The sequence below is a fragment of the Fistularia commersonii genome, chromosome 12 (assembly GCF_037954325.1).
Source record: "Fistularia commersonii isolate RoL2024-O1a breed Wild chromosome 12, RoL_Fcom_v1.0, whole genome shotgun sequence".
NCBI lineage: Eukaryota > Metazoa > Chordata > Actinopteri > Syngnathiformes > Fistulariidae > Fistularia > Fistularia commersonii.
In genome coordinates, this window is record NC_141295.1 from 15516140 (window position 1) to 15587076 (window position 70937).

Below are 70937 nucleotides of genomic sequence, written 5' to 3' on the forward strand. Positions count from 1 at the left end.
CTCTTACGTTTCCCCTCCGCTGCCGTATTTATCTCCCCGGGGGCGATGTAATCATGTTTGTGTGTATTTATTTGCATCAGGCATTGAGTATTGAGTAAATAGGTCTGGAACACTCTGTCTTTGCAGCGTGCACAGCCTGGTATGTGTCTCGTGCCACCACACCAGGGAGCCCTGGGTGGTTTCAGTTACTCATGCCATGTGTATATTATAGCCAAACAAGGCCTAAGGACACTCCGGGGTGGTATCGAGGAAGGATGGGGAAACAAGCTATAGGTGAGGTAGTGTGGTCCGATCGTTGACGCCAATGATTTAGAGTCTGTTGATAACAGGCAGCAAGCCCAGGTTCTGTCACTGACTCATTGGATGAAGCTGTGCAAGTCACTACACTTAAAATGTCCTCATGTGTTTAGATCTGTTTAAGTGGAAATCAGGCACACTAACACAGCTGGAAACCGCTACTGGATCTGATTTTCTTGTTTCTCTCTCACTTTTCCCCAAAGCTTTCATAAACAGATGGTAGAGGCTCATTAAGTTGTTGTCAGGACTATTAATGACTTTGTGAACACTTTCCGAGTTCTGGATGCCTTTGGGCATACGATTGCCAAAGCCGGGCCATTAATGAAGGTGTGAGAGTAACACAATGCTGCTGTGTGCTGCAAAGGTGAGGGATGGGCGCCATGAAAGAAAAGCGCGCTCATGGTTGAGCGTCTGTTCGCGGTAAGCTGATAATAATGATTTCGTGAAAGACGGCGTGTTGAAAAATGCTCACGAATAACGTGATTTCAACACTGCAGAACTGGAGTTTGGCTACTTCCACCCGGCGATACTCAATCCCCTTCCAATTCTACGATAGAGTGGAATTTATTGCAGCGCTGTCAGGGATAATCTTTGCATAAGACCCAATCTTTAATGATACATTTGTGGTTTATGGTATCAAGACAAGAAAAATAGTCTCAAACGAACACATTCAGGTCCGCGAGGCTTAGCCACAGCGGTGCCGTGAATGCTCAATGATAATATCACCGTGCCAACATGTCCGTATTAATCTCTATAAATATATACTACCGCATTTGAATATCTGGCTGCACCAGAACACATGCGACCTGTCTCTAACGCCAATTCGACGTCATACAAAGGGCTGATTTTTGTGTCTCAAAAGCGATAGTGCATTGCGTTATTGCAGACAATACGATTCAAAAAAAAAAAAAAAAAAAAAAAACAGGCAATGTAGTCACCTTTGGCATATCCGTGATAATTTCTGTGATATCCTGAGAAATAAAGAGCAAACAGGGACAAGCCTTGCTAATATGGCAAATATGTCAACTGACTGTATCAGTTAACATCACTGATGTAACCGACAGTCCTAAACCAGCAACAGGCGCACATTACATTACCTTCATCAAAGAAGCTTCTGAGCAAAGATGCATTTATCGAAGTGCAGAGGATGTAAATTGAAACTGTAGCCTCCCGAACTCAGGAGCGCCGCATGAATTAGGAATAAAGTGGCTTCTTTGTGGGTGACTTCCCCCCACAAATGTAGCCATGTTAAGTCGAGAGAAACACACTTCTTATCGGACTCGACAACGTTCCTCTTTTTTCGGTTGGCCGCTCCGAGTTAAACAGCCTGTAATTGTGCTGTCCCACATTAGCGGTCGGAGTCCTCGCGTTTCGCAATCGCTCACGAAACGCGGCCTTTCAAAGTGGTTTTGCTGCATAGAACGTGCTGCGCGCGCACCGACGACTGTCTCCATGTGTGCTCAACGTCGAGACTTATAATGATCATTTGCATAGTTCACGTTTTCACCTCTGAAAAATTTTAAAAAATGAACACGTGTGCAGGAGTGCTTTCACAATTCCTGTCGTGCATTATGAGGGGCTTAGCATCATGACACATCCCCCAGAAATTACACTCCTGTCTGAGTTTTTCTCACATGAACAAAACATGAAGTTGTTCCAGCGAATAATTTCACAACCGATTCAGGTCGGACTCATTGAAATCTGATTTGAGTATTTTTCACGAATTGAACAAAGCTGAGTTTTTGCTCCGCGTGGATATACCTGAAGAAAAAAAAAAAAAAAGAGTCAAACAGAGCCAAATATCAACAGATGTGGAATCCCGATGCTAATTTCGTATTCCCCTCGTGCTCTTCGTAAATTCGCAGAAATAATTCTTCCGAAGAAACGTAACGTAGGAGTAGGAGTAGGAGTAACGTAAACGAAAAAACGCGGACGGGAGCAGATCCGCGCGCTGCCGTCGGCCGTCGGCCTAAACCGGTTTGAGAAGTCTGACAAGAGACGGGGATCGAGGGAGGAGACGCCAGGAGGGAAAACAACATAACATGAATCCAATTGTTTAGACATTTCACTCAAAGCTGCAATGAACCTCATAGTGGAAATAGAGGAAAAGTTAGTGGATCATAAAAGGTATTGGAATTCATCCTCTGTGGGCAATGAATCTCCATGTAAAACACGATGGTAATCAGCAAATAGTTGTCGAGATATCGTCGGTAGATTGGCAGAGCGAACCAACTTACGGGCAGATCGACACAGCCAGAGCTTATACGGCGCTTGGAAAAAAAATATAAAAGACCGCATTTCAGACTCAAACATATTTCTAAAGGAGGAGAAAAAAAGAAAAAAAAAAAAAACGCAGCGCAACATCATAAGAGTACAGAAGACGGTGACTTTTTACTGCGATTTGGACAAGACATTCTGTTCTGTTCATAGTTTATTGCTGAGTCAAATAAAAGTCATACTTTTCTTGTGGCTTGACAGATGAATCCTGCTGGACCCGCAGTTAAGTGTTGGCCACCTCCAACAACAGTCAAAGACTACTTTAAGTAGACTTATGAACTGTGAGGTGTGAGGTTTTGCCTGGGGGGGAATCGAAAAGGTGAAATAGCGTAAATGAAATCAGCCGTCACTTGTCTCGCGTATGTTCGTGATCACATTGCAGATTTGTGAGACGAACAATGCCAATACGGCACGGAGGGAGAAAAGAAAGTTTCAACATCTCGCCAGTCCTCTGGAAACGGTGCGCGCTCTGCTCGTTCCCTAACTCATACTCCGACGATTAATATCATTAACCGAGCGCAACTCGGTGCAATAAATGTAACATGTATGTGAAATACAGAGAGCGATTTCGGTACTCGTCGATAGAAAGGCCGAAGCTTGCAAAAGAAGACTTTAAATGTCTGTGTGCTTATTATGTGTGTCTGCTCTGCGCCTGTGTGCCTCAGCAGGACTGGAGAACTGTGGTCTGTCAAACTGTGATTCTCTCTAATGGTCTATCTCTCTCAGCAGATGTACGCTTCACTGCTACACAGCTGCAATCCACATGTTTTCACACTGTTCGACAACACGGCTATATTCCTTTCCTCCGTTAGCCAGTGCTTCGGTGGCGGTTTCCTTCTCCGCGTGGTCCCGCGGTAGCGCCATGGCTATACTTGGTCCTGAAATGTCTTTCGCCGGGTAACGTAAAGAATGTAGAGGGTGGGGGGTCATATCTGGCAGGGTCTGCCACGGCTTCTTAGCGCACACAGTCATTCCCATAATTGCCCACAATCAAACCAACCCCTCCTGGATTCCACCCGTTCCAGATTCCTGTAGATAAGTTGAGCTGGGGCTCCAGTGAGCGCCCGAGACCCCCAAGTAAGAACAGGTGCCGCCGATGTAACCGATTTCAGATTCTCTGAGTATTCAAGAAGGTCGGGGTGGCGGAGGGGGTCGTTTCTGCGGTAACCGCCGCGGTTGGACGTTCCCTCACGGATCGCTATCGTGTGACTTTTCAGAAGACACGAACGAAAGAGGGTTCGCCCCGCATTTGGCATTATCGGGAGACCGGAGACGAATTGAAATGCCCGATGGTGCAACTGTAAGGCAACCAAATGTCAGGCATCAGGGCGCAATGATTGATTTACAACGCAGCAGATTTTCCACCACCCAACACATGTAATTCTTCAATCTGCGGCTACCAGAATAAACCCTTTCGACAATATTTGGAAACAAAGTCAAACATCCATGACACAGTTTGTTATGTAACCCGATACTCCCTTATTTTCATATTTTCTGGGTCTTGGAGAAACATTTCCTCCCTCACCTAAAAACGGCAGTTACTTGAAAGAAGTGGACGAATCAATTTTAGTGCGTGCATAAACCCAAATCGGGGGTTTTCTCTAGAAGTGGATGATTTTCATAACACTGTAATGTATTATATTTACAACAAAAAAAATGCAAGTGTGTTTTTTACAAAAAAAAAATCACAGACTTCTCTTATGCATGATGTCCTTTTTATTGCATATCAGTGTGTGTGTGTGTGTGTGTGTGTGTGTGTGTGTGTGTGTGTGTGTGTGTGTATTTGTGCAAACTGCACATATAAGCCGATGTGGTCCAACCAGAGGACTCTCGCCATCTAAAACTCCCTTTGCTGCGCTTTGGCAGGTAACCATTTAAACTCGACGTGGACGCGGCCGGGCGTGTGCGCGCTCCCGCGGATTCCTACGTCACCGCGTTCGCTCTCCTTCTAGCGCGCTGGTTAAAAAAGCAGAGCACAGCGCAGGAAACATGTGAGCGCTCTGGACTTTAGTGAGAGAGAACTTTTTATTTCTTATACTTCTTGGTGATTTGTTTGGTTTTTCTTCTTCCTCCTCCTTGACTCAGTGCATTCACAAACCGCTGCCCTCTGAAGGAATTACATCTTAAAAGGAACGTCACGTCTCTTCTTTTTTATTTTTTTTAATCTTTTTAATTTATTTTATTTTTTTGCAGTTCTCGCTATTTTGGGGGGGTTATTTTTTTTTTTCTTCTTCAGGATAAAATGTGTGATTGTTTTGCTTAATTTGTCTTTTCTTTTTTTTTTCTTCATGTCCGAAAGACTTTAGTCCTTATGATTAGATTCAACCTTTATTTATTTTTAAACACCTGCCCCGAGAGCAGTGAAACAAATTTAAGACACCTGCTTTCACACACAGCATATTTGTAATTTTTTTCTGTGTCCGGGTGGAAAACAGAATCCCCCCCACTTCCCCTAAAAAAAGAAAAAAAAATATATACATAGACAGTCAGACGCACACTGACATATATATAGGCCTATATATGTAGGCCTATATGTTCATATTTCTTTGCAGGTTTACCCAACTGCTTGGGTAAAAGTTGGGGGGGGGCGAGTAGTGGGATTTTCTTTTTTTTTTTTTTTTTTTGTGTAGTTCTTTTTAACTTTATGATTTTCTAAACTATGAAACACTTGCAATTCGTGCTCGTCCTGGCCATCGCGGTCAACGTGTGGGAATGTGGAGACGCGAAATTCGGCGAGAGGGGAGAATTGAGCACCAGGAGGAGACGGTGTTACGACGGAAGCCTGCCCAAGCGCCTGAAGAAGAGGGAGAGAAAGGTGCTGCTTGACGGCAGCAGCAGCGGGGAAGTTTGCCACAGGCTGTACCCCCGTGTGTCCTGCTGTCCCACCAGGAGATCCGTCTACCAGATCCTCCACCGCAGGGACGCCAGGGTAGGTCCACGCAACCCCACTGCCAAAAAAGAGGGTTTCTTTCTTCCTTTTTTTTTTTTTTATTTACAACCGGTCCGCTTTTACAGCCCCCCGCGGCTGAATTCGAAACGCCCTCATTGGGTTATATTATTCTCATTTTTATTCCTTTATAACCCCCCCCCCCCCCCTCAAGTGATTTATTATGTATCCGGATACTCCACCGTTTATTAAACATTTCCCTCGCCATTGCGCAACACGTTGCGTGTTTTGATCACGCGTGGTGCCACTGTAACTGCAAGAACGTGATGTCTTTTAGCCTTTGGGATCCACGTGTCTTGAATATGTGCACGGTTCCAAAAAAAAAAGCTAAAACATCAAAAAGGTGTGGATATTTCCCAGGTTAACCGTGTGTTAAGCGTGGTCTTTCCTCCCCACTCTCGGAGCGCAACTCTCCCAGCGTGTCCAAAGCGCTTCGGCGTTGCCATGGTAATCCGTCCCGGTTTACGTTACTTCTGAGACAGCCGGAGTGACGGGGAAGAGGTTAGCTTGCTAGCCGAACTGTTGTACCGTTTTACACGGAAAGGTAGGAGCGGCGGCACCTTTACATCGGTCACTAACCTTATAATACACCAGTTCACACTGCTTAACAGTTTATTTTTATTTATTTTTTCACATTTTTTGGGGGGGGGGAAGGGGGGGAGGGATAGTTTGCTTAGTTGACACTGAGTCTGGGGGGGGCGAAGTTCCACGAAGTCGCTCGTTGATTTGAGACTCGACCCCAGTGAGATGCTAGGTGTCTGTAACCCGCTGCGCAGTTTACGCGGGGCGAAAAGGACACTTCTGTGTGCTAAAATGTGTTAATAACGTTACCGGACTGTGTTTTCATGTAAATCATTCTGTGGCTGGGTGGTATCCCCCCCAACCCGCCCCCCAAAAGCTATATTGCATCATTTAATTTTCTCAAGTCATGCAAATTAGCGGTGGGGGGAAACTGAATTGGACGAACTCGACTTCTCCTCCTCCCAACTACACTGCCCACACACGGAGCCCTTCTCTGGTTATGGCAAAAGAATAACAACAACACCATTGTGTTTGTTGGTTTCACTAATGGGAGAAGCTGAAGAACATCCCCCCCCCCCCCCCATCCCCTTCAAAACCCCCACCCCAGTCATCGGCCCTGTCCAAGTGTTAATGCCTTTGAGAGGGTGTGTGTCCTTCACTTTATCCCCCTGCCAACCAACTTGGATCTATTCTCTGACGACAAGTGTTTTGTTAAAGCTTAGTGTAGCCTACTCCCGTGTTCCTACCCTCTCCTTTTTTTTTATGACCATATGGGATTTGCACACTGCCACGTTTGGATTTTTTTTTTTTTTTCAGGCATTTGGATGAAAATGATTTGTTTCAGAGTATGGCATTGTGTATGTGTTTGGCAAAAGATGTTATTGCAGATAGAAAAATCAATCCCATAACAGCTGTATATTAAACCGGCCCCTTGGTGTGAAGCCAACTTTGGGAAACGTAATGTAGAAATCAGAACAATTTGATCCTTATGTCATAGCCCTATGTTTTTGATTAGAGCTGTGATCTTGACCTGCCTCCGCGTCCTCACCAAAAGTGAACAGCTGAGCCACACTGACTTTTCTCCCATTCTTTTCGGTGAGCGTACTCGTTGTGATTGAGCAAATGACTAGAAACAAAGGCCCACTTATTCTGGTTTGGATGATGGAATTGGCAACATTGGAGCCCATCCCAGCAACATATGGACACAGGGCATGGCTGAGAGCACACAAATGCTGCTCTCTGTGGACCTTTTGCCAGCCCGTGGCAAACAGAATCAATGGGCAATTTAGTGCAGGAGGGCAGCCTTGCCCACAACACAACATGGCATGAGTGGAGAGGGCACAGAGGCAGGAACGCACCATAAACACAGGCTCATAGCGGTCCAGAACCTCTTTTTTTTTTCAAAGAAAAAGTTAAGAGGTAGATTGAATTGAGAGGAAAATGGGACTCATGGTGCTCTATATAGAACCACAGCAAGATCAGAATGCGCTTGCACATGTCTGGTCGTCCTCGACGACCACTGCACTTTCTCGATCGACTGTATTTTGTAGTATGCTCTTCAGGGTGATGCGTTGGATTTGAATTTGGTAGACCTCCTGCCACCTGTGGGGCAATCATAGCTTTGAATACTGTCTAAAAAAGAGCATCTCAGCTGGGTTTAGGTCTGCAGTAGGTCAGAATTCCAAGCCATCCTTATGTTGGCCTTGGGTCCTCTGATCTAATTGACTTGGACAGACTGCTAATTTGTTGATACCAGAGTGGGAATGATGTGCCTGTCTATCTCTAAATTGATGTTTACACATGGACCTCACACAGAGCAAAGCACTGCCTGTCTGCCTGGCTGCCCAAGCAGCACCACTCTTGACCTAAACCAAATTACATTGTGTTTTATTACAGCTAAATTGTTATGTAAATAATTCTGCTAATTTCTTTTGGATTAACTCTTTGTATACTTTTGTGTAATGATCCCAAGTCAGGCTTTGAGGCTGTTGTTTGGCTTCATTCATTTCATGCCCTGAAATCTGTCAGACATGGGAACCATAATTTGACTTCAGCAGTTTCTGAGCAGGACTGAGTAGCCGTGTCGGCCGGGAGGAGTTGCCACATGCAAGGGTGTTCCTTCTTCACTGCTAAAGTTAAATGGGTGCCTTATTTCACAGAAATTTTAATGAGGTTAGGGCATATTTTACTTTTCATACACTTAAAAAATGTTTTAGTCGTAAAATGAGGACAGTGGCTATACTTCCGTTGACACCTTTGAGTAGAAATGATGGTGTACTACCAGTCACTTTCTCTTTTCATCGTACTACATCTATGATTTTACAAAAGAAAACCACCATTAATAAAACGGCAATACAAATCCAAACAACCATTATCTGCACTAACCTATCAAATTGTCAGATAAGAGAAGATATAAATGAACTGTATCGTAAAGTTGATATTAGAGGGGCTGTAGTTTTATTAAGCAGTGGCTGTTTCACAGCTTGTTGCGAAACTTGTATGGTAACTGCTTGTATGATAAGAGGCAATAGCATTTGTTAACATACAAGTGATAAATGTGAACGTGCTGCTGTATCTTGAAAGAATTTAAGCTGAGTAGATATCACTTATTTTCTGTCTGACATCTGTGGTGAGATTGGCTGTTTTAGATTATTTAAATGGGGAGTCTGTTGAGGGTTGGGATGCGCAATCTTGCGAGTCTGCTTCTTATTATCACAACAATCCAAAAAACTCAAGCAAAACCACTGACTCTACACATAGCACATACATAAATGAAATGAAAAGTTAGTTGTTTTTTTTAATTGCCTTTCAAAAGTCACAGACATAGAGGAGCCATTTAAAAAAAACAACTAAACTATGTATATATACATAGACACACACATATATATATGTATATAGATATATATATATGTATATATATATATGTGTGTGTGTGTGTGTGCGTGCATGAGTGTGTGTAATTGACTCTTTAGAATTGCGTCATGAGTTTTCAAGAATATATAAAACCAAACCTTTAAATGACTGAAATTTTCACTTTCTCATTTATAGGTCATTTTTTTTTAATGTTATGACTTCAGTGAAATGTCCACCCCACATTTTTTTTTAGACTTTAATCCTTGTCGTGTGTGGTCTCCAGATTTTCTCCACCAATAACACAGAATGTGGACGTCTCCTGGAGGAGATCAAGTGTGCTCGCTGCTCCCCCAATGCCCAAGTGTTGTTCCACTCTTCGGACACGGATAGGATGCCACACAGGGAGCCAGACCTGCCACAGCTTTGCCAGGACTTCTGCCGCGAGTTCTACTACACCTGCAGGGGTCACATACCAGGTAATCACATAGATAGGAATGACCAAGAATTTGACTTGGATTATAGCCCCTGTTTGGTTACCTGGTGATGCACAAGCACACACACACATCACATTGTGATTAATAAAATTTCCCAGTCAACTTCATTTGAAACTCAGTCTGCACACGTAGAAGCTTTTTTGTGGCAGATTTTTGGCCTTGACATCCACCAGAAGTGGTGCGTCAGTAGTCTGGTCTGTGAATATTTATTTATTCAGCTCTTACCTCATCTGACCTCACCTCCATTTGTTGCTACGCATGTCTTACATGTTTTCTAGCTCCTTGCCTTACTCCTTGCTTACTGTTGCACTTAAAGAAAAGGTTTCTTACTTTTGCCACCAACATCGCCTTCAAAGAAACACTTCCAATTTACATACAGATCTGTTGATAATGGTTCTTTTTGCAATATAGTCGGCTGTGTTTATAGCACCAGGTGCAGCTAGGTCCTGTTCTCTCGCCTTTGTTCTGTTTGGATCGTGTTGGTTTATTTTAATCGGCATAAAATTTGCAAAAATCGACCGTTTTCAGGCCCGGACTGCAGTAAAAATACACAGATACGAGACATATCCTGAGAGGTGGTCGGAAATTATCAGTGTGTCTAAAAAACAAATTTCTGAAAACCATAAATAATAATCGAGACCAGCAAGACCGGTGTGCCTAAGGACCAAAGCAAAATGAATTTCCTGGGGTCTTCTTGGACGTGCTTGCTGCACTTTACTCCTGGGATTCATTTTGCATTCAGGATCCATCCCTATTCTGGCTGTGGCCAAGACATGCCTGTTCAACATCTAGCCTTCCACAGACATAAAAGGTTACTTTAAAACCTGTCCCCAATAATATTCCACAAGTATGTTTTCAGCGAGGGCCTACGTTCACATAAATCTAAACTAAATATTACAAGTGTCGCTTTTCTGCCCCCTGTCAACTGTGAGCTCTGCCATAAGTTAGCGGAGTTCACTCAACGGGGTAACAACCTAATTGATGCAACAGTTCTTCCATGAGGTTACGATACTGTTAAACGATAGGAGGTCCTCGGCCTGCTGAAAGTATTTTGTCCTCTGAAAAATGTCCTTTGAAGGGATGCAAGATCACAGGTACCTGTGCTTTCAGAGTGCATACCAAACATGATCAAACACTTTTTCACTGTCTTCTCTTCCAGCCAAGTCTTCTTCCAATCTCTGTCGCCACAAACTGATTAGATCTACTTAGATATGCAAACAGAGAACAGTCTCAAACACACTTGTGTGAAACCCACCCACACGGTATCGTGGTATGCTGCTGCTCAAGTCAAATATCAAACACATGCATTCCAACTCAGCCCATCTTCGCCTGCATCTAATGGCCTGCTGGCATATCATGTACAACACTTGAACTGCAGTTGATGTTAGTGAAAGTGCAGATCAGAGAGCTTAGAAACAGGGCAAAAGACAGTTTGTCTGAAATCACATTACTGCTCAGGAGCTGACAAACATATGGGCTCAGGGAGTCGTACCAAAAAAATCTGCAGAGAGGAATCCAGAGAAGACCCCCACCCCCACCCCCCACCCCATGTTCACTGTTGTGCTCCTTCTCCTCACCCCCTCCTCAGCCCTCAACAGATCAGCATATGTGGTGACGAATGACACATTTATTTTTCTACAAAGGTTGTGTGTATGTAAAACTGCTGAAGTGCATCAAGATGTCAAGTACTTCGGGTGGGCCACCCAGGTTGCCTTGGAAGATAACCAGATGGAAGTATAACTTTAGTGCTGGGGAGCTGTGAATATGGACAGAGATCTGTCTCTTGCTCTTTTGCTCTCCCTCTCCCTTTATCCCCTTCCTTCTCTTCCTTTCTCTCGTCTCTTTTGATTTTCACGCTCTTCTTCTTTTTCTTGTTTATCCCTACTCCTTTCAAGGCTTCGTCACGTGCAGGGCAATAAGAACAGACTCGAGCGTATTTTGTGATCTTGTTGATCACACAGTTGATAAAAAAGTGTGATTAAGCAACAGATTAATTAGGAAATGTTTTTGCTCAGAAAACTGTCCATGAGGTTTTGGTTCTTGCCAGTTTTACTGCAGTGAAACAGTAGCCTTTTTCACAGCCATAACAATTGCCCCGCTCCTATGACACTTAACCCACGAGTCCTTAATTAGGCCGTGTGCTTAGCCCTCATTTCTTCATAAAGATATTTACAGGCTCAACTCTCACTTCTGCCCGGAGGCCCCCCGTCTTTACCGATCTCCTCCTCAGTCCCCCATCCCACCCCTGCTCCTGCACCCTACGTCCAAGGTCCCCAACCAGCATGGTTAAGATAACTGCAGACACAAGTGGGTGGGTGGTATAGCCAGGGCTGTGTGTGTTTCCATGTGTGTTTGATCTTCATGTTGTGTTTAGATGTTTGAGGGGATATCCTATCACCTCCAGTATTTGGTGCGGTCAGCCCTTGTGGTCGGTGTGTGGCAGGAGAGGAAGATGAAAGAAGGGCCCGGGAGAGTCCTGTTTGTGTTTTTATCACTGGTGTATTTGCTCTCCTCTGTCCTCTGGGTTTGAGTAAAGGAAACAGTATTGGCGGGATTGTTTTTAGGTCGCAAAGGGCCCCTTAGATCCACTGCATAATTTGCTTTTTGCTGCAATGATGTTTTGTCTATACTGCCAGGAGGAATAGCTGTGTTTGACTGCAAGATCATTTTTTGGCTTCTCGCTGAAACATCTGAGGTAGCACTGCAGGTCAGCGGAAAGAAGGAATTGGAGGAAGCGATGAGGGATAAGGAATTTAACCCTGAAAATCTACATTTGAATTTAGAAACTCTATTTGGGAAAAGCATTTCTTTGGCAGAGATAGAAAATATAATATCTCTCTCACCTTGAAAACCTTTCCCGTATTTACAATTCCGTGCCATGATTTACAGGTTGATAATTTTATTTCACATGTTGTGCCCATGTTTCTCTGTAATGTGAAACACATCTCTTGGAAAGATATTAAATGTGGTTCGACTTATCTAAATACCACTTAGCAAGGAATGCCAATGTCAGAGTTATAGCATTTTTTAGCTCAAGGTAATTGAAGCCAATATTTTATAAAGGAAAAGTATCCATTGCTTGACTGTAACTAATGTGATTTTCCTTATCACAAGTTCATTTGTGAGTGATGAGAGAATGAGCTGAGGAATGGCTTATTGATGATACTGTATGAACAGTGAAACCATGTTACTTAAAGCTTCTGCAGATAACCTCTCTTGGATTTTGGGTGTGTTAAACTATGTGGACAAGGCCCTTGGAGCCGAGGGATGAGGGAAATGGTTTAATGCCATAAAATTCCAGTTGTAACGGTGAATCACATTATCTATTTCTTTAAGGTCAATAAAAGATTTTCGTTCTGCTGGAATAGTTTTCAGTGATTATTATTGTTTTTTCCAAAGGGCTTTTGAATTCCATGCCGCACACATACGGTGCTTGGTTACAGGGCACAGGTGGAAAAATGTCTCCCTTGTGTCAATTAGTATTGCAAATATAATGATCGGAATTCACTCCCTCGGTGAATGAATTAGTCTGTGTTGTACAAAGTGGAATACCTCAAGAGTTTTATTTTAAGCATGATAATCTAGAACATTCTATTGTGTTTTGTCTGAACTTACTTTTAGCTCTTTCTGCTGTTTGGTGTCATTCTCAGGAATGTTTACTTGGGAACTGATGTTGACAAATAAGCAAGTTTATGGCAGCAAGTTTTAAGACAAACACCCATGGAAATTGAAACCAAATGGGTGTTTTTGCTCTTGAAAGAATATTACATACTGTCCACTTCCTAACAAATTTGACCTTGCAGCAATAGCTTGCGCTGCTCTCCATGATAAACAGGCTTTCTATTGCTTGTTCATCCAACAGGGTGGTACTGGTAAATTTCTGAAACCCTGGCAGCTGATGCATACTGACACTGCTTGGTGTTTTGAATTTAGTCAAGTACTTAAAGTTTAATATGCACAACCATCATCCATAAACCAAAATAATGTCAGTGTAAATTAGATTTTAGAATGTAAGGTCATTTTTTTTCTCTCTGTGGAGGATACACAGTTAACTGCGGAGCTCTTGCTAATCTCTGTTCTATTTGGCTTGGCTCAGTGTCTCTTCACTTGTTCATTTCAACCCAGTCTAGCCACGATTTGGTTTGGCCCATCAAGCAAAGCTCAGACCCTCCTAAACACACAAGTGCATCATATCCTTTTTTTGTCCTCTGTTTTTTTTTTTAAGCAAGTCATACCTGTCTCAGTACACACACTGTTCGGTCATATGCATGCATATAAATTAATTGTCAAAAAAGGCTTCATGTACTAAGAATATTCTTGCTAGCTACAAAAGTCAGAATTTGTGTCTATTTAGAAATGTCTTCTTGACTGTGACACACATTTTTGTCTTTGTGTTGACTAGAACTGTTCCAAGCTGATGTGGATGAATTCTGCCAGTACTATGGGAGAAAAGATGCCAATCTATGCTTTCCAGATTTTCAACGAAAGCAACAACAAGGGCAAGATTCCAACTATTTGGTGGATGAGAAAATAGAAGATATTAGCAGGTTTGTAACCTTACTTTAAAGCTCTTAATCTTTTTAAGACGATATCACATCACATAATATGTCCATAGTATTGCTTCTTAAATGTGTTTCAACCGACTAAGCTTTTCAAGCCCCATTATGTACTTAGAAGCTCAGATTCATGATATTCCACCTTGATTCTTGTGTTTTTGTAGCAACAGGTGCAGCCTCAGTCACATGTCTGCCTTGCACAGTGTTGGCATGGTCCATACTTTCAGACAAAAATGGCGCACCATCTCTCAACTAAAGTTTGTTCAGAGTGCTTTTGCCCAGCTTTGCTATCATAAGGAAAATGCTTTTCTAATGTCATCCCACTACCTCCCTCACTGCAAAGATGTGTGCATCAACGGGGAATGCCTTTCATGTCTTTTCCCTGAGGCAAAAAGACCAGGCAGCAAGCATACCTGAAAAGCAGCAACCTGACATTTAATCAAATGACCCACTGAAGTTTACACAGTCAGCAGTACATTTTTCCCATTCACTTTTTCACCTTGTCCACTGGAAGACAAATTTAGGTGAAGAAAACTACTGCTAGAGGGCAAGAGAAAAAAAGACAAAATTGAGTCAGAGTTACGACTAACTTCCTTGCACATCAGACTATAACCAATAAATCCAAGTAAAAATCAAGTCACCTCTGTTTCTCTCTATCTACAATATCAAAGTTTCCTAGACCAAGAGACGCTGGATAATAACGTTAAGAGTATCTATCGATTTCTTAATTTTATCCCTAATATCAGTTGATAATGGTGATAATGATAATGCTCTGTGCAATTTGCTTCAGTCCCGGTACCAGATAATTCAAGTCTAAAATTTGGATTTACCTTCTGGTCATTTGCTGGTGGCATAGTTGGCAAAGGATCTTTGAAGGTCTTTGATAATATGGACAGTTGTTTTGACAAACTGAACAGAAAGATTTAATGAAGAGATAGATGGCAAATGGCATGATGAAGTTCATAAATGGAAAAAGAAATTGTATTTTTCATGACAGTGAATTGAATAATTATATATGTATGACTGTAATTTAAAACTGATGAAATACAGGAGTTAATTACAGTGTTTGTGTATCACCCTGAGTCATAACCAGGCTGATTTGTTTACTTTAAGAATGGTAGTGAACATTTGCCAGTGGGGGTTGGTTTTACACAACGTTCGGAATGAAATCATGTTTTTATTATAATCATCATTTTTATATATTAGCCCGAATGAATATGACCTCAGTACCACTATTCTTTCATTGTTTTACTGGCAACCGAACTAAACATAACAGCTTAATGCTGCTTCCAGCCTGTGATTCTATATTGCATTCTGATGTTACATGCAACAACTGTTTTAGAGTCTAGAGTGAGCTGTTCTGCTGTTCTAGCTGTCCTGCTTATGCTGACATCAGTTTGGCACTGTCACAAGCTCTGCTACAGGCTCAGTAGTGGAATGTTCTATACCCCTATTGCAGCGCACAATATTCCCGCTTAACAGCTATGTAAAAAGGGGCTAAACAGTACCATCTGTTAAATTGAAATATATGGAGTGCCGTGTATACTGTTGTTTTATTTCTGTGCACTTTTGAAACTCATGATTGTATGAATGCCATAAATCAACTTTTTTTTAATCGAATATACTGTTATAACTGATTATTTGATACTTTCTTCCACCTGAATCTATTACAAATCCTCTTGTGCCTCCCTACATTAGAAATGCATTATTCAACACCACAATCTTTCGTTGAACTTTTATATCTCCCTTGTTTCCCAGGAAACACAAACACAACTGCTACTGTGCCCAGGAGGTGTTGAGTGGTCTGAGGCAGCCGGTGGCTGTTGTGCATTGTGGGGATGGATCCCAGCGCCTCTTTGTCCTGGAAAGGGAAGGCATTGTCAGGATACTCACCCACGATTTCCAGCTGCTCAAGGAGCCCTTCCTGGACATCCACAAGCTGGTGCAGAGTGGCCTGAAGGTAGGAATCAGTGGGCGTTTATAATACAGGGACCCTTCACAGTTTTGCCGGCATTACAGGAATACTATGTTTATATGGTTAGATCAAGAGCCCATATGTAAATAAGATGGAGTATCGGGGGGAAAAAAAACATCACTTATTTTCTGTTAAATATTTTCATTGCTACCATTCTTGAAGGAGCAATTTAGGTGTCAATGCCTTAACATTAATCTATAAAATAGAACTGTTTGCACCTATGTAAACGCCTTTGCTGTTTTGGTTGACTGTCAAGGACATCTCTAGCCAAGACAAATCCCTTAAAAGTGGCACCTGCTCACTATTAGTGTTCAATTAGATAATTGCAGCAAATAAGCAGTCATTCATCAAATGTGATCATGGCTAATCATCAGGTTATTATCTGCTAATTAACTGTACATACAGCACACATTGTGCTCATTGCTAATTTTCTGCTAATTTTCACAAGATGGGTTAATGTCTTTCTTAATCTATCCCACATTGCCCCTCTAAGAACTCTTATATTATACACTGTGGCTTATACAATAACTTACAACCTGTGCCTAACCTACATCAACATTGACACAGCCCCAACTAGATGCAGTACTCTGTTGTAGATACCAGCATTTCTAACTTTTTTATTCAAATTATTATTAAATTGTAAATGGACAAGCAGCATTTGCAGAGATAAATATTCATATTCAAGTGATATTACAGAAAAATGTAGCTCTGATTTTTAGACGTCATTTTTTTACGACATGTATTTTACCGACATTTGGTTTTCCGCCATTGCAAAATTTTACATGCCACACCAACGTGTTGCCGCACAATTGCGCAAAACATGAGAAAAAAGAAATTGGAATCTAGGTCAAGCAAATAGGACAAGTTTAGTGTACTGAGAGCTACTATTGATTTTGGGATAATTGATTCACAAAAGCCTCCTAAAAGACAAAAGCTGGGTATTTATAAATGTCTCTCTAGAAGTAGATTTTGATGCTCATAGCTCAGTGTCATGCTGTTTTGAGGTGACTTTGTAAACTGAGCAAGATCCAGCATCTTGTTTATTACGTAAAGGAATCTCCCTCGGCATAACATCATAATTTTCAGGATGATACCTCAGTATTTATTTATCCACGTCTATCACTGCATCTCGTATTTAGTATTCTGTAATTGTTTAGAAGCATTTTGATCACATGTGGAGATGGCTTCGCTGAGATATTTTGGAGGCACACTCCCAGACAGGAAGTTTATCTGTCACGCATGTCCCCTGCTCCTCCATTGACAAGAGCCTGATTTACAAAATGTCAAACGGAGCACAGCATTTGAATATGCAACTGCCCCCTACGGAGTGCTCTCCCTTGCTCTGCTCTGCTCTGGTATCATCATTCAATCTCAGCTGGTTCTGGATAAAGTGATCATTATGATAATTAGATGTGGCTCAATCCCGGGAGTCCTATTCTGTGATGTTGGCTGCCAGAATGGGCTCTTAGCCACGCAGGGTGGACAGAACCAGGCTAAGGGGAGTAAGGTGTTTACTGGCTGCATCAACAGGATGGAGCAGCCTTTATACAAAAAGAGGCACCCGGCCCCCCCAGAGACAGAGAAGATAACAGGTTTATCATCAGCCCCATGCACATGCTTTGATTGTAATGTTCTGTGTTTCCGCCTGTTCTTCTGCCCCCCCGCCCCCCCGCCCCCCTTGCGGATCCCCTCGATGCCAATTAAACTGAACTGCACAGAAACAATGCAATGCTGTGGGCTCCTAGCTGCGCTGTGGGTGTTCTCCTGAAATTCAATCTTCATTCTCTTGTTCCCCCCACCCACCTACCCACCACACACACGCATACACACACACACACACACATGCGCACAATTTATCTGACTTAACGAATCAATTGTAGCTTGATAACTCCTCTGTTCCCATTTGTGGTTTTTTTTTTTTTTTTTGCTCTAAAAATTGTACAATTTTCATTGTATGTTGTAAAATAGAGGCAACAAGGCTCACTAGTAAAATACCCTGAAGTTCTTCCGACCAAGTCAAACCATGTTGACATCTTGACAATGTGCTATGACCACAATGTGTTGGGTTTCAGATGATCATGCTGATCATCTTACAGTTTCTCTTAAGCAGTGGAATAGTAACTGAAATCTTTAAATGTTGATTTATGAAGTATTCCAAGAAAGATAATTTCTCTACTTTGTTTTATTGCCAACATTAGTTTGAAATAAGAAACCATGAAGTCTCTATCTTCTCATCAGTCAGATGGAATAGTCATGTATGCCGAGACTGCTGTGTGTGTATATCAACACTACTGATGTTTTTGACAATTTTGATTGGTTTCTTTCATAAAGTATATGCATGAAGACAGTCATTTAAAATTGATGTATGTGAAGGGAGTGTGAGTGTAGATGTTTCAGGTAGCTTTTGAGTGAAGAGCATAGACAATGTTTTGCTCCAGTCAACTCATGTGGAATGTCTGTTGTTGGTGGAATGTCCACGAGTCAGTGAGGATCAAAAGGTTCAGGATAACAATGCATGAACCAACAAATGCTGGACTCAAAAGACAGCTGCCACTGCAGAATTGGAAATCGCAGCAGTATGTGTCACTGCCTCTACCACGGAGACAAGGTCAGCATTCCATGTTATGCACCGTGAGATGTGATATAACCATTGCTCCTCATGCCTGCACCTTATTTTGCCAGCTTTGTATGGAATAATGCCAAAATGTTGACTATGCCAAGCCCCAGAGACCAGAATTAAAGGGAAATGAAGAATACTGTGGCAGGTGTTTGTGAAAAATGAAAAGATAATACCTCAAGAGATTCAATCAGAACTCCCTGCTTGACCGTGCAAGAATGGCGGCAGTCATAAAAACTCATAAATGTGGAAGGAAATGATCTTAACTCATACTTAAGTTTGTGTGGGGCTTGATAGGAATCAGCAGTTGATAAAATAAGTCTCAATAGTCATTTTTCTGCTCAAGAACTTTTTCTTACATTTTTGAGCATGGGCGCTGCACTTACCACAGTACCAAGTGTCAAGTAGTGGTCAAAGGGCTCTCCACCGACACTGCAGTTGCAATATTGATAGACAATCTGTTTTTTCAACTAGCATACAGTGGATGGCCCCAGTACGACTTGCAATAAAGTTGATCCATTAACTCAATTTTCAACCATCCCATGCACTTCAAGTACAACTCCAGTGTCACCAATAGGTGACAACTGTGTAGCCTTCATAGTACAGTAGTAGTGGGTCATCAAATGCACTTGCAGAACCTTTGTGGCTGATAATATGAGAGGAGCTGCCAATTTTTTTATATTTTTTGTGCAATATACAGTATAAGGTTTCGAGCCATACCTGGAATATCTGTTTCCCTTTGATCAGTGTTGAGGAGCTGCAGGTTAGAATTTTTTCTTTTTCTGATCAAGATATTTAATTGGATCTCTATTGTAAAAGGCTTTTCTAAAACAATGTTTTATTCCTTATGGCTCTTGTGCCAGCTTTGGTGGCTGTATTGTGCTGAAGGAGTAAGTCATTACTGAGAAAGCTTATATTTCAGCATATTTCACCACTGTGTATCTTGGTGGTCCCCATTTGTCTCTGGAGCTTGTTCTCTATGGAAGAGTTGTCTAAGTTCTCTATGGAAGAGCTGTTTGTTTTAGGGACATGGGTCAGTGCATCCGTAAGTCCCAACATATGGATCTAGCATTTCAAGGCAAGGCTGAAAATCATTCCTCCCAAGATTAATCTTTGTGGAAGTATTTTTGTTTTTGTTTTTTGTTTATTTTAGCAAAGTGTGATCACGCCTAGCTCTGAATCCTCTCCACCTGGACACTGATATATGCTTTCCCTATAACACCTTTGTTATTGAACTTCAAGCATGTAAAATTCAGCAGTCTTCCTGTATGTTGTTCGGAGATAGGAGATTAGGGATGGGAATTTAATTCAACTTTCACAGTGTTTTACTTGATATTCATAATAGAACCCCTGTGGCTCATTGTGCGGGTTTCTGTTGCTCATTGGTTCTCCAACAACATTCCTTTACAAGGAGTCATCACTTGCATTCACATGTGTCCTGTGGTACTGCTGTGTTTGACGATGTCCAAACAGGATCTAGTACGCACAGTCCACTGAGTAATGACGTGTAACTTTGTGCAAGTGACATATACTGAACCTGCTCTTAGTGTAAACCACCTTTTTTTTACAAATGTCTTTGTAACACTTTAAAAGGGAATACGTGATGGTTGTTCCAGTTTTGCTTAGTGCGGATGTGATGCTTGTTGTTTTCTTTGAATTTAACAATATCCGCACACAATCTCTGTATGTCCTTGTGAAGGGTAAAGGAAGCATGGAAAATAATCATGCTGTTTTGGAAGAATGCAGTCACAGGAGGACCACGTCATAAACATTCTTCACACCTAAGCTTTGCATTCTCTTCATTCTTTTGACAAGAAGAAATAGTGAAGTAGAGTTAAACATTAAAAAGGGCAGACCGAGCTCGCCTTGCCGAGGGAATGAAATGCTATAGCTGATTATTACAGCTAACTATGATGGGAGGACCACCAGGGTAGTGACAACTGATGTAGCTGCCTCCGGGGTGACACTAAGGTTTACATATTACACAAGCAATTTAGATGTTTTCTAAACATGTTGCCAAGACAGTGGGAGTTGGCAGCTCCCTTCTTGTTTAGGTTCTCTCTCTCTCTCTCTCTCTCTCTTTCTCTCTTTTTTTCCCTTTTTTAAACCTCTCTCTCTTCACTCCCCACCCCCCTCCCCTCTCCCTGAAATTTTGAATGCATTTTGTGTGTAAACCAGGAAGGAGTGAGTGGACAGGGAGCAAAAAGCATGGACTGAAGCACTCTGCACTTTTGTGCTCTCTATGAACTGTGAGTGAGCTAAATAATTCTTTCAGCCACTCAGCCCAGCATTCACGGATATCCCCCGAAGATTACACACACAAATCACTGCACAATGGAGGCCACCGGGAGGGTCTGGGCGTCACAGGAGACCCCGAATCTGAGGACAAGCACACATTACCAGGCAGCAGAGAAGATTGGGTAAATGCAGGGGGTTGTAGAGGATGTGCAAATTTACCCAGAGTCAAATGCTTTATAATAGTTGGTAATGGTATATTCAAGGAGGTTGGTAAAGGTGTGAAGTGAAACAGGCATGGGTAGAAAAGAATGAATGAGAGAATAGCAGGGTCGTGAAAGGGAATGTGAAGGATAAATAAAAAAGGGGGATTAGAGAGTTGAAGACTGGGGGTTGATGGGTGTATAGGGGTTTCATGTAGTGGTCTTGGTGATGATGAAGATGACGGGGGGGGGGCGATTCCAACCCCACACAGCCAAGCAGAAGCTGAGGAGGGACATAATTAACTCCTGGATCTTTTGTATTTCTCATCTGACTGCAGGGCGGAGATGAAAGGGGCCTGCTAAGCCTGGCATTCCATCCCAATTATAAGAAGAATGGCAAGCTCTACATCTCTTACACCACCAACCAAGAGCGCTGGGCCATCGGACCGCACGACCACATTCTCCGTGTGGTTGAATACACCGTTTCGAGGTAATAGGAGAAGTGTGTGTCAAATTTTCCTTGAACATGGGGTGCACAGTAATTTCAACAACACCAAAACCCGAGCCGCATTGCCATATTTTTGATAAACTATTATTTATGAATATGGTAGGATTCATGTAGTGCATACTCAAAGCCTGATATTTTTCCGAGGATGATATCCAGCAAAATATTAGTTCCCCCAATTACCTGTCAGTGCCATCACCACACTTCTTCTACATTAGAGTTCCTATAATAGAGCATGTTTTGCTACTCAGAATAATTTTCCATTAATTGCAAACCGATTCACAGAATAATATTCAAGCATCGACACTTTATTGCTATATTTCTTTGCTGACCGAATTTGCTGCTCTGGGTCTGCATCCTATCTAATTTGCACTTTGCCTCCAAACTAAACATCTTTCAAGATGCACTGTGGCACTGTGCCGAACCAATCTGAAATATTCTGCAGTATACTTTCAACTGTTGTTGATAGTATATTTGCAAGTTTAGTTTATATATGCTAACAGTGCTGGAGATTTGGAATCACTTCCTCGGAGGTGAATAGGCTGTATTAAGTAAGAGACTGGCACTACGCGCACCTTATGAGCTCATCGGTGCTAATAAAGCAGTAGTTGAGAGTGAGTTTGTGGATGGAAGGTTGGGGCAAACCCCGAAAAAGGACTTTGATTGTTTTTTCGGAGGCACTATCCAGCCATTCATTGTGTGTCATCTGAATTAAATGAGGAAAAGGGAAAAGCAAGATTACATAAAATGACCATTTCATCCTCATATCTGATTTCTGCTTGAGACGAGTCACAATCAGCTGTGATGTCAACTGCAAATCATGAACCCTTACGACTTCAAAATTACCACTGAACAACTCCGTATCTTTTTGGTTTTATACGTTGTGTATTTTGTCAATATATTTGTTTATATTTTGATTGGTGTATCTTTGTAACATCTTCCTTATTAAAATAATGTCATAAAAGTATGAAAATGCGCCAACAGAGACATTTCTATTTAGAACATTAGATATTGACTTTTTTCTTTTTTACGGCTTTGTAAAAACATTGAGAATTTAAAGGAGCACAGAGAGGATTTAGAATGTAGAATGTAGGTCACCAACAGCATACTGTCTGCATGTAGCATCAGGCAAAATGCATGGTGGCATTCATTTGCAACACCCTGTTATGATGTTGAGCTTCTGTCAAATCGTCACGCTACTTTCACAGAAGAATTTGTTCAAAGAAACTGTTTTCTGTTACAAACTATTTGGAAATACTCTGTTTTTTTTTTTTGTTGTTTTTTTTTTCTTTTATTTGTATAATCACAGGTGAATGTTTGTTTTGACGATGTAATCTAAATTATAGTTTTGACGTGCAGTCTTGGTGACTGTAATCTGTAGACTGATGCAAGGGCCTGATGGAGAAATGATGGTTAAAAGTGTTTAATGCTAGTTTTAGAGATCTTTTTCCCCCTTAGCAAAGCTTCGAAAATAATTCAGCCAACCTTTGGAAGCTTTTATTACATCACCCACCCACTTACTTCAGTTCTCCTCTCACTGACTTCAGACAGAACGTATTTAAATTTAATTTTAGACTTTGTTTGGTATGTCTTGTCAGCATTTCTTGTCATTGCCATGGTGTAATTCCACCCAACTACACAATTATTTTTTTAAATGTAATTAAAGGCAATCACGGTATGTACTTGTAATTAACTTCATGTCTAAGAGTGCATATTTCAAAACATTGCATTGCTTAAGTGGCATTCAACCAAATCAAGATGCGCTTACTGGTCCAACTGTGAGGAAATCAAGAGCTAAATGAGATTCAGTATAGTTTTTTTGTATTTATATAAGGCTGTAGGCTAGACTGTATGCAGTGAGTGTTAACAGTAGCATAGCAGAAACTTTCTTGTGAGATAATTACGATTTTTACATCTCAGTAACAGAAAAAAAATAGAGGATATGAGGGTAGTTGGTGTGAGAGAGGAGGATATAGTGAATAGGGTAAGATTAAGAAAGTTGATTCGCTGCGGCGACCCCTGAGGGGAAAATCCGAAAGAAGACGAAGAGGAAGTAACAGAAAGAAAATAATGATCATATGTCAACTGTTTCCATAGAAAAAATCCCAACCAAGTAGACACCAGAACAGTCCGGGTGTTAATGGAAGTCGCGGAGCTGCACAGGAAACATCTTGGCGGTCAACTTCTTTTCAGTCCTGATGGTCTGTTGCACATTGTCCTGGGAGATGGCATGATTACTCTGGATGATATGGAAGAGATGGATGGACTCAGGTGAGCTCAAAGTTCAAAGCATCACCGTTGAAATGACCAGTCATTGCTATGTGCCCCAACTTTGAAACATCTTTAGGACCTACAATGGTGAAGGTGTATTTTTGTTTGTGTTTGAATGCAGTGATTTCACAGGGTCGGTCTTAAGGGTAGATGTGGACACGGACTGCTGTAACACACCCTATTCAATACCTCACAACAACCCATACTTCAACAGCACCAACCAACCACCTGAAATCTTTGCCCATGGATTACATGACCCAGGCAGGTAGGTGAAACACTTGCTCGGGCATCAGTGAGATCACTCTAAGGAACTTAGGGGTTTTATATTTAAGCTGAGTGTTGAGGATTCATTTAGTGATCAAATAATATGCTGTTGCAGCTGTCCTTTCTATGTTTTATTACTGCTATTGCAGTAAAAAGGTTTCAAGAAATGTCAAACAATTTCTACTACATTAATCCTTGTCACTTTTTTACTGTTAGGTGTGCAGTGGACCGCCTTCAGACAGACAACGGAAGTCTCGTGATCCTCTGTACAGATGCAAGTGGTAAAAACTCGTCAGCAGGAAGGATATTGGAGATAGCAAAAGGCAAAGATTATGGTGAGCTACAATTGAAATGATTAATTTTTTTTTTACAGCTGATTATATTTGGCTTTTTAGTTGGTAATTGAGTTTTTGTAGAGGTGTTCAGAGACATTTGTGCTTGAGAGCTATAGGCACAAGCGCATAGAAGTGATCTTGAAGTATAATGCAGCCATAGCAACGGAACAAGAGAATACGTACTCATTTAGGATTTAAAGTTGTCAACAACAATAACCATCGAGTAACTGTTGACAGCCTAGGGATGTTGAAAACATCACTCAGAGGGGTGTAGTTTTCGTATGTATACAGCATAAGTAAAGGCAGCGTCCTGTCAATTCCTAGCCAGCCGTACTATGAAAAAGTAAAAGCTGTTTGTTTCATCGAGGGTTGCTTTGGCAACTTACACATATTTTTTTTTTCAATACTAACATGCCTCCCTCTGGTCCTAGTTAAGGAGGATGGTCTATGACATTAGCCAGTTACCCAGCCTCTAAAGTGATTACCACTGGGAAATCAGTGCACCAAGTCTCGGATTTTGCATTTTTCAAGACTTTGGGTCTCCATTCATATTTCCATTTGCCAAGAAAACTGTCATACAGAAAACATGCTGTATTGCTTCAGCATCACACTTGTGAACTCGAAAGGTTCTTGGAAAGTTCAGACCTCCACCAAGGTCCATACAATAGTTCCTTAAAATGAATGCACCAATGTTTCTCACTAATCACAGAGACAATGGCAGCCCACCACAGTGTAATTTGTCCTTCTGTAGATTAATAATGAACTGAAAATATTTTTGTACTTCCAATAATAATAGAATAATACATTTGATATGCCATTCTGGCATTTTATTTTATTTTCAATCCGTCCAAATCCATGAAGCCCTCTGAGATCAATCAAATTTGGGACACACTCCCTTCTTGTTCTAGCCTGTTGCTCTGTTGTTGATGATGTAGCTAGGACATAAATATGTGTGACTGAGTCTGTGTGCAAGACAGAAGGGTTTGGGAGCTGCCAGGGAATGAGAAATACTTTATTATGAATCTGTAACTGTGCACATAAGCATAGTGACGCCTGATATTATTTTGTGGCTCCTGGTCAATTTTGCCTGTTCAAAAGAACAATAGCATTCCCAAATGATTAAGATTTCCTAGGGGTGGCTACAATGTTGTAGCAATCACAAAAACAAATGTATAAGACATTACTATTTTTCTTACATGCCATGTACAGAGAAACAGCAGGTTTTTATTCGTTTTTTTAAAGACACCAGAGCTGTATGTTGGGCTCACACAGCCATACCTCCTTTGCCCCCTATAGAGAATGAGCCTTCAGTTTATGACCTGCACGCCAGCGGAGGAGCACCACCTGTGGGGGGCTTTATCTACAGGGGTTGCCAGTCTAGAAGACTCTATGGCAGTTATGTATTTGGAGATAAAAATGGGTGAGTACAACTGGTCTAGGGAATCTAGACAAAACCCAACTTGCCATCTCATCATTTTGTGGCACCATCAAATTAATGTTTATTTATTACATTGACATCACCTTGTCAGTATCACTGATATCAACATAACTTCTTCTTTCTTATCGAACCCTATTCAGTACGTCCATAACATCAGCTTGTACCAAATTATATACCAAAGTTCCATCCACATGAGGAAAACAAGTTTTATGTCATTCTCCCAAGTATGGCTCAACTCATTCTGTGTAAATGGAAATTTGTCATTGTATCTCACACTGTTCACACTTTTCTTTGGTTTGTAATTTATCCTACTTTGCTGATGTCAAACACTGATGTTTGAGTAAACAAAGGAAGTAAAGAATGGAAGCAAGTATACTATCAGGAATTGGTTTTGCATTTGAAACGATATGCGGTTGGTTGGTTCTATGATACTTTACAATTTTGGGGCGTTTTTTTTTTGTGTCTAACTGAACGGTTTCAGCATGGTGTTTGTTTTGAAACTAAACAACAAAGTCTTAAGTAACACCATGTGGGAAAATGGATGAAAAAGGATTATGTGTCAGTGATGTTGTCCTTATGTTCAGATCAGTTTTAGCCCTTGTATGAAGAGAGTGCGTGTGCATGTGTTCACACACACATATATACATTTTATTTTAATACAAAAGTGCATCTAGATAATAACTAGTTGCGGAACTTTGAATCATATCTGTATTGTAACCACAATAATTGTTTTTGTAGATATTGACTCTTGAACGAGCAATTGACCTTGTGGTCCGTGTGTTGTTTTTCTCAGCAACCTGCGGATACTTCAGAAGTCTTCGTTATCGACATCATCAGCCAGCGAGCACTGGCAGGAGAAAGCCCTTTGTCTGGGTTCAGCTAGCTCATGCGGCTCTATGCTTGTCGGACACATCTTGGGATTTGGCGAAGATGAACTGGGTTAGTATGGTAATGATGACAAACCTTCATGGAAGACATTTTTCCCAGTTTCTGTATTTTTTTTTTCTGGCCATCATTTTCCTTCTCCTCTATACGTGTCACTTTTTTTCTGGTATGAGTCTCAGTTTATGAATTCATTTTTAATTTTTTTTTTACAAGTCAACTGTCTACGGCTTGTTTTCTTCAATTACAACCATCACGTAGAATTATTGTGTTTTAAGATTAGCAATGATATTTACTTGGAATAAAACTGGAATATTCCAGCTGGTTTTGGTCACAATATCAGAGATTGTTGTACAGAAACAGAATTGACTGGGAAAATTGCAAATCCCAGCCAACAGGAAATGCCACTCAAACTATTGGGAAACTTATCCTCTTTGACTGTGTGGCACATTCCCAACAGGATATTAAATGTGCTTTTTTTCCGGATTGATTGTTATTTACATAGGAATATACTGACACTCTGATTCCACACTTGCTTGTGGGGCCACCTACAAGGCAGTTGGGTAGCGAGATGTGTTACCACTTACCTGTGAGAACACAATGTGAAGATTAGTTAGGGTTAGCTGAGGTAAGTGTACTGATACGATGCAGAACACTCGGGACCACCATCAAAACAGGAATATTAACTGTCAGCTTCAGTGTTTCTGATTAAAATAAAACATGTGATGGATCACTCAACACTCACTCAACAACCCGCATCAAAAATGTTTGATCACAGCTCTTGCCAGGTCTTGGATATGTTATTTAAGGAGGTATTAAGATTCCTGCATTTGATCTGATTTGTAAGTGGTGCAAGAATCATGGCGGGGTGGGCATATGTCCCCTTAGACACATGTTTACAATTTGTCCCCTTATGGAATTTTGTTGTAGGCTTGTTCCTCATTAAATTATCCGCCTGGTTTCCAGTCATGAGAATTAAATTGGCCAATTAAACCTGAAAATTTATATGAATCACACAAAAATCAATTCTTCCTTTTCAGGTGAAGTCTACATACTGGCGAGCAGTAAAAGCATGGCCCAATCTCACAGCGGGAAGCTCTACAAGCTGGTGGACCCCAAAAGGTACCATCATAAACTTTGTTCTTTCTTTCTATTGACAATATATTTTTGTCAAAGGCATTTCTATGCTGTTGAGTCAGTAAGTTCACTGGTGCTGTGGATGAGGTCAACTTTTACTTGACATCCACTGAGCTAAGCGCCACTTGATTTTCATGCTGTCATAGATTAATATTAAATCACAATTCACCTCCTTTCACTCACACTTTACCTTTCACTTTGACGAGGACCTTGTGTTCCTAAACACATCATTATATGACCCATCGCTTTGGCAAAACAAATGCGAAAATGTTTTAAGAATAAGCGCAAGGCTAGTATAAAAGCGAGCGAAACTGTTGAGTGACCGTTAATATTGGGTTCGATTTCACTCATTGTAGTTCAACACCAACTCGTGTATGTGTGTGTGTGTGTGTGTGTGTGCGCGCGCGCCCCTTTTTTTATTGTTTTCTTTTGCCTGTACCACTTGCATCAGACTAGTCAATATCATTCCAATGGTGAGGAATCTATAAACTGTTTGTGCAGTGCCAAGTACATGTGACAAACATTTCCAGTCAAGAGGGAAACCCACATGAAACAGGAGGCTTGGGCAGCCTTTGTCCCTTATGCATTACCCTGGCAATAAAGAAATCACAGCAAATAAATAAGTAGACCATGTTTCTGCAGGGTTTTTTTTTTGTTTGTTTTTTTTAAAATACCATTTGAAGGAAGAAGATTCTGCTGATTGGAAGCTGCTCAGGTTGGTGAATGAGTAATATTTATTCAGGCTGAGTCTTTAATTAAAAAGGCAGATAAAATAATGTCAAGTCAGGGAAAGAGACAGATCCCCTGTAAATCACAATAGAAACATATCCGCAACAGATCATTCCTGGGTGTCGACAGTGCCACCCAGGCTTTCATACAATTAATTACGCCACAGATGTTTCAAAGGGGCCCGAGTGGCTGGCTCTGTATTTATGTTTTCTGGCGTGGCCACTGGATGCATTTTTCCCGAAGAACAATTCTTTCCACCATCAACCGGACTTGTTTAGTCTGTGCAAACCCAGCAGTGTAGGAGATTTGAGTCCTCATACGTTCTGGCTTCTTTATTAGGATATTATTTCAGAGAGGATGGAGAGGGTGACAGGGGAGTAAATGGGGTAGCTAACGTGTCTGACCTTAGTGTGTTATCAAGTTTGGTGGTCCTCTCCACTCTTCTTTTCCATTCTATGGAGACATCTGGACCTTAAGTTCCCCTCAGAAAGAGGTTTGTTTGAGAGTATGGTGGTGTTTATGGTCAAGTATAGCATCTAACACTGTGTTTGGGAACAGAGTGGGGAGAAAAAGAGGAACATTTTGGGTAAGCGGTAAAGGCTTACAGGGAAACATCAGCCATAAAATCCCTCAGCAGTGTTTGTGTAAACATTTCCTGGCCAGATGACTTCATTTCAAGGTATTTGTTTGTCAGTTGAAGTACCCCTCCAATAATAAATAGGCCATCATGCACTGAAACATGCATAATGTGTGGATGTGAGTGGAACAAAGAGAGACAGACAGAAGGTTTGTGGTGGTTCGTAGTTTAGCAGAGTGATCAAAATGTTTCCAATCACACAGTCTCTGTAGGATTTCTAGGCCCTGAATCAATTGTGTGTGAAATTCTGCATGTGGGGTTTACATCTCAGTATCTGTATCAAAGGTAAGTTTCTTAGTTGCATGTTGTCTCGCCTCGATCGTAACCAATGTACAGTATATGCATTACAACGTTATTGGAAAAAAAAAAAACTACAATTGACCAAGGCAAAGCCCTTGAACTGACAACTTTAGCATGCTGCTAATTTGCTCCTTTCTCGTGTTTGAGAACAAGCATTAATGGACACATTTGGTTACTTTTCAGTCCTGATGAGTCATCATATCAATACCAGAAACAAAAATGCTTGAAACACACTTTGGAGTAGAAGCCTGCTACAAACAGAGATAATGGATCAGCAAAACACTTCCCGCTGTGTATATACAGTATGTCAAGAGAGACATAATGTAAAATTACATGTTTATGGTATCATAAGTCATATCAGCTATTGGATTGAGTCAGCCCTGCTCTTACGTTTGGTCCTTGGCAATAGTTATTTTCAAAAACATGGAGCCAGACCTACCAGTGATTTATGGTGTAAACTATTTGCGTTTCTATTTGTTACAGGCTCTTTTCACAGAGAGGACGGGAAAGTTGTGCTTTGAAAGTCACTTTACACTTTTGTTTTCGTGTTTTTAATTTTTCTGTCGCAGCCTGTACTGATTGAATAATCTAACAGTGAGTAAAGATCTTAAAAAGACACAGCAAACTTCAAATAGGCCTCTGAGATCCCAGTTGTGTTAAGGGGTTATAGTCTCAAATCACTGGATGTGCGGGTAAAGGGGACAGTGTGTGCTCATTTCTTGATATATTTTTCCAAATGTGTGCCTCCCCGTGTTTGGTGTGTACAGATATAAACTGTGTGGGTGGTGGTTACATGCGAACATGCACATCTGTGAGCTTGTGTGAGCGTGTGGTATGTTAGCTCCCAGCACGCTGCAGAAAAAAAAAAAGCCTTTTCTTTATTTTCCTATCCCTCCTAAATCTTCCTGCATCTCTGCTGTGGTCCTCCCCTTGACAAAGCTGCTTGCCAGTCCCACTGAATAGCCCTGGCTCCTACAATACACAGTAAATTTCTTGCACAATTAAAACTAGGAATGAAGCTACAAAAGAAGCCCCCAAACAATGGAGTCGGATGACAAAACAGCAAAAGAGACCACACTGGGCCGTTTGATTAAGCCATTGTCAGAGTGCACAATGTACACCACTCCAGGGACCTTTTCTCACATATACCTCATGTCAATCAAACAGGCACCGATAGCCAACATGCCAAACACACACTCACACTCACACTAACAAACATAATGATCAGATCACGATCAAACCATCACAGCATCCACGTCGCTAACGTCGAACTGACCTAAATGGAACCGTGTAAAGATGCGTCGGTTTTTTATCCGATACCAGTTCAAAGGGAAAAGATCATTTTTAATTGCTGAACAACATCTTCGAATTTTATTGTTTCTGTGGTTGTCCTATTATGAACTCAGCATTGTACAGTTATGTCTGACGTGTCACAGGTAGCTGCCACAGTGGGAGTCCTTTTTTTGGGAAAGAAAGCATTTCTCGCGTCAAACTACTACGTGTAACTACCTCGTGTGTGAACGTTGTCGCCCTTCTCCCACTCTCTTGCTCTCACACATACACCACCCCTCCCAAAGTTGATAAATTCCCACAGTGGCTGTTGACCCAGCTGCCTTTGTCAAGTGGCGCTACCAGCAGGTGCTGTTTTCACAGCCACCCTGGCAGTCGTACAGACTGTTTAGTAGCGCTGCTGACCCCTGCCTGCTATTAACAGTGTTAGCTACAGACCCCCCCAATCCTCCAGGGACTCTTACTCTTTCTCTCTTTCCCTCTCTCTCTGTTTGCTTCCCTCCTTCGCTCTTTTTTAACTACACGCAGCCTGCAACAACAAAAGCCAGCGTGGATGGAGTCTGGAGTTGGGTGCTGATGGGAGCATGGGAATGAACCCCCCCACACTCTCCATCCTCCAAATTTAAAACAACTTTTTTTTTTTTTTATTTAATCATGCACACACAGTCACAGTATTGTCACAAAACAATGCCATCGGTTAGTGTTTCTGTTAGACCTTCAGCTACTCTTGTCATTCAGTCAAACAGAGGGAGGCCATCGTCAATGACAAAATCACAAGGGCTGTTACCAGTATTTTTAAGCAGAGTATTTTTTCACATGGGCAAATCCAAAATATCAAACTTACAGGAGGATGAGGAATAAATTCTCACAGTACTGAGGCTGTTTTGAACAAGGCTATTGGAAGTGTCGACATAGTAAGTCAGGTGAAAGTAATGTGTCGCAATATTTAGAATACACACTCTGCTCTGTAACAGTCTGCGGTTGCGGGCTCTCACTTTCTTTTTCCATTGGGTATCTGCTACAGATTGACCACTTGCTCCCCTGCCATGATTGATGGTGCCTGTTCTTGTGTACTAAGAATTACACATACATTACACACTCGCACACTCTGACCTCACTGCACATGCCTCTCATTCCTAATACCAGCATCAGCACACAGGAGTCCTGTTACCATCCCTGTGTTCTCTCATTGTCATGCGCTGCACAAGCAAACCGTGTCGCCTCATTAGCCTGTTACAGCAGAAATATTTTCGTATCCATATTCATTTATACCCTCCCTCTTTCACACACGCAGACACAAAAGTGTGCACTTAATAGGCACCAACAGATATTTCACATTTGAACTTGATTTAAGCAATCTCCATATCATTTCCAGATTTGTAGAGTGCGATATAAAAAAAAAATTCTGTAGCAGGCCAGTTGCTGATGTGCGTGTCTGGATGTTTGATCACAATATGTCAGTACGCCGTTCATAGTTGAAGCATATGGTGTGGAGATGTGTGTGTGTGTTTGTGTTTTATATGTTTGTATCTGAAGGAGCCCTGCTTTAACAGTTCTTTTCCTTTTATTACGTTGCAGCTCATGCAGTAAAATGTGCCTTCTCACAATATAATTAAATTATTTTCAATTTTAAAGAATGGACATCATTGAAACAGACAGTAATTGAAACTTCTGTCACGTTTCTGTGACCAGCATTCCAAACTTTGCTGATCAGTGACTATAATTGAAAGCGTATGTCGTAAATCCATATATACATGTATGACAAATGTTTTTTTTTTTTATTTTTTATTTTATATCCGAAATATATAAAAACATTGCCGTACCTCTCTAACAAAGTTATCATATTTTGTTTTTACACTAGCTATTTTATGACATCCACACATATCATGTCAGATCAGAGAGATAACCCTGTCACAGTTTGACCGCAGCATATTTTCAACATCACTGTTATTAATCATACTTTTGTATTACAATGTGGCTTTGCCAGCAAGAGTTGTTTTGCCTTGCTTTGTTCATTTGTCTGTAATGAAAGCTTTGAATGAATATGCATGAAACTTTATGGAAACTGTGTTCTGGCCAAAAAAAAAAAGACTTCATTTTCAATGTGTGTGACTTCAGGCGGAACGCTTCAAACTTCTAAACAGACTTGCGATATGTCCCTTACAAGACAAAATACACCATTAGTGACTCTCCCTTTTGAGCAACCTGCAGCCACTGGAGAATTCATTTCTGCTCCGTACTTTACCGCTGTGCCAATTTCTCCATTTGGCACAGCAGCTGACCACAAAAAAATACAGCGCTGATTAGTCTTCGAGTGGAAGTGTCTAAAATAGAGAGAGCATTCCCTGCTTCATTAAATGCACCCATCTAAACACCAGGTTAGTGTAAATAATCACCTTTTACTTACTTGCCTTTAGTTCCAACGAGTACAACCCTGTGTTTTTTTCCAAGTCACATATTGTTATTGTATATGAGCTCAACAGTTTACGTTTTTTGGAGTAACTAAAGACTGATAACCGAGTGTACTGCGGTTCCATTTATTGGAGATGACAACTTCTGATCTAAGATAGGAGTTTAAATAATACTCCGATTATTGGCATGATGTGTTTTGTCTAAGGCGTCGTTATCGCGCCTTAGGCGTTTCATCGTATGTCAGCTAGTGTTGAAAATTATTTTGGAAACTTAAATCAAACTGCAATCGACGTTCTTATAAAAACAAAGTTGTCGCCGTTTCGGCTCCCAGATATTCAGAGTTTGAATGTGGTGCTCTATACCACTGAGCTAATGCTGCCCTTCTTTCTAACTCATTAACGTGTCATGTGATACTTGTGTCCCCCCACAAACTGACTTTTCCTCCCTCCAACAACTGTTGCAGGCCCCACGCCCCAAAGGAGTGCCAGCGTCAGGTGGAGCCTCCAGAGTTGCTGATGACAGCTTGTTCCAGACACTGTAAAAACGGTCACTGCACTCCCACTGGCAAGTGCTGCTGCAGCCCCGGCTGGGAGGGCCCGTTCTGCCGAGTTGGTGAGTTCCTTCTGGTGCACTGTAGGTAGATAAACATTGATGTTTTGCTCCTTTTCCAGATGTGTAAATTAGGTTATGTGATGCACAAGCCATGCACAGTTTTCCTCTCACACATCATCAAAAACCCATTTGATCGTTTGTCACGTTAGTCAACGGCTAAAACCAAGTGCGTGCGTGTATACCTACAAAAATATATATGTATGTGTGTATATTCATATCTATTTGTTCTGTAACCGCTTTTTCTTCGTGTCTCCGGCTGTAGCCAAGTGCGAACCGGGCTGCCGCAACGGAGGAGTGTGTATGGAGCCCAACAAGTGCTTGTGTAAGAGCGGCTACTCCGGCGCCCAGTGTGAGAAGAGTGAGAGGGGTATGCCCAATGACCAGGAGAAAGACGGCATACTGGATCACATCATCGACATGACCTCGTACCTCCTAGACCTGACCAGCTATATTGTATAGGGACGTGCAGAAAGGGTGCGGGGGAGGCGCTCCCCGCCTCTTGTTTTCACATTGACTGAAATCTACCTACCACCACCAGCAGCCTCTAACGAGTTGTCCTTAATATGGCCCCTTAATCTCCCTCACACCCTCACAGGCATGTACACACACAATTACATACAGGATCCTCATCGCTCTGCCTCTCATCTACATCACACTGAACTCCTCTCCTCTGCCTATAAGCTACTGGCTCCTGAGCAGCAGGCCTGGCGCTCAAGCAGTGGTCACATTTCAAAGAGACACGCAGACAGCGGCGAGATGATTGATAAGCACGGCCAGGTGACGGACGTTCCGCCGAGACACTTCCTCCCTCGTTCTGTGGCTGACACCCACACTAGGGCCCACATTCCTGAGCAGCCACAGAGGAACAGTGAACCCAAGACTTTCAGGGGCGATCTGTTGTCTTACTTTAGACCCCCTGCTCCGCAGGTGATCTAAGGATACAAAATTGAAAGGAGCGGCGCGGTTGATGAGCTCAAGACTCGATTTTTTTTGCTCTCGGTTTTTTTTCCCAGTTCAAGCCAACACACACAGACTTTGAAGGAACCCTCTTCGCCTCAGCCGAACAAAGCTGAGACGTCTCTGAGAAACATGAGTCACGTCGAGCCCCCGGTGATTTTGCTCTCCCATCCAAAAGCCACGAATACAAGAGAGACAAGCATTATCGTTTTTGCATATGATGTCGTGTTTCGTTGGTGGGCACATTGTCTTAAAAGCTACGACAGTATACGGTATGTGTACTTTTTGTAACACAGCTTGCTATTAGTGTACAAAGTGGATCTAAAACAGCAGACTGTTATTGACAGCGACGGAGTGAACACTTTTGACGATGTCATAACCAGTTTGATACAATCTGAAAGGAGTTGTTGACTCCCATGCACTGTATTCATTCTTCTTCATTCACTTTATTATGCGAAAAGAATTGAAACACGTGAGAGTCTTTTCACAATTTTTACACACACACACACACACACACCACACCAGCACAGGTCAACAAACTCCTGTCATCGCGTCACACACTGAAACTGAAGCTGAATTCAAAACTACAAAGGGAAGTGGAAGCATGGCGATGTATATTTCCAATAGAGCTTACCTAAGTACTACTTAGCATTGCAAAAAAAGCTATAGCATTACTATTGTTATCATAGAGCAGGGTTTATTTTTTTAAGCGTAATAATATATGGGAGAGAATGGTGTTTATAGAAAGCAGTTTTACACTAAGCTTGTTGGTTCATGACATTTCATGTACTTAAAACTTATGCAGCATCTGCCAGTGTTAAGAAAGACACGTGAAAACAAGATTTTTTTTTTTTTCTTGCTTTCCCCCCAGATATTAAATCAATGCGTGTCTGTGCCTGCATAAAGTAACTTGGAGCAGTTGACTTTTTCCTGACATGTGGTTTCATTACCACCGTCAGAATTGTTTTGAGAAGATCAAAGATCTTGTCAGGGCCACTAAGTCACAGTGGAAGCAGTTCACAGTGAGTGGCAGATCTTATCTGTTGAAAAAAAAAAAATAGATTTTAGCTTCATCTTGGGATCCGTGGAATGGTGATTTTAAAAAAAGAAAAGGAAAAAAAAAGAATTCAATCAGAGAATCAAAATTAAAAAGTTACAATCTGATAAGTCCGAAACTGTCGGAAAAACGAACCGTGAGGCAGACCGGGATTGTCCGGATCCGTGGTACAAATGCAGCGCATGAACACATGTCACAGAAACGAATTAGTTCTGCTGTCCGGAAAGTGGAATCATTCAACATCCCACATCTGTATTGACAAAACCTCCAGTCTATGCTAAAAAGTTTTTCATTCTGCCCCACACGTCGTAAAGCCAAACCCGTTGTCAAGAATCACGCCGAATTTGCAGTTCGATGTCTGTCAAGACCGTATGTCGTTCACCTCATTTGTGTTTGTTGAAACAAATCAACTCTATTTGGTCCGAGTGGCCAAATCAAAACGGAATTCATGCTGTAAAATGGAAAAATTTATAATTTTTTTTTAGCACTTAATGTGAAAGTTGCATTGTAGCTGCTGAGACGGCATGGTGTGAATAGAATAACCATTTTCATTATTTAAGTAGTTACACAAATAAAATAATTATTTAAGTTCTCTATGTCATCGTACTGTATGTGACCATTTTTTATTCATGTATTGTAAATAAAACTAGGGATAACTTTGTTTCTCTTCAGAAATATCAATATGTCTATTAAAATTTATAGCATGTCTGAAATATTTCTGTCTCTGGTTTCGTTGTTTATAATGCCATATCTTTCATCCAACCGTCCCAGGGCTTCTCTCCTTCATATGGAGGGCCTAAAATCACGAAAAGGTTCCCTACATGTCAACCGAGAGGTTTTTGTCGCCTAAGACTGAATGTGCAGCATGCAGAATTGAAATGAGTCTAGTTTTATCGTGCAGGATCGGTAAGTCGTGTTAAGTCCGTAGCAAATTAAAACTCTTCTTACACATTTCGCTATATGCAGCCGGAGAGGACCGATTTACAAACGGTTTATAGGGGCAAGAGACGGGGCCTGCTCTCAAGGCAAAACTCCAAATAAAATCAACAAACCTCTAACATAACTTCTTTTGAACTCCAGCTAATTTTATTGACAGTTCATATGTTTTTACTTTGAATCGTTCTGATTGCGGCGCAGACAATGCGCTGCCAATACTTTGGCTTGCATTAAAGACGCAGAAAAACAACTTCATATCACAAGGTCTTAATCAGAAAATGAAATGGGCTCATCTGCTGAGGCAGACAGAAAGCGAACAATGAAGCTCATCATGTTTTTATTAAGTTTAGTCCTATTTTTTGGCTGCATTCGGGGACTTACACTGTATGTTTTACAGCTAGTCTGACCATGTGGCACAAAAGGCAGAGACAATAGGATTTAAAATATGATCAGTTATCAATTAAACCAGAAGGTGCTCGCAGCTTTGCTCACGGCCCCGTCTCGGAGCGCTGTGTAATTTCTGGTAAGCCAGCTGCAACTTTTCCACTGATGGTTTTTCTTCCACACAGGTAAAAAAAAAAAAAAAAAAAAAAAGAGCAAAGCGAAGGATGTCGAGAAAATGTTTGAGTTAAAATAACGCCAACGTGGCCGCGAGCCCAGGGTTTTCCCTGCTCCGTCGCTCGCATGGAAAAGCTTGCAGCCTGCAGAGCTGACAGTGAGAAGAGGGGGTGGATGACGGCTGCTATGACGTCATGCAGCGTCATGGCATCACTCAAAGTTCAGACTGGGAATTCTTCAGCGGGAGTGGAAATTCTCTACTCCCTTCCCTTTTTTTTTTTTTTTTTTTTTTTTTTTTTTTTTTCGGAAGTACACAAACACATTCATGCATGGTGGCACACACGCAAGAGCCTCCGCTGATGGTGATATTAATTTCCTTCTCAAAATACCAATGAGTCTTTGTGTTGTATAATGATAGTGAGTGGAGACCACCCACCTTACTCTGGTCTCCCTCATACACACACACACACACACACACACACACACATACACACACGCTGCAATATTTAGAGTAATGCAATACTAAGTTGTCTATGCACTGTTCAGATCCAATCAAAATTGCACAGAGCCGAACCGTCCAATAGCACAGCGAGGTTCGGCGTATATTTGAGTTTATACACTATCTGTGGCATGAATCATTACTTTTCATTTGGAATAGTTTTCTTTTTCCTCCCCAAAGGGCCCTTGTCTGGCTATCTTTCCCAAACAGTGTAACCCAGTACTTTGAATAAACATGAGGAGTCTTTATACCAAATATTTGTAGGAGTGAGATGGTTGGAAGTGCATGCTATAATATTGTATACATGAGTGAAAGAGTCAGCGCAGGCAACGCTCGCAGGGTAAAGGGAGGAGAAACGCGGCATCGGAAAAAACAATAGCCTCGTGATTAAGAGGTGGCACGTCATTCGTTTTCTCCTCGTGCGGATGAAAGGGAGCGATCCATTATTCGGGTATTAACTTGTGTTTGTGTAGCTCCGACTGTCAGTAGCCGATCAGTCTTGGTCATAGAAGTCAAACGTTAAGAAAACTAATTAATTCACTCAAGGAGTCATCTGGATTTAATTCACAATAATCCGTCCGAACATGCAGTCTGTCAGTAGGGGCCAAACTATTCAAGAAGGAGCTAGTTTCAATGTGTTATATCACCATTTGTCAAAGACTCCGGAAAGGTGGAATTCTGCTCATTGAACAGTGAACCCTAGCTTTTGTTTCGTGGATTTAACTGTTCTGTGAACCGGTCGACCACTGCCCCGCGTTATCGTGAAAGATGAGTATCGAAAGAGGGCGTTACACCTTGCACAACCAAATTCTAGCGGGACAGTCGATTGCGCAATCGTTCCGATCTTTTCACAGTCGAAACGTCAAAAAACAAAAATGAAAAAAAAAATCAGAGAAGGACGAAGTCTTGCACGACAAAACAGTCGACTGGCAAGATGATGTATTTTCGGTCCATCTTTATTTTCCTGATATCCCCCCCCCCCCCACACACACACACACACACACACACACACACACACACACGCACCCCCCTGGAAAAAAAAAACTTTTGGGTAGATAACTATCTCCTGATGTTTACGATGATTGTAACATCCCGTTGGAGTCTTGTTTGACTCTCGCGCGCCATGAATAAGTCTTTCCACTCCGATCGGCCGCTACTTCACCGCAGCATCTGTGGAGACGGTCCCCGCTGGTGCCCAGCGTGTCGACACGTGAACTCAGAAGAGGCCGGCGTCGACGAATCCCCCGCACCGAAATCAGACTTTGTCCACCCCCGGTCTTCATGTTTTGGATATAATCTGCTGCCCCTCCAAATTCCATCATTTTGATTTATGCGAAAGTATCGGATCTAGACGGCGTAAACATTTGTGGTCGGAATCTATAACAGCTTGTGTTTCGATGCATGAGTGTATGTGTGTGTAAGTGTGTGTGCGAGCTGACAAATCCCCGGGTTGTGTATCTGGTTTTGTCACACCCCTAATTGTGTCTTGTATTCTGTGACCTCATGTGTTTACTCTTGGCTGTCTCAGTGAGAACTACTGCTGAAGCACACAAGCGAGGTAGATGAAACCTCATACTCCCAGACCGCGATCACTCGTGAAGACACACTTTCCGACAGCCTGCCGCCGCAGCTGCCTTTTCCTTCTGCTTGACTAAATTCTCAGGTTATCTTATGACAAAACAAACCGCACTCAGTGGCCACCTTGGTGCAGGATTGGGCGGATTTCGTGCGCGGATGTTTAGTTTTGCTATCGGCTCGGACGTTTGGCGATCGCGTTTTTGCTTCGCGTGTACCCTTTCTAGCATTTCAGCCCCTTCCTGAGTAGGTTTTTGAAAAATTTCATCCATATTCAACCGTGTGCCTCCCTTCTTGTCATCTCTCCGTCCGCTCTTCATCCCACCCCTTTCTCTCGCTCTCTTTCCTCGCTCCCCGCATTCAGAGCTTGTTTACTCTCTCAGGCCGCGGCACTGACACGGATCCATGAAATGATGCAATTAAGGTTCCCACTGGGGCTCAATCTGTCATGTGAACACATGCGAAACCCCCCGCAGGGAGGCGGGGGGGGCAGGAGCGGGTCTCGGTCGACAGGTAAGAGTGACAGCGGCGTTGCAGTGCAACGGAGGGGGGAATCCGATGTCGTGTGAAGCGCGGGGCTGCGAAATGAAAGAGCGCAATATCGAAACTGGAAAATATGCATTTGCCGTCCAGCTTGGGTTTCCAAATTCGTACTCTGATGTATTTGCCGTTTTTTTTGTGTTTCAGGGGAGCGGTTTGTGGGATTGAGCTACCTGCACTCTCCGTGACACTACAAGTACTTTGTATCTCCAGAGACGTGCAGGGAAGCGGTGTTTATACCCCAATGTGCTCCGAACTGCCGTGCATAAAAGACAGCCCTCGGGCAATGAATTTAATAACTTATGTCCCAAAACCTATAATACAGTTATCATTCAGTCATTCATTATCTATACCTTAGAGCCGGAGTCCCCAAAATTTTTCCTGCGAGGGCCAAATAACTTTTCCCTTCTCTGACGGGGGGCCGATTTGTATCAAAAAATTTATTGTTACATTTATTGTTTTCCAGAAAGCCACACATAACCAAAAAATTAACCCTTTCTGGGATCTTGATGGGAAAAAAAAAAACCAGGAAATAAATAATAACATTAATACTGAAAAATGTCTTTGTCTCATCTCTTGACAGATGAGACGAACAGCCTTTTCTTTGAATTGAACAAACAAATAATCATTTGTCCACTACAGGTTAAATACCCTGCATTCTGAATCTATTTTTCTCTTACCTAAACTTTTCGCCACAATTCCGTATTATTTGACAGGGGTGTTGCGAGGATTTTTTTTTTTTTTTTTTGAGGGAGGGGTTTCAGATAAGGCACAGACTCCAGAAGGGTGGAATAGAATGTTACGTTCTATGCATGTACAAGTCACAATTACATGGCCAGAATGAAAAAAAAAAAACATAATGCATCTCTGGTATTGTTCAGGGGCCGGGAAAAATGCGGAGGTGGGCCGTATCCGGCCCGCGAGCCGTAGTTTGGGGACAACTGCCGTAGCGTCTGTCCCGGCTGTGATTGGACGAGAGTTGGGGTTCATTGCTATCACAGCTCCATATATGGAGACTCAACCAGTCGCCCTTTCATTACGCAGCACATACTATGGAGACATACAAACATTCACACTCTCATTCCTATATCTCGCATTGAAACACAACCATTCACCATCTTGTTCTCATGGCAACCATTCGCTCTGTCGCTCACACATCATGTAGACACATCCAACATTCACCCTGTCATTCATACATCCCGTATCAAGACGCAACCATTCATCCTCTCATTCACACGGCACTATTGCCGTAAGTAATAATATCACACTGGCTGACCGTGATGAATCCTGAAAGTTAAATGGGGTGAGGGATGATGTCATCTCTGTGTCTTTTTCAATGCAATCATGCAAAACACTTTTGTGGGGGGAAAAAAATGGTGCAATCAAATAATCTGGATTGCAAACAAATTCAGTTTAGTCGGTTCCGGTCACAGACTTCCTTTTCTGACGTCTTTTTTTTTCTTCACAGAGAGATTTAAATCAGTCGTCTCGGTTCGCAAGAGAAATATAACTTCATAGCGGAGGCGCTGACACATCCAGCTGACAATAAAATGACTGCTGACAGCGGGGAAAGGAACAGATTTTGGAGTTTGACGGAGGGGAGATGATTGGCTCACAGGCAAGTGAGAAGCATGAACGTGTTTGGCCAGACGATCTGGGAGAGCAAAACTGAAAAACAGTGAGCGCGAGCACATTTCTTTATGTTTCATTCGCCTCAACTAACTGTCGTCGGTCTCTCCTCCCGTCGAAGCAGCGAGTAAAAGGTTGTAAACCTCCTTATCACAGCTTATCATTCAGTTTCGTTTTGGCCGGAGAATCATTAATTTACGGTCCATTCTCCCCGTGTTTACGCACGACGGCCCCCGCCGGGTCAAGTCGACCGCAACTTCGGTTATTTACTGTTTTTAAAAAAACATTTTTCTTTTTTTTTTTTTTGTGTTAGCCGAAGTTTTGAGTTATGGTGGCACAGTTGTTGGTGGAGTCTCCGTGTTTTCCCCGCGTCTGCTTGGGTTTCCTCCGACTTCTCGGGTTTCCTCCCACAATCTAAAAACATGCAGGCGGTTCGCTGGAGACCGTAAATTGCCCAGATGAATGAATGAGTGAGTGATTGGTTGCACGTCTCTATATTAGGTCCTGTGATTGGCCGACGACCGGCCCAATAACAACTGGGATAGACTCGAGCGCCACGTGCAAGATAAACAATATAGATAATGAATGAATGGCTGAATGAATGAATGAATTAGCCAAAGTTGTTCCCAAAGGTCTCGTATCCACGTTTGACTCCCAGTCGTCATTTCGTCAATTTACGCATCTTTACGGAAAAGGCAAAACCTTAAAGGGGTGTAACGTGTCTGTGTAGTGCTCAGGTGGGCAATTATTTTGGCTGGCGGGCCACATTTCTTATTTGATTTTTATGCACGGGCCAACTATGTGAACAAAATGAAAATTGCAATTTAAATATTCCAATTTTTTGGCATTTTATTTCAATATTAAAATCATTAATGATCATATAAATGCACCGACCGACAATACTTTGTGTGTAATCATCCATACAAAATAAAACAAAAGAAAAAAAAACAAGTTTCTGAATTCAATATTGATTGAAAACACTTGTTAAAATATTCAATGAAAATAGTTTGGATAAAAAAGCAAAACGGGCCGGATGTGGCTCTCGGGCCGTAAAATGCCCCGGTCTGGTGCAGTGCGAAGAACCAATTTTAGTGGTTTTAGGCGGTTTCTGTTTCTGCTGCCTCAAACCGCTGCTTCACTGGTAAACACGAGTAGAAATCCTGATAAGCTTGTGAAAAGACCTCCCTTTCATGGCGTTATGTCAAGATGTTAATATCTTATTGCATAAGTCTGCTTGCATAGTTGTGACGTGACGCGCTGACCTTTTCCCAACTGAGGATGAACATTCAACCGGAGACAAGATCTCCTTTTAGGCCCCTGATGTTTTGTCTTAGAGAGCATCTGACCGTGTAGCCCAGTGCCAGGTGTACGGCGTACAGTACGATCTTTGACCTCGGGAAAGAAACCTTTTGAAAAACCCATGTAAAGCCAAAAAAAAAAAAAAAAAAATGTAGCCCTAGTTGGAATATGGTCACGTGTTAGCTGTTCTATTAGATATTTACATGCAGCTTTAATAATTCAAATATTATTCTTAGGCTGGAAAAGCTGATTCATTAGCAGGATGAAAAAACCCCTGACAGATAAGAACGGATAATTTGAGAATTTATTTAAGCCTCTTGCTTTACCTGCAGAGCATTTTAGCAGAGGCGTCCTGCTGTCTCCTTTCACATTTCTGCAGGCCAAGGCCGTGTCTATCGGGGAGACCGAGAGTCCAGACATCTGCACACAATGAATGAAACCGAGAGGGTTTTACTCTTGACCTTTTTGGGGAGGAGAAAACTTAAAGGAGTGCGATATAATATATCAGGTAATATAAATCTATCTGGAGTGCAGACACATGCTGTCTCCTCCCCCGCGTAATCACAACAAGGCTGCGGTTACACGCTAAACCAAGCGCTGTTCACCGGACGCGCACCGCCACATATATCACTCCCACTGGAATAATGTTTGTCATCCATACCCACCTTGAAATACCTGCTTTCAAAAGGCTCTGATATCTCAAACTACATAAAGATGCTGAGCAGAAAGACGCTGTACAAAGTAACCGGCAGCTAAAGAGGCGCTACGAATGTTGTCACTGCGGCAAAGTGTACACGCCAACGTGAAGGATTAGCGGTGAGCGCGCATTTTTTTTATTTCTTCGCGTGCGTCCGATCCCTCCGAGTGAGAACGCGGCTGTGAAAGATAACACATCATTCTTTGGAGGCCTCCCCTTCTCTATCTTCCCCAGCGACACAGGGTAAACAGCTAATGTCGGTCGGAATGGACCACCTAGGTACATGTTTCCATGGGGGTTGGGGTAGTAGTAGCGGGGGGGGGGTGTATCTCCTCAGAGCAAAGCGAGGAAATTTTCCGAAACACATTAGAAAGAGTTATGCAAATGGTTTACGGCAGGGCTCGTGTGGCTGTATTGTTGTATTAATCTGTATACACTGCGGCCCGTCTTGGCAGGGACCCTTGTTTGCCTTCGCTCTTAATCTGCGGAGCTCATCTCGAGCTTACATCACCCATAGTCAACACGGAGACACATCCTCCGAAGCCTCGCTGCTAACTCTTGAGCTAACACTGAGGTCAAATGCTGTGTGTGTGTGTGTGTGTGTGTGTCAACTGGAGAAACCTGAGAAATAAAAAAGAATCATGCGCTTTTATCACTTAGCATATCGCGCAATCTGCTGACCGTGTTTTTCGGACACACATGCTCGACAAACGCCGACTTCCCTCCGTCGCTTGCTGCCAAAAACGAGAGGGTCGGAAACGGAATAAAGAAAGTAAACGGCAGATGTTTTTCTGCGCCGGCTAACATGTGGCTCCGTCCCGACTGAAGCGGGGCCAACGCCCGCTACCTTGTTATCTGCGTGGGGACGGCAGGTTGTGGTGATCCGCGTGGGCCAAAATGTTTTATCGCGCACCAGTAGCGAGAAGTTGAGGTCTTGCACAAGTGACGAATTCAAAAAAAAAAAAAAAAGAAAAATACGTGAACACACACGTATGCAGGGGTGGGTAGTATTTATGATGGCGTGTGTTTTACTCCCCAACAGAGCTTTTCCAAATATGTGGTCCGCCGTCGCCAGCGTATTAAACACAACAAACTGATCTATCAACACCTACAGAATATTTAGTTTAGTGGATGTTTCAACACGGAATAAATCAAAAGAGAAAACAAAGCTTAGGGTTTAACACAACAAACCTATTTTGTTCTGTTCCGTCGTCGCCGCGTGATACTTGGTTACGTTCATCAAAACAGACATCGTTCGGTTGCTTCACGTTGTGGGAATAGTCGACATGTTACACCCCATTTCCATTATGTTTTGGTGTGAATAATCAGACACTCTGATTTAGTCACCGCTCGCTCAGCGTTTAGTGTCATGTCACCCCGGCCACCCACATACTGTATATATATAAAAAAAAAAAAAAAAAATGTTGCGGGATGAATGGAGGTCAGAGATATCCTGTTTCCCGCTTTACCGCATAAACAAATGATTTAGTCCTGGGGGTAAATCAAATAATTATTACCCTCACGAGCCCTCGCTCTCTCTCTTTCTACCCCGACCGGTCGAGGCAGATGGCCGCCGGGAAAAGGCGGCGTTTCCTGTCGCCAAGCGCTTCCTCACGGGGGAATGTAGAGTTTCTGTAAATCAAAGTGTGGTCCAGATGCGCTCCACACGGAGAGTGTCATGAGACAGCTGTGTTGTGATTTGACGCCAAATAAATAAAATCTGACTTCACTTGACTTCAGGGACGCGGGGAAAGGGCTGAACGGTTGTGATCTGTGACATCTTGACTCCAGAAACTTCCTTACTGCATAACAGCGGATTCTTTATATCTATATTATTATTCCAAAATGTTCACGGAAAATTTTAAAACACATTTTAAATCAATATGATCCCAAAAACAAACAAAAAAAAATGATGACGCTGCAGTGTTGCCTCGCACTCAAACTTGCTCACCATCATATAATAATAATAATAATAATAATAAGAAGAAGAATAAGAATAATAATAATAATAATAATAATAATGATGATGATAATAATAACAACAACACTAACAATAATAATAATAACAATAATAATAATAATAATAATAATAATGGTAATAACAATGATAATGATAATTATAATAATAATATTAATAATTCGAATTATAATAATAATAATACATTATATTTAAGGCACCTTACTCGACACTCATCGTATAGGCATAGTCATATACATAAGATACAGATTTAAAAGAAATAATAAAAATTCAAAATTGAAAGTGACAAAGCGGTAGAATCAAAACATAAACGTGACAAAAATTAGAAAATTATAGTGACCAAGTAGTTGGCATCAGATGGAAGAGGCCGCTTTAAACACATGTGTTTTGAGTCATGATTTGAAGTGTGAGAATGAATCGATTTTTCTGAGTTCGGGTCCAACTGCAGTGTCAGAGAGCACTCTGCGAAATGAATCATAAATATATCAACATGGCGTTATTTCAGAATCGGAGGAGTGAGCATGCAGAGCGCAGATAAATTTAAAAAAAAAAAAAAAATGTTTGTTTTTTTTCTACTTTAAATATTGCCTATTCATTCTCATGTAAATTATCCTTGGTGGTGCTTTGGTGACTGTTGCACGGAGGTGATTTGTGGCGCTGCCTCGCTATTGCCAAAGTCTTAATCCTTGTTTTGGTACAGAGACTGCCTGTGCTGGTGGTGTACTGTGTGCATCCTAATCTCTTCAAAGCTCTGTATCTAATGGCTGCACTGCCTTTCTGCACACTGTGTACTTCCAGTTTTACTATTTCCTAACAGGCTTGACAAAGTGGTGACAGGAAGCAGTTGTCACACAAACAGTGCTGGAAGGAAGGAAGGGGTAAAAAAGGGGGGGGGAGGCATTCTAAAATCTTTGCATAAAGTTGATTTCTTTTCAGTTGCAGAAAACAGAATAGAAGGTTATTGATGTGGTTGAAATTTTTACACTGAAGATTACAAATATCACAAAGTTAATCTCCACCGTCTTGTTGGCAGTCATGTTTGGCTGAGTTGTGAAGTTAATTCTTAAATTTTTCTTGGAATTTCATTGTTTTTTTTTTTTTGTCAGTTTTGCCCGCAAGATTTCATTCACTATATTTTAATGACATTAAAAAAATAAAAAAAAAATCAATGTAGCAAATTCTCCAAAGTCAATCTTACCGCATTTGGGGAAAATTGGGGATTCCTGTTTTTTTGCCTTTTTACAATAAACCGACCGATTTGGTTGGTGGGATGGAGCCCGTTCAGAGTTGCTCCACCGGCGTGCAGGTGATCGGCGTTCTGATCCTCAACAGCGTCTTAATGCCACAGCCCTCCCTGCTGTCCTCATTAGGCTTTGCAGGTGTCCTGCCATCTGCCCTCCAACCCACACCTCTGGCTTTTGACCTCTCGCTTCTTGGAAACTCCTTTCCACCCCACCCTTTCTGAACTCCTCGATCATCTAAAGGTCACCTGGAAGAAACATTAACCAATCGCAGAAGCTCGGTGACACCAGTGATCCTGCGCGGGATTTCTTGAAGGGAAATCCATTTCTTGAAATAACAAACAGATGAGTGTCTTCGGATGCATTATATTCCATATCACTTTTACCGACATCAAAATATCATCGTCTGAGTTCTCGTCATTCTGGCGTTTCCGTGAAAAACAGGTTGTGTTTTTAGTTGTGTTTTTACGATATTTCTGCATCATCGTCGCATTAGCGCGAAACTAGGATTCATTCATTCCGGCGTCGCTGTGAAAAACAGGTTGCGTTTTTAGTTGTGTTTTTACAATATTTCTGCATCATCATTGCATTAGCGCGAAACAAGGATTCATGAATTTGATTTGAAAATAGTTTTCCCTGCTCTCGCTTTCTGGGTAGAGCGTTACGATAGATAGCGGACAAAATAGAGCCACTTGTTCAGCTTTGAATAAATAAAAAATGATGAAATATAATGTAAATAACTTTCCATTACAGCAATGAAAGTTTTAACTCCTTCAAGAAATCATCAACGGAGCGCCGTCGATATATTCCGCTGGATTGACTAACAGCAACTGTTTCGGGAACCTTATCTTCACAACGGGGGGCGGATTCAATCTGATAATTTATGACGGATACGTTAAACTTTTCAAGCAGGTGGGGGGGCCGGAGGACCGGCTTGAAATGACATCTGATCTCTTTTGTGGGGCATCCCTTTTCAAGTTGGAGAATCAAAGACCACCAGCGCGTTGCACCGCTAATGTAGTCAGGCAAGGAGGAGGACAAGGAGGATCTGCAGATTTGCCACAGACACACTTGAAATCTTGATCCGCTCCCACCGAATCCACGATGGAATCGAGCCCAGCGCAAGTCTCTGATCAACTCCTGCACTTGCCACACACTGCGCTCAGGCTGACGACATTTATCATTCTGGTTTAACGCTGATGGCCACTTTCCTTTTTTTTTTTTTTTTTTTTCGTTTCCCTCACTCCCTTTCCTTTTGGCAGCCGAGCTTAAGTTTAATTGTATCATATATGACAGATACAGAATGAGGTTTGGCCCTAATTCAAGGCAGACTGTGCACATTTTATGGTTTCTTTTCCACCTCGCTGTGTGATGTGTGGTGGTGACACGTTTGACAAAAACCATCCAAGGCTGAGGCCGGGTGGGGAACTGTATATATGTGTGTGTGTGTGTGTGTGTGTGCGCGCGTGAGTTTAAAAAATGAGCAGAGACAAAATATTTGCACATACCAATTTTCAGATTTCATTCACCCTCTCTCCCACCGACCGCACATCTCTGCTGCCGTCGGGCAAGGCACATAACCGCATTTTCAAGAACAAATGTTTGAATTTGAAAAACAGCGGTTTGCAGTTTGAGTGCAGTTTGGCTTTAGCCTCTCCTGCAGCCGTGACACCCCGGGGCCACTTACCCACAGTAATCTTATAATTAACTGAATGGGTTTTCGGGAGGTGGGGTGTGTGTGTGTGTGTGTGTGAGGGGCGGGGGGGGGGCTGCCAAATATGTACCATTTGTTGTTTTGGGTTCAGACAAATTGAGGTGTCAACTGAGAGCAGAAAGCGGAGTAATGCTGAGTAATGTTCAGTCGCAGTGGGAGAAGGTATAATCAGTTTGATATGGGCCTTTAGTGAGGGGAAGTTAACACAAAACAACAGCTAACATCCATTCATCAGACATATGAGTGTGTTAAAGCGCAGTGTGTGTGTGTGTGTGTGTGTGTGACACTAGTGAGAGGACCACCAGGCGCTTAGACATGGACTCCGCCTTTGAGCTTAATACAACTGATTGCACTCTGATCAGCGCTGGTAAAATTTAAGGCTTCAAAGGCTGAACCTCCGAGGCTGCCAGCGGTTATTTCCGAACCGGGGATCGCAGTCTCGGACTTCGGAAAACACTTGTCTTATAAGAGTCGACGAGAAAGGCTAGGGTTTTGTTTTTTTTTTTGTTTGTTTTTTTAGGAGTAATTTTGCCCAAATGCGTGCCTTAAAATGCAGCGTCGCTGGACGAAGGTGTTCAGTCCGTTCATTAACGCCGACAAGTAAACGCAGACCGAAGCGAAAACTCGTTTTCAGTTCTTATCATATGAAAATACCAAAGTCTAAGATGTTTCATGGGTTGATTTATATCGTGGGCAGATCACCTTTGGACTATTTGACATTTTTCCCGGACAAGCCAACTGTAGCTCAGATAGCGAATGTCGTTTGGCATGGATCTGGGCCAGGTTGAAGGTATGCGAAAAATAGAACCGTATGTGGTTTTGATTTAGCCTTCCGCGCTCCGACATACCTTCGAACTGGAACCCCTGGGCCGGATTCAGCCCATCACTCACTTCCAAATATGGACCGCAGCTTTGCATTTTGTTTGGCCGACGTTCATGCTGTAGGACATCTGCTATTAGGGAAGCTGTCCACTTCCATTAACCCTTTTTGGTGTTTTTAGCTTTTTCTTTATTCGCTTTTTTTTTTTTTTTTTTCTTTTGTCAGTCGTCTTTGCGACTGTATTTAATTGTTTTTGTCAACCGCCGTTACCGAGATCAAACGCACGCCGTCGAGCTCGCCCTCTAATACAAGGCTTTAAACTGCTCTCCATATTTCACATTTGAATAAAGTTTTCAAAGAAAGTTCCTTCTGTGGATCGCGTGTGTGTGTGTGTGTGTGTGTGTGTGATGCATGTTATATACTTCTCCTTACTTGCGCCCCTCCCCCCATTCTCTTTTTGTTTTGTATCTCAGGTGAACTCGCACCCTGCAATTACACCATGTGACCCCCCACCCCCTCCACACACACACACATACACCTCCAACCTTCAAACACACACACTCACACTCTTGAATTTGCTCTTGGCACAGGAGACACCTCCACAATTGCTTCCTAAACACACAAACGACGCATGTGTCTCTTTCGACAGGGGGGAAAACCATTTTGAGAAAAAAAAAAAAAAAAATTTATATTGTCGGCTAATATGTCCAGCCCTGCAACCGCGGTGGGAAAAAAATGACTAAAATGAGGAGACGGTTCTTTGCGGTGACCTTGCATCTGATAACGCTCTCCCTGGCTCATCATCCGGAAAGGTAAGCATCCATATCACTGTACCTTACTGATGTGTATCCTATAAATACAGAGAATTTAAGTGTCGCTCAGTGATAACAAAATTTTTGCAAGTTATTCAATTTTATAAACACAGGAAGGATCGCTAACCTCTCTCGGACTCGGAAACCGAACGCCGAAGTCTTATCTAAACGCGGGCGCGGGGAGTTTTTAACACTTGGGTTATCCTGCGGGTCATTCAGTCGGATGTTAATTGGACCCTCAGAATGTGAATGTCTTGGACACGTCCCCCCCCCCGCCGCCGCCGCCGCCGCCGCCGCCGCCGCCGCCCCTCCGAGAACGTTGGGAAATCAGGAACCCTCCTCACAGCTGCAGCAAATGGGTTCCAGTGCGCGAGCCGCCCGACAGAGCGCCGTTTGAATCGAAAAGAGACGGCATTTTTTTGCTAATAACTTACACGTGTCGCCGCTGAAATTAGACGATGTTTCGAAGGGGCGAAGGTTGAAAGGACGTGCCGTCTTGGCTTGAGCGGTTTAAGTTAGTCGCGCCGGTGAGTCCGTCCCGAAAAAAGATATTCGGATGCGACGTCGATCGAAACGTCGGCCTCGTCGTAAAGTTTTGGATGCGAAAAAGAAGTCGAGTAGAAAAAATATCAGCCGCGAGGGAAATGTGAGATTAAATCGTAAAACTCAAAGACAGATCAGATGAGTGCCACTGAGCGCGGTTAGATTTATGGGCTCACATGAAGGGGAGGCAATAAAAAAAAAAAACAATTAAAAAACTTTGAATTTTTCATTGATCCTTGCTCACAAATTGCTAACCATCTTATTTTTGGAAAAACCTTTTCTATTTATTTTTATTTACTGTCGTCGGAGGCCGTTCACGTTTTTTCCTCTTTGCCGTCCACGACACTCCCAACAGTATATATTTGAGTTGTTTCCATGTTATTATTAATTCCACCTTAGGCCCATTACTTGCTTAATGAATCTCAGCTGATTTCGGATCACCGAGATTATTGAGTTAGTGGTACACTTATTTTACAGTTTTTCCAGTAAAAACTTTAAAGGCCATCTGTTGCCTTTAACTTTTACTCGCAGGGGCATCTAGTGCATCGGCGAGCTCCGGGCCCCGGAGGCGAAGGCTCGACGACGCTTAATGTTCTGATAACCTTTTGTCCAAGCCTTCGCAGGCCAGCGGGGGGGGACGTGTCGGAGCGCTCCGGGGGTCGCTCACCGCCGGGGCTCTGCAGCTTCGGCCAAACGACTTCCTGTTGTTTGGGATGGAGGAATGTCCGCGGCATTTGTCAACGTAAGTCACTTTTGTGATTCAGTGTGACTCAGTGAGCGCACAACTACAATGACACATGGCTGAGTGTGTGTGTGTGTGGGTGGGTGGGTGGGTGGGTGTGGAGTATCTCTGGAAAAAAATAGAAAAACAAAAGGCAGGATGCAAACGTCGGGAGGTGCGATCGCTCCTTTATGTTATTCTCAGGATGTGTTCTGTGATAGAACGTATCAGGAAATCGCATTTTGCTCATCATTTCTCCACTTTATTCGACTGCTTGCATGACAACAACAACAACAACAACAACAACAACAAGGTTCTTGGTTTGATTCTGGGTCTCCATGTTCGTTCCCACCGTCCAAAAACACGCAGAAGGTTCATCGGAGACCCTTAAATGCTCAGATGAAATGAATGGTTATATATTTTTATATGAAATATCTGTGGAGATTCTCAGTTGTCCGGGTCCTGGTGAATTCTTGTCGAAATCATCTCGTGGTGGCAACTGGCCTCGAATTTCGTCATTTTAAGACGTTTCACCGCTCATCCGAGAGGCTGCTTCGGTGCTCATCCTCTCGGATGAAGGGCGAAAACTTCTTCCTGCGAAGAAATGCAAATCCAGTTGTCAGGTCAAGAGGTTTTTGACCATATATGACGTACAAACAAGAAGGCGAATGGTTACATGCCTCAATATGAGGCCCTATGATTGACCGACGATCAAACCACGCCGAACCCCCACCTCTCGCCCAATTGGCACCATGCAGGATTGGCAGTATAGAAAATAAATGAATGAATGAATGAATGAATGAATGAATGAATGAACAGAGGGCCTTTTTGCAGGATCCCCCTGTGTTTTCCCCGTGTCTCCATCTTCTCCAGTTTCCTCCCAATGTTCCAAAACTTGCGTGAGGTTCATCGGAGACCCTAAATCGTTCAGATGTGCGAATGAGCGAGTGAATCGTTTCTTCTCTTTTTTATGACGTGTGAATGAGAATGAATGGTCGCATGATTTAACATGACGTGTGAACGGTCGTATGTCTGGATACGAGGCCCTGTGACGAAGCCCTGCCTCTCGCCCAGTGATAATCGTGACCTTCGGCGCAGGATAAGTCATGTAAAATGAATCCATCCGTCATCATTCCAAAAGATTCCTTTTGCTCATCTGGCTGGACGGATAAACTTTTTTTTTTTTATTTCTATGCTTTTACAGAGTTTTCTTTCACTATTGTTCTCAACAGATGTCGCTGTCGGAATTGAGCGGGTTTATTCTCTGCCTGTCTGTTGTCCGCAGCGGTGTGTGAGAAGCCCTGTGTCCACGGCGAGTGTGTGGGACCGGACAAATGTTTATGTTCCAGGGGATATAAAGGACAAAGGTGCGATGAAGGTGAGCGTCGTCAGTCTTTTGTTTTTTTCCAATGTTCCCGTCACGGCCTTCCTCCGCCGCAAGGATTCCCGCTCGAATTCTCTCCGATTATCCGCTCCAGATGTGAACGAGTGCGGTTTCCCGGAGAGGCCGTGTTCCCACCGCTGCATGAATACGCACGGTAGCTATCGCTGTTACTGTGAACCGGGCCACACGCTCAGCGCAGACGGACGCACCTGCACCGGTGAGTAATACCTCAAAAACTAAGATGATGCCGTCCCGAATGATGGCATTTCTGAATCTTAAAACCTTTTTTTTTGTAATATTCGCCAGCCATCCTCACGCTGTAGGAGGTTAGAGTACCTGAGGACTTGCACCGGGACCCGGATAAATTGCTTTTTTAGGCAAACGTAAATGTTTATGGTGGGATTTCACGGATTATATTACGGTATTCAAAGGTAAAAATAGATTTAGAGTGATGCTAATTGCCTGATGACTTCAGCTGTTGACAGTTACAGAGGACCCCCCAGGGAGACGCAGATGGAGAGATTGTTGGAAAAAAAAAAAAAGAATTTAGGGCCGAAATGATATTAACCTTATTAAATCCATCTATGTTTTTTTGTAAAATTGCAAGAAATGGCACACGAGAAACAGCACAAATAAAATGTCACAAATATCCATACTTAAAAAAAAGAAAGATGTAACGATATACACGTTCTTCTCGACATCATCCACGTATAGTGGGTGTCTTAAAGTGTTTTGGGGAAATTTCAAGAACCAAGAATATAAAAAAAAATGTCTGAATTCAAATAAAATGTTTCAAATATCCACACAGAAAACCGAAAAGATGTGATAATGAGATGTGATAATATTAATGTGAAATGTAAATGGAACACTAGTTCTTTTCGACATGATCCAGGTACAGTGGGTGTCGGGGGGGGGGGGGTCGGGTCTCTGGCACCTTCGCCCGCGGCGTTTGGACCAGACAGGTTTGACAGCAGGCCTGACACCTCCTCCGTGAGGTGTGTGTTTTCTCTCCCAGCGGTGATTCAGTGAGCCCCTTCTCAGCCAGTGTTTCCCTGTTCGCCTTCCAGGAGGGGCCGAATGTTTTTCCCTACGCTGCCAGTTTGGTTGCCAGATGGAGAGAGGGGGAGATGTTCGTTGCCTGTGTCCCCCGGGCCTCCACCTGGCCGTCGACAACAAAACCTGCGAAGGTAGTTCACCGGCCTCCATCTCTTTACCGCCGCGCCTCTCCTGTTTCCGTTCGGCGTCTTCCGATTTTGGAGCGTGACGATCGGAACGGCGAGAAAAAGGTTTGTTTTCGCTTGTCGCCGAAAGCAAAATCCACCGATTCCAGGAACGTTCAAAGCGGCGGCGGCGGCGGCGGTTTGATCGGCGTGATGGAAGGATCTTGGAGGACTCATTATGGTCGCTCATAAAAGTAACAAGACTTTAAAAGTACATAAAACGAGAACATTGAAAATGATCCGGCTATGGAAAAGCATAGTCGTTACCATCAAAAGGCAAGGCGGCGATGGCGCAGACGGGGCCAAGAAGATTTAGCGTGTCTCGCAACTTTGCAAACAGCTGATGCGAGCCAGCCCTCGTCGGCGCAAAACGCAGTTATCTCCCTCGGAGCCGTCGCGCGGCTCAGACGGTTCCCTTCCACGAATTCCATCGGCAAATGTCATTCAAGGCGCCTCGGCGAAATCGCTCCGGCCCACACCTCCCGCTTCCTCCGCACGCCACTCCGCGAACCAACCTCCGCCCCGACTGCCGTGTCCGCCCGAATCAATGTCACCTCTGTTGTCATGTGTATGGAAAGGAAAGGAGCTCCCAGAACGGTGCCCTGATGCCAAAATAATGACAAAACAGAATTATTGCAATTCAGTCTTCATCTCTGACTTAAGTGGATCTGACTGAACGGTGCTTATTGCTCATGCTTTGCGCACGCAGCGTTTCAGCGCCACGGCTCTTTGAAGGCTAATGACTTGGAGTAGTAGCCGCTACATCGACTTCTTCCTAATCTCGGTGGGATCGCTAGATTTGGTGTTTCTGCACCGGACAAAGCTGTGATTGGAATCATCAATGAGATGCATCACCCACACACACACACACACACACACATATATATATAGATACATATATACAATTTTGGCATTTATAAACCCAGCTCCTGCCTTCATTTTCTAGCCTATTTAACTTTCAAGTGTGTCAGCTAATGTAGCAACTCTCCCTTGGGTCCGTCCACCCAAGGCTCAAAAAGACATAAATCATCCAATGTGGACTCTTTCCTTAGCGTCCATCCCCTTTATGACTCAAGGCTCTAGAAAGCGTCTTGTAAATCACCGAGGGCAGACACCTCCTGTCCTGTAATGATGTCCGTCTTACCCCGGTCTCACGGCTAGCGGGGAGGTTTTCTCACACCGCCGCCGCCGAGCCTTGAACCAAGCGATTCTTGGAAAAACATGGTGACATTTGCCTTGCTTTAGTGGAAGTTTGCAGATATCTCCATATGCACACTGATTATTTCTGTCATGACTTACACGCCCCCGATCCGCCTTGAAAACGGTTATTGAGTCGAATAATAAACACCGATTTGCACGAAGCTAACGTACGCGGGTGAAAAAAAAAAATGTTCTCCCCACATGCAACTTAACACCTGATGTCGAGCCTTCTTCTTTTGTTTTGAAACACCTTTCAAAGCTTCACTACAAAGCGGGAGTCGCAATTCCAAGGTACTCATTTTGCGGCGTGCATGTCTGTTTAGAAGGTAATGGTTGTTTTCAGCGCAAACATTAAAGAGCGCCGTCGTCCAAGCATCGGACGCGAGTGTGACCGACTTGAAACGGCCCCGGACAGACATGTCATACGGTGTGTGTGTGTGTGTGTGTGTGTGTGTGTGTGTGTGTGCAAACTCCAACGGCAAGTGACGAGTGTACAGTCAAGTCGCTTGAGCCAGGTGCTCGACTTTGAGTTTCCGCGCATGTGTGTGTGTGTGTTTGTCGCCCGCAGATGTGGATGAGTGTCAACGGGACGTGCACGCGTGTCCTCAGCGGCAGACCTGCAGGAACACGTTCGGCGCCTTCATCTGCGTGTGTCAGGACGGCTTCGTGATGGGGATGCTCCAGGGTTCGGTTCAATGTCGAGGTACGTGAGAAACGTACCCTTCCTGTTCACTCATAAATCATCATTTCAAAATCTTTTCATGATTTCAAGTATTATGCCTTAAGAATAATTGTAAGAAACGTAGGTAGAGAATGTCCTGAAGCCTTATTTTGAAGGTTGGAGCGAAGACCCCCTTCCTGCGAAGCAGATGGTCACACATTTCCCACAAAACGCTTCTAATGCATGTTAGGATGTATGACTTTTTTGTTGTTTTTTTTCCACGCGTATAATCGAGCAAGGAGATGCGATCGATCGAATCCCCTTCCAGATCTGTTCAATGTCAACCCTCTAAATGACTAAATGGATGGTGGAGCAAACCCCACATGTTCTGCTCATCTGCGCTAATTGACACGGAGAAGGATCATGTTTATTTGATGAGCGTTCGAAGCTCACCCACTCAGCAGCGGGTTCACCCGCCAGCTTTTTTTTTTTTTTTGGGCTTCGATGCAAACCGAAAAAAATGATCTTGAAAACAGCCAGATCTCCGGCGAGGAGAGCACCTCTTAGTTGGTCTGCAGAAAAAAAAAAAAAGGGGGTTTGCTTTAAAGGATCACAATCTCCTTCTTATCTTCTCCGCAGATAAGGATGAATGTTTGACCGGGACTCACCGATGCAGCCGCCACGCTCGCTGTGTCAACACAGATGGTTCCTACACCTGTCAGTGTTTGGAGGACTACATCGGCGACGGACGCACCTGCTGGCCCCGGAGAGCCCCACAGTCCAAGGCTGACATGTACTTCAATTACAAACTCTCCAAAAGGACCAAGCCGACGTTCTTCATAAGTCCTGGCGGGCTCGCCGCCTCAAATGGAGAGCGCCGCTTGACGTCGGGGTAAATCACGAGGACTTTGGGTTTCTAAACAGAGCTGTAAAGATGTCAAAATACGTCGCAGAGCGAGTGAGGTATTTCGCGAAGAAACGCGAAGAATTTTCAGAACAACTGGAAACGCAAAGTGTTTAAAGCTCTAATTTCTAATTTCTGTCGAAAGAACCCGTCATTTGTTCTTCTTTGTTCTTCGCTTAAGACCCGCGGCGCGGCCGGTCGATGATGGCGGGGAGGCGTCGTCATCCGCTTCATCGGTGCCAAAAAAAGCACGGCACAAAATACGCCAGCTGTGCATTTGCACGATCGGTACGATACTAGATATCCCCCTGAACGCACAAATGCTTTTGTTTATTGGTTTGTTTGTTTGTTTTTTAATGGCAAATTAAGTTTTGTGTGGCCATATTAGAATTCGCTTTGCTAATAAAAGACTGACCTCTGCTGGAAAGAAACAGACACTGAAACAATCTCCGGTCAAACAGTAATTTAAGTGGGATTTGAAAAAAACAACTCAGGCCGGTGTTTTTTTGTATTTCGCCGATCTTCCTCTCGAGGCCCGCGGGGCATGTTTTCAGACCCGCGAAGTCACACGCGGGGTAAACTACCACACAGCGAGAGAGCGTAGACAGGTCAGACCATCCGAATACCAAGAATCTTTGTCTGTCAGCGGCCGTCTGGAAACCCCTTCCTGCTTTCGGAGAGTGCAAGAATGGAAATTGAAGTTTGTTTTTGATGTTTTTCTCGGGTCAATTTCACGTTTCCTTCCGAAGGATTAAGATCATGACCCCGGGAGAGGGGGAATTGAGATAATAACTGTAATGACGGGAGGCGGTGGTAGGGGGCAGTGTGTGTGGGTGTGTGTGTGTGTGTTGCGTCAGTCGCAGGGGATGTGAAGGGGCCGAGAGAGTCGGGGCTTGCAGTGAGAACAAGCAGCTGCTGCCTGCTGAAGGGCCCTGCCACTGACCCTATTCATCCCAGCAGCAGGTGTCACATCAAGTCCCCACCTCGCCTTCACACACACACACACACACACATGTGCTTCACGTGCACGCACGCATACACTCGCGCAGAATCGCAGAACCCCCCGTGCGCATCTACACACACACATACTCACACAGAGATAATGTGTGTGAGTGAGGGGGGACCTGGAACTACTTACAAAGAACAAAGAGGGAAATCAGGAAAAAATGCAGCCTCTTCGAATAAATCTCACCACAATGCTGAGAAAAATCCCCAACCTCACCCCCAGAAACACAAGAAAAACCTGGTTTCTCTCTTTCAAAGCAGTCAAAAGTATCTTACAAAAGCAGAAATAGACAACATTTTAGATAAAAGGAACCAGGCCCCCTTTCTGAAAAGGACCTCACACCGCGCCGAGTGTAATTCCTACCAGAAACTGGTTTATTTACCAAAAAATAATAAGATTTAATGCCAAAGCACTTAGGCTACAAATAAAGGACAACAAGTGGTGGGTACACCGGAGGGGGCGAGGGGAGAAAAAGGAGGACAACACCGGGGTGGAAATTTTCCCTTTCCTTGTGCTTGTTATTTTCTGGTCCTCTGTTTACATGACACACCAGATTTCGCATGGAGAAGTGGCTGCAAGAATAGCGGCGCTAGAGCGGCGCTGAGTGGCCTCCGCGAAATAAAAGAAAACAATAAACATGTCAGAGGAATTTGGTCATCTGCGGTGACACGAGCTCTCACACCGAGGCCACGGCGATTCCGCGAATCAAAGCGCTGCCCCTCGCTTTTCCTTATATAAAGCAAAATCAACATTTATCCTGAGAAAGTGAGCAATGATGCTGACAAGTGCATAGAGCCAATGACAATACAATAGCGGAGACGCGAGGAACAACCGTGCCACCCACGTTGCTGAAAGGCCATGCTTTCAAACACCACCACTGAACTGTAAAACCACTAAAACCCCTGTCTTGCCCATACTGTCCTTTTCACTTTAGCCTGAAATAAGCCAGTCTTTTCTCCCTGTGCTCCATTAGAGGAGGCTTTTCCAGGGCTAATTCTGGCATTATGCTCCTTTTTGGACCCGCATCTTCTCTGACACGCAGTCGCTGTGAGGAGGAACACAGAGTGGCGTTTCCATGAATGAGTCGAAATTATAAAAGCTGACCAATCACGCTCGAGCCAAAGCTAAAACCCTCGGTGTAAAATCGAATCCGGTCACCGAGCCATTTTCCCTTGCCGCCTGCGGTGCAGAAAGAGTGCGATGGCTCGCCGCCTGCAGCGACCGTCCGCTGTTCCTTCTTTCTCGTTTCACTGCGAAAAAGAAAGTCACCAAAGAAACGCTTAGCGTTTGAACGCAGCGCAGCCCTCTCGGTCCTCTTTAAATCATATTACGTGAGGCAAAAAAAAAAAAAAAAAACACATAAGTCGCTGTCTCATGTGACCTCCCGGGGGTAAAAGTCCAAAACGCGCTAACGCGGTCCTGATGGAAGATCTGCCGCCGGAGAAATTTTTCAGCGCGCTGCAAGAAAAACCCCGATGGCGAAATGCTCAGACGACATCAAATGAAACACACGCACATTCGAACGCCGGGTTTATTGGTGACCTTCATTCATGTTTCAAATCCGCATGATGACTTTGAACTCTGTTTGAACAGAAAAAAAAAGTCGCCCTATTTTCCTCCCCCTTTGTTCTCCACACAAGGTACATAAAACAAGTGGAACAGCCACATCGTAACATGAAAGTAGAGACTTGACCCGACCGGAATTCGCCGTGCCTAAATCATTCTTAATATGAGAACCGGGCGGCCTTTTTCTGGGGATTATCCTTGATGAAACCGGAAAGATTTCCAGCTAAGCTATATAGGAATGCCCACTCTGGAGAAGGTGAAGGGAAGTGGCAGGGACCACAGTGGAGGCCAACACACTTTATTATTCCTTTGTGCAGCAATTAGAGCCCAACTGCTGAGAAAAGCAATGTATTTCTGAATGTTTACAACCGGTACGCCGGGAGATGCCATAAATCCGTTTCGCTGACAAATGAAAGATCAATGTTAATCTGGCGAGCAGAGTTGCGTGACCCCTGTACACTCACCGTTCAAAACATACAACTGCACCTTCATCGGACATTTCGTCGGTTTGGGGTTTGGGGTTTGGCGCGGTGAGAACAGTGTTTTGGGGTATTTAAAAGGAAAAAAAAAAATGCAGGCACTCAGGAGGCGTCTGGATCTGGCTGGCTAACCTGCATTCACGATGCGGGTACAGCGTTCCCGGCGAATCCTTCGAATCGGCGTTCGCGCTCGACGCTCAAACACTTTCCTAACAAGCTGTGACAGGTTAAGCTTATGTTTGCAGACCTGTAGATTTTGCTCCGCCGCCCCCCAACGTGGTGAGAAAATAATGAACGTATTCTTTACCCCACAGGGGACGGTCGCTACGAAATTAAATCGAGATAACGTTTTTCCTCCCGCCCGTGTTTACCCTTTGGGGTGTCCTTGAGGGGAACGAAGGAGGTCTCAGACAAAAAAGGTCAATCGTGGAAAACAATTAAGATTGTACCCATTTTGACCTTTTTTTTCCGTTCTGGCTCGAGTTTGTCTGTGAAGACTGAAGAGTTCAAAATGTTTAACAGTTGACAGGATGATTTTGTTCCCACTCAAACAGGAGTCAGTGGTCTTTTGTGCATCATCATCAAGATCCCTGACGTCAAAAAGGTAAGCGATCAGCGATTCGGATGGTTTTGCTTATCGTCCATTACAGTGACATCTGCACTGTATTGAATATGAAGGAGTTGCAAGTTATTTGTCTTGCGATGCTTTAAGTGAAAGAAAAACAACTTTCAAAGAAACCATGTGCAAAGCCTCCTCCCACAAATTATGGCCTGGTAAATTGTGATAATTCACAGACATTCTTGTCAATAAGAATATGACTGGGAATTCCTGACTGAAATGTACTCCCAATCATCTGCATTAGGACTCCTCACAAGAAGGTCTGTGCCTTATAATTCCTGGAGAGAGGCATCGCTGTTGCGGTTTTTAAATGTGTATTTTGGAACTCCGAGGCCCGCGGGACAAACGCCAACCCGCCGCATTTGTGTTTGAGAGGAGGCAGAGATCTCTCCGCTTTAAATCTCCATTTTTTTTTTTTTTTTGTCAAGCCGCACCGCATCTTGATAGATAAATTGCAGTGCAGTGGAGAGGAAATATGATCCTCAAAAATGTGTAAGAAATGATTTGTTATCAGTCGCTTGATTCAAATGTATGGAAAAGGCAATTTGCAGGATTGAAAAACGTGATCGCGAACACGTCCGCGTGCTCGCGGAGTCGTCGCAACAAGAAGGACGGACACGATTTTAATTGGGGCAGTGCTGGAAGCTGGAACAGTGGAATCGTTGTAAAACAGGCTACAGCAGGTGCACCGGCTGTAAGCTGGCTCTTTATCAGAGCCCTCACTCCCACCATGCACAGCTATCCCTATTTCCCGCTTTTTCTCCCTTGCTCATGCTAGTTCAGGTGTCTGATGGAGCATAGGAAGCACTGGGTGGCATCCACCCAGACTTGGCATGCTGGCAGCAGCCACTACGTTAAGGAATGTATGAGAGGGTTGCTGGCAAACTCCCCGCTTGGCAGGTCGTCCGGCAGAGAAATCATTCAGCGAGAGCAGACCGCGGCCAATTCCCTGTCAGTGACTGGTGATCTCACAGGGGCAGTAGTCGGGGAACAGAGACGTGGATACAGAGACGGACTGTAGTCATTTTGTGTAATACCTTCCCATTCACTCCGCCTGGCCGCCACCCCACCCTGCCCATGAGGACACGCTCTTAAAATTTCAAAGTGGAACTGAGAAATGAAAACAACGTGCTCCGCTGCAAATCACACTGGGTGGAAATTGTTTTATTGCACAGTCGCTGAAATTGTATGTTCATACGTTCGTACAAAAATCGACGTTCGGTTAAAAAAACCCCGGACCCGTTTTGATCATTTTGAATTTATTGCCCCCGCGCGCACCGTCAAGGAACATTGGGGTTTTTTTTTTTTTGTTTTTTTTATGAAATGTCCTTGATTGTCAGTCCATTTCTCTAAACACACACAAGCTCGGCCAAACCGAACCTCAGTTTCCACTTAAGTTAAACTTGAGGAGAAACCGACAACCCCAAAACCTCACTTCAACCTAACCACGCTGCAACCGCTGCTGGCACCCTTTGCCATTGCTGAAACGTTATGAATCATTTGTTAATATTGTTTTACCTTAGGCTTCTTTCTGTCTATTTTGGTTCCACAGCAATCAACACTGGCCTCCGCGTCACCCCTACCGATGTCTGTCAAACCATTTTGGGGTTTAAAACGGTTTATGTCTTATTTGAAAAGTTCCAATAATTTGACATGTTATGTTCCTTTACGCCTGAGTAGGAGTGTGATTTTCCAGTCCAATGTACCACCGTCACACTGGAAGTCAGTTCCTACTAAAAGTGGCTTCTTTGACTTAAATGACTGGGTTTTTTTCTTTACGATGCAACACTGACATCTCATGGACATCTTGAAGTCATACAGACAGAAGAAGCGTAATTCATTAATGCACTAAAGTACCTTGTTTATTTATTTGTTTAATCTTTATCTGGACAGGTTGATTAAAAACATCAGGTAAAATACATAAATGAATGAAGGTTACATGAGCAGCAGAGCAAAGACTTGTTTCATAAATAGAATAAAATAAAGAAAAATATGTTGCTTGAAAAACAACTGTGACATAAATCACAGAGCCACAACATGACATACTGTTTAGAAACGTCAAATATCACATCAAGTACATCTTCTAAACACACTTGAACAAGTAAAGTTTTTAATGTCTTTTTAAGGAAATAAAGTCAGATTTGTTCAAACAGACTGAGATTGACTGGGTCATGGCTTACAGAGGAGGGACAGTGAAGGAATCGGTAGATGGATGCTGAAATTGGAGCTGCCACACAGGAGGTCTAGAAGAAGACCAAAAAGAAGATTTATACTTTGTGAGCAGGGGATATCAAGTTAGTTGGTGTGAGACAGGGGGATGCAGAGGATAGGGTTTGATGGAAAAGGTTGATTCGCCGTGACGACCCCTGAAGGGCACAGCCAAAAGCAGGAGAAGAAGAAAGTCAGATTGGTTCAAACTGGGGAAATAAATCAAGAGGGTCTGCGAAAATTTCGACGGTGGAAGACGAGATCCGATGCAGGATCCATTCGTTCTTGTTCCATAAACCTTTTCACCTTTCTGGAGGGCCTGCCAGGTATAAAAAACTGATCCCATTGCAGGAATCAAACCAATGACACATTTCTTACGTCCCTCGTTAATCCTTATATCATTAACAGCTCATTAGGACGCAAATGTTTTGTATTTTCTCTTGTGCTAATACTTTTCTACTCATTTGTCATGGCATTGTTGGTGGTCTTTTCCAGTAAGCGGGCCCTGCAGATGCAATTGGCCTCCTCGCCACTAGGGGGCGCTACTCGGCGGTGAGACGGGATGATGAGTCAGACTGGAGTCAGACAGAAACTTTATTTATATTGTAAACATTCAACAGTGGAAAGTGATGAGTCAGGCGGCGCTGAACCCCGCGAGTAAGGTCAACACTTCGGAGAATCACGTCAACAAAATATGGCTTTAAAAAGAATATATCCTAAAACGAAAATAAATTAAAATGCGTGAAAAATGCCCACAGAATAGTAGAGGTGAGTCTTTTTCCATGATAGGGGTGGTGAGAAGGGGTACGTTGAATGTTAGCTTAAATTAGCTACTTGACGTAGGTTACTTGAAGACTACTTTATGATTCATTTATATTGTGATAAAGGTTTATAGATTTCCAATGTGAAGTGTGCTGAACAACACTTGTAGATATTATTGTGTTTATGACAGTGGCTGACCTGTCTTGGATGGATTATTAACTACCCCTAAAAATGAATGATCGTGTTTATCTGACTTCAGCCGGTTTCATTACTGATAAACCATTTATGGGTCGCCAGTCTCCCCAAAATCAGCATTAGCAAGCAGCTGGCATGTCATATATTGAATAATTTTGTTTCGACAAAACTCAGTAAGCAGATGTTTTATATTACAATGAAAGACTGATGATACTGACAATGACCACAAATAGACATGATCATGTTATGTGGTTGTATATGGTTCTTTTTAGACTAATAATGATGTATATCTTCGGTGTGGTTTGTTTTTATTGTTGCAGTTTGGTAATATATGCCGCTTTATTGTGTTTTTATTTAAGGCTCTGAATGGATTTCCTGTTCATCTGTTCCAATTTCCTATAAAAACAGCGGCAGAATATGTAACATTGACCCAAAAGGGCTTGTCATAAATGTTAAAGGTTCCTTGCTTCAAAAACAGAGGTATTTTTCTAACTATTTTATTTTAGTTTTATTGTTATAACCTAGTTTTTATCATTTCAAATAAAAGTTTTGAGAAACACAGCATCAGTTTCATTTATTGACAACTAGAAGTTCCATGTTATTTACCTTGTATTTTCTTTTTTATTTTCTGTTCAACTTTCTGTTTGATTTTAATTACAGAGAAGTTTTCATGACTCTAGAGTGTTCCAGTCTTAAAATGTAAAAAATGATTCAATCTTGTTTGGATATCTTTAGTAATCTATTCATTGTGGTTTGGCAAAGTAGGGGCCCACAGAAAGCATATATCTCATGTACTGTGTTCAAGATTAGTGTGTAAAATATATATGTACATAAAATGCATATACCAGATATTAAGGCACTTAAGGTTTGCAACTAAGCACTTGGCAAAGACATTGTTAGGTGATAAGACATCAGAGCAGCCAGCTAAGACAGCTTGGGGATATTATCACTTCATTCTAGCATTTTATTTTATTTTTTTTCCAGCATGTTATTTAGTTTGTTTTGCACTGATGAAAGCAAGTTCGCTTGGCCTTATCATGCAGCTCAACTCATGCTGCTTTCCTATTTAACATTCTGTTGTGTATGCACCTACCAAGTGATCTGACACAGATATATGGGGAAAAGATTATTCTATCTAAGATCTGTATTTTCCATCTGTTTCTCATTCTATTTTTATAGTTTGCAGTTTTGTTTATGATTCAGATTTGTAAATACACTATATATGTTCTGACTCACTTAACCTCAAGATTTCAGTTTTAGAGTTTGCTCAGATTGTCCTTAGAACTTCCACTACTGTTTGTTGTCTCAGCAATGTGGATTTAGGGGAAAGATGCAGAAACACACTTGGAAAACTATCTGCAGAGCCTTTTCAGCATCCAGCTTCTTCCTCTTCTTCTCCTTCTGGCCTTTCCCTTCAGGGGTCGCCACAGAGAGTCAAACTTCTCCATCTAACCCTATTCTCTGTATCCTCCTCTATCACATCAACTACCTTCATATCCTCTCTCACTGCGTCCATAAATCTTCTCTTTGGTCTTCCTCAAGTTCTCCTGCCTGGTAGCTCCAATTCCAACATCCCTCTACCAGTATATTCACTATCCCTCCTCTGTATATGACTGAACCATCTCAGTCTGGCTTCTCTGACCTTCTCTCCAAAACATGTGCTGTGCCTCTGATAGGCTCATTCCTGATCCTATCCATCCTGGTCACTCTCAAAGAGAACCTTAGCATCTTCATCTCTGCAACCTCTAGCTCTGCCTCCTGTCTTTTGGTTCATTGTAACTGTTTCTAGGCCATACAGCATCGCTGATCTCACCACTGTCATGTACACCTTTCCTTTCATCCAGCAGACTAACATATACAAAGTTCCTTTGCTCCTTAGTGGATTTTAAACCCTCCTACCAGCATGTGGACTACATTTTTTTCAAAGACACTGCAGTATAGCCTCTATAGTTGTATGGCTTTATTCATATTGTCAACTGTCAGATTATAGATAACTACAGATATATTCTGTTCGAGTAATTACAGTTTATATATCATATGTTCCTTGTCTGACTGTATGCGTTACTATGCCCACTACCGCCATCGTGTGGTGGACATTGGTAGCTCTGAGGGAACAATGTCCATAGCCTCAAAACCTCTGCCTGGGAAGACTAATAAGCATAAATATGCTTTACTGTTCGTCTTATACTAGAATGTGTTGTTAGAAAAGCACAAAGAATTGTTCTTTCTTTAAAAATCGCAATTCATAACACATATAGTAACCCGCCATTGCTTTACTAGTGTAATACATACTGGGTTGATGACGTATGGTGGTTGCTCATGTTAACTTTGGCTTTCCGGTAGAGGTAACTTTCACTTGCTACGGTATGTACAGTAATAATGCCACATTGTGCTGCTTTTGGGTGCAGTTTCCATCCCAAGGGGAACAAAGGGACTGATGCTAGTCTACACAGTTTTCGAAGGGAAAAGAAGAAAAGAAAAGAGTGGGAAATTTCTTGTGGATGTACTCTAAGGATCCGCAGCTGTTTTCTCACCATTTCTCTCTGGATGCATTTGACGCATTTCGCCAAGCTGGGCTGGTGAAAGAACTCACTGGTGCTGTCGGTTTTAATCAGACACTAAAGTCAAATGCAGAGCCAACAGTTTCCTTTCACAAGCAAAGAAAAGGTCCTTGTGAAATGAGTGAAGCCTACTGGAAGACACGCCATAGGCAGGAGACGCTAGATGTTCTCCTACCAGGATGTCAACAACCCGCTGCCACAGAAGTAGCGTCTGATGACGGAAAACCATAAGTCTACAGTGAACAGAAGATCTCTCTCTGTTAGCTTAGCAATACAGTTGCCAAACCCACACCAGCCACTTTAGCAGACTCTTGGCTCTTTGCATCTTCATTTTGAAGCACATTTGGACTTCTGTCTTCACCATGATCCTCTTCGATCATGTCTCTCTCGGGTTCAAATGGGAACAGTTGTACGGATTACATGTTTTTGCATCGTATGGTAAAATGAATGGGACCTAACCAAGGGCCCACCTTGTGACGTCACTACCCAGACAGCATTGCGACATAAACAACGATGATGGCCTATCTAATTTCTAAAATTTTATACAAACTTAGATATGTTGAGAGATTTTATTATTGTTTTTATGTGGCTGGTTCAAATATTGATCAAATAGGATAATAACGTCTTGGAAACCATGAATTCCTTTAAGATCTAATAGAAAAAATCTGAATCTTCCCTTCTTTGAGTCAATTTCATTTATTTTCCTCTTAATATAGTTTTATCTCAAGAGCTAAATTTTAGAAATGAATGTTTTCATGCTACTCTGTAAATCTATTTTTGTGTGGTTGTACAAATTATCCTTGGCAAAAAAAAACATGGATTATTTCCAGCTCAGCAACCAGAGCATGAGCAATTCACAAGTTACAATTTGCCCCAAATGCTAAAAATGTTGCAGCAGGAAAATGAATAAATAAAAACAGCGATTGGGAGATGCTGCAGTTTGTTATATCTTAATTCTGATATATGTCAGTTAATACCCTTTAAACTAAATAACAAATGTGAACATTTGCATTCACAATTACCCAGCAATGTATTTGTATTCAACCTGTGTGAAAATGCCTTTATCAACATTTTATATCTCAATATAATACATCTAGATATGTTATGTTGTATATCATAATATATGTTTTATATTCAAAGTTAAACTTCATGTGATTTTAACTGTGGCAGTCTCTAGTTTAGTCCTTCACACTGACAAAATGGGCACACTATGACAGTATCTATATTTCAATTTGTGAGAATGAAAATCAAAACATGACTGTGCAAATTCCTACAAAGAAATGTATATTTTCATTTAAATTAATGTCCATCAATATAATGTATTTATTACAATACAATACAGTGCATCTCTGAAACAGGATGCTGAAATACAGAACAGCTCATTACTGTTTGATCATCAGATATTGATATAATATTCATCATTTTATGAGCATAAAGATGCGTCAACATCCGTACGATCAGCACAGGATGTGGAGCACAGAGGCACCTACTTCGTGCTAATGTTCTTTCTAATGATTCATGGCTTCCATATAATAGGATAATTCCGCTTGCACTTCTGTGGAATCGATAAATGAGCCCATTAACAAGATTTCCATTAAATGTTCCACACTAATTTTTAATAGTCACTTTCTACCACTAGGTGATGCTGAGAATCTTCCTCTTGGCTCACCGACTCTTCCACATCTGTGTGACAGCGCAACATTTTTTAGCGGTGGGAAATAAAGGAAAGAAAAAGGAGTTTTACAGTAAAGCTGCTCAGTGTTTGAGAACTCTCGTACATTTTAAAGACACTTGAAAAATTCACCAAGATCTTTTCAGTTGAATAACAATGCATTCTCACATATCAGGGATTCCTATAATTTCTGTATATTTTCACAACGCCAACTTTCAACTTCACCTTAACAAAAAGGGCTGCACAGGACTGATTTGAGAACATTTGGCGCGTCGCAAAAAGTGAAACATTTAAAAATACCATTTATGCTAATATGTACAAATCTTTTTAACAGCGTCAGGGGAGGGGGATAAACGGCCTTTAGCGTATTGGATTCCCTAAAAAGAAAAATCAGGTCTTCTGATGTTGTGGATTCATGAAGGAAGGTGTATCAGTCAGCAGCTAACTGAGCCGTTTCTCTGATCTCCCAAGACGAAAGGAGGGTTGTAAACTGCCGTGATCAATGGGTCGCCCTCCCTCCCGAGGGCAGAGCCTTTGAGGACGGTGGATGGGGTGTGGGGGGACAGGGGGTCAGTTGCAGGGTGGTGCACTTAGCCAGCTGAAAGCAACACATGACACCAAGCTCACACACAAGCGAAGCCCCTGTTAGTTAACAGGGGAATGAAGTCGATGAGAGTTGAGAGGGAGGCTGATCTTATTAGGTTGCCCGGTTAAAACGGCTTGTCCTGCTGATTTCTGACAAGTCGCTTTAGAATCGAACGCACGTTTATCATGGGCGTAAGCTCAAGCTGAAACTGAAAGGATCAATTAAAGATTGGTGACATCACTGCCCTCCGTTCTCCAAATGTGGAGGGGGTTCCCATGTTGGCAATGTAAATGCTTCCCCTAATTAACTGTACATCGCTTTGGTTTATGTTATTTAAATTTTAGAAATTTGTTACCGCTACGCTTTCTGCTTTTCGTGATTTGCAGCACCATTTGTAACACTACAGAAGCTAAAGGCTACTAATGTGCTCCGGGGTCAACGTATGTTCTAGCAAACTTATTAAAACGTCAAAATCTTATCCGGGATTTAATGGTTTCTTCCTTGGCCCATGATCATCCCCACCACCAAGGTTGGCGAAAATTACCCAAGCAGGTTTTAAATATCGTGTACTTATTGGAACAAGCTCTGGATTTAGATTGTGGATCACCGATGTCCGTTCCAAATCCACCTGAGTTCATCCATCCTATGAAGAGACCCACCACTGCCATTTAAATCCACATAAACGGAGCAAGACTGATCAGGGGAAAGCCTGTATCAGCTGCCGGCCATTTGGCCCCCAAAACCAACCAGCCAAACAATCAAACAAATGTTGGTAAATCACTTCTGTTGAAGAAGTGGTTCCCAACCCTGAAACTCCATTGTGCGCTACGTACGATGATATAATATTGGCATTAAATTGATATAATAGATCTTGACGTGTACACAATCACAGCAGCTCTTTATTACTTGACACTTGCCCTTGTCCTTGTGTCCTTGTGGCTTGTTCACTCCCATAATCATACTGGTTGGGGGGGGGGGGGGAAGAGAGAAAAGAAAAGAAAGAAAAATCCGCCATCAGCATTGTTTGAGGAGTGGTCTATTTTTTTCCCAGAAGATCTGTCTTCGGAGGCCAAACCAGGAAGAGGTGATGTCATGATGGCTATCGCTTACAATACTCCGGCCAGCTGCAGATGTACAGACCCCCCCTCTCTCCTGAGGTATGACCTCAGCCCGAGTGTGTGTGCAGAGAGAACATCTGCTTGATGATCTGGTCAGCAGGATGCACATTTGATCTGATGAAGGAAATTAGAGGGGTTTGTATGACTTAGAGGAACATACATGATTAGAACCTCCTATGAAAGGTCATCAGCAGGAATAATTAGTGCTTTTACTGTGTAGTACATATGAACTATGCATGTATGGGAAGATCTGTTTTTTTTTTTCACCTGTTTTTACCTTATTCCTGTCTTAAAGTCCAAGCGTCTATAATCCTTTTCGTAAAAATGATAGCTGACGTTTGACAAGGCCGTAGAGGCTTTGCTGATTTTGCTAAAAGAGAAATGGACAACATAGAAATGCCTTTGGCATGAGGATCAAAAAACAAATAAGAAATACTCCCGCTTGAAACCCTGACCCTGACATTTTTCTACAGCGTGTTAGATGACTCAGTATCTGCTCATTTCAAGGATAATGTACCCGCAAAGCGTCAGCGGTGCTTTGAACACACCATATTCGCTACCTCATGACTGATGTTTAGATGATGTGAAATGTAGGTGAACAACCCAAGCTTTTGTGTTTGAGTTATCGGAATGAACGTCCAACCTAAGAACTCCTGACTTAAAGTCAATAACTATTCCTCCAAGGAGAAATTCCAACAATTGTGCTTGATTTTCAAATACTCAAATTTGGAGTAACCGGATTATAGATAATCATTCCGATCTGGAAATTGATGGCTTGGCATTGAAGCCGATCCCGCGGTTCATCTTTTAGCTTATTGTTATAGAGCTCACATATCTGGGATGTTCATTTTTACATATTTTGAACATATGAAAAGTAAAGGTCAGAGATGCTGCTTCAAGGTTTTGATTTGACGTGAACTCATCATGAGCAGCTATGTCAAATAAATATTCTGCATTGAATTATTTAAATAATATGGGTTGTGTACATCTACAAGGGAATAGGGAGTTCATAATTTTAAATTGGTGCAAAGGGTCATCTGATTAAAACAAAATGCGATTAGAAAAAAAAATTTGATTTGCTGTTTGATCCTCACATATCAAATAATAGTTCTGAGTTAAACAGAACTTGAAACAGTTTAATATTAAACATCAATATGTGTGTTTATTTTGAAGTAGGGAAGATAAGAGGTCTGTGTGTGTTGACTTCTTGTGGTTTTTCACTGCAGAGAAAATTAAAAGGTTGCTTTCAAAACTGAAACGACTGTCTCAGCAGGTAACAGAAAATCATCCCTCAGCAGATGCACATCAGAGATACAACATGCCAAGCGTGAATTCATTATTCAGATGGAACCACCCTTGATGGGAAGAAGGCCTGTGGGCAAGTAACAGCATCCTGAAAAAACAAGACGTTTTACTTGACACGAACAGCTCT

General features: G+C 42.5%; 2 protein-coding genes and 1 long non-coding RNA gene across 6 annotated transcripts in view; all 3 read left to right on the plus strand.

Moving 5' to 3' along the window:
• Positions 1-4787: 4787 nt before the first annotated feature.
• On the plus strand, positions 4788-36515 carry hhip (hedgehog interacting protein). 2 transcript variants are annotated; one of them, XM_086157358.1, is made up of 13 exons: positions 4788-5503; positions 9180-9372; positions 13793-13937; positions 15705-15906; positions 21315-21466; positions 23579-23752; positions 23874-24017; positions 24233-24351; positions 25648-25771; positions 26583-26728; positions 27712-27793; positions 33640-33788; positions 34051-36515. In XM_086157358.1, the coding sequence occupies exons 1-13, from the start codon at positions 5234-5236 to the stop codon at positions 34245-34247; spliced, it is 2097 nt and encodes a 698-aa protein (XP_086013484.1). In that variant the 5' UTR covers positions 4788-5233; the 3' UTR covers positions 34248-36515. The 2 variants fall into 2 exon arrangements, with proteins under 2 accessions (XP_086013484.1, XP_086013485.1); XM_086157359.1 differs by lacking the exon at positions 4788-5503 and adding an exon at positions 6003-6065.
• Positions 36516-50032: 13517 nt separating this feature from the next.
• On the plus strand, positions 50033-57108 carry LOC147228969 (nephronectin). Its single transcript, XM_086156184.1, has 7 exons — positions 50033-50100; positions 51267-51385; positions 52650-52742; positions 52843-52965; positions 53816-53935; positions 55737-55871; positions 56469-57108. Exons 1-7 carry the CDS (start codon positions 50033-50035, stop codon positions 56723-56725), a joined length of 915 nt encoding a protein of 304 aa, XP_086012310.1. The 3' UTR covers positions 56726-57108.
• Positions 57109-63243: 6135 nt separating this feature from the next.
• The window catches only part of LOC147228970 (uncharacterized), an 8653-nt gene continuing 959 nt past the window's right edge, over positions 63244-70937 (plus strand). The window contains exons 1-3 of one of the 3 annotated variants that reach the window (XR_015106971.1): positions 63244-63379; positions 69439-69544; positions 70776-70937. The exon at positions 70776-70937 is cut by the window's right edge and continues 959 nt beyond it. This is a non-coding gene — a long non-coding RNA (uncharacterized LOC147228970). The remainder of the gene's footprint in view (positions 63380-69438; positions 69545-70775) is intronic. The other 2 variants (XR_015106970.1, XR_015106969.1) reach the window with 2 other exon arrangements.

Coding starts and splice junctions, on each gene's coding strand:
- hhip (XM_086157358.1), top strand. CDS start 5,234: ATGAAACACTTGCAATTCGTGCTCGTCCTGGCCATCGCGGTCAACGTG. Junction 5,504..9,179: donor TCCACCGCAGGGACGCCAGG/GTAGGTCCACGC, acceptor TGTGGTCTCCAG/ATTTTCTCCACCAATAACAC. Junction 13,938..15,704: donor AAAATAGAAGATATTAGCAG/GTTTGTAACCTT, acceptor CTTGTTTCCCAG/GAAACACAAACACAACTGCT.
- LOC147228969 (XM_086156184.1), top strand. CDS start 50,033: ATGAGGAGACGGTTCTTTGCGGTGACCTTGCATCTGATAACGCTCTCC. Junction 50,101..51,266: donor CTGGCTCATCATCCGGAAAG/GTAAGCATCCAT, acceptor AAGCCTTCGCAG/GCCAGCGGGGGGGGACGTGT. Junction 52,743..52,842: donor AGGACAAAGGTGCGATGAAG/GTGAGCGTCGTC, acceptor TATCCGCTCCAG/ATGTGAACGAGTGCGGTTTC.